The following is a 72089-nucleotide window of genomic DNA, read 5'->3' as shown; positions in this document are numbered from 1 at the left end:
AATCTTGAAGAGTTGACCAGTTGTCATCTGACATTTGAAATGGTGTTTTGGATGTCAGCTCATACAGGGGACCAAGTTTGCCCGAGATATTGGGGACCCAATCTCTGCAGTAGTTGATAAGGCCGAGGACGGCTCTCAGCTGACGGTGGTTTTTGGGTCTCTTTAGGTCTTGCAATGTCTGCACTCTTTGGGTTGTTAGGTGCCTGGTACCCTGAGAAATACAATGCCCCAAGAAGATGACTTTTTCCTGGCAGAGTTGTAATTTCTCCTTGCTGGCCTTGTTGCCCGTTGACGCCAGATGGTTGAGTAATGAAACAGTATGTTGATAACAATCCTTTTTAGTGGGACAGCAGAGGAGCAAGTCATCAACATACTGTAACAACACCACCTCTGGATTCATTGGGGTCCACTGATCTAGCACGATTTTCAGCTTGCAGCTGTATTCCGAGGGACTGGTTACCGCCCCCTGGGGGAGACGGGTCCAGGTAAGTTGTCGGCCCTGGAAGGAGAAGGCAAAAAGGTACTGACACTGGGGATCCAGGGGTACCGAGAAAAACGCGTTTGACAGATCAATGACGGTAAAAAATTTTGCATTGGGTGGTACGGTTGCCAGCAGGGTGTGTGGATTGGGCACCAAAGGGGCATCACTGATGATGATTTTGTTTACCGCTCTCAGGTCATGTACCAGCCGGTAGGTGGTCGGTTGACCCGGTGCTGTCTTTTTGGCTACTGGGAATAATGGTGTGTTACATGGCGACTGGGTTGGGGTGAGGACCTTTATCTGTAGATAATGGTCGATCTGGGTTTTTAGGCTGTCCATTTGAGCTACACTTAAAGGATATTGTGGTAGTTGTGGTAATACGCTTCCTGGTCTGATGTTGACTGTAGTTGGAGGTACCGGCAAGAGACCCACATCATATTTATCTGCTGCCCAAACTTTGGGGTCAACTTCAGCCAATACGTCCAACTCCAGACAATATGTAGCCTCGGTGAGATAAGGTAGGGCCAACAATGTGCACAGTCTTTCTTCCGACAGGGCACTACTCACCACAACACCCGATGGGGTGAACTCAATGACAGCTTGAATGTCTGACAAGATGTCCGCTCCCAAAAGATTGATGGGGACGTCATCTGAGACCAGCACTGACCTGACAGCCTCAGTGTGCAGACCTAACCTGCAATGGAGTGGTTTGGTGGACTGTAGAGACACCGTTTGACCTGTGAGACCTACCGTCGGTGTGCTTGCCCCTGAGAGGGGTACCTTGCCTTGGATGTCCTGTTTTCGCAAGACTGTTCTGGCTGCACCGGTGTCGATGAGGCAAGGGAGGGGATATTTTAATTCCTCGAGAAAAAGATGGATCTGGGCCGACACCGATTTGCCAACTTCCTATGAAGATTCATAGGAGTTACTTACCATGGTGGTCATAGGGGCGGAGGACTCATCAGGAATGAACTGCCACCGACCTTTAGGTAATTGGGGACAGCTCCTCCTCATGTGCCCCGTTTGGTGGCACTGGAAGCACCTGGGTGGGGGCCTATCCTTCCTGTGACCCAGATCCCTTGGTTTTTCGTGTGGGGTCTGGGACATAAGAACTTTGGCCTTGTCTTGTTTTCTTCTATCCATTTCCCTCTCTATTGCCGCAAGAGTGGAAAGGATAGCAGGGATAGACATCTCATTATATTCGGGTCGGGCCAGAACCAGCCTTTCCCGAATTTTAATATTGATGCCTTCCAAAAATTTGGCCCGCAACAGAATGTGCGTCGCGGTCACCTTTACCCCTTCAGTTGGAGCATCAGGTCCAACTTCCAGATCCGCATCCAGTGCCGTCTGCTTGAGACGGCGCCAGAAGCAGGCGCTTTCCTCATTAGGACCCTGGGTGAGCTTCATCATGTCCGTAGTAGAGGTAGCACTATACATTTCTGGAAGCTTTGCCTTTAGCTGGGTACACAACTCTTTGCCCCCTGAAGTCATCTCCTCATGCGTGGTTATAGAGCACCCTGCAATCACTGTACTGGCCACTTCCATGCCCACCTTAGCCCGCAGGATCTGCGCACAATCTGACCCGCTCATACCATAGCTGAACTGGTTTTGTCCAAACATTCGAGCAAATCCTCTCGGATTGACTCGATAGTCCGGGAGCTCAGCCAGAATAGTGCGGATCTCTGCCGGGGTGAAGGGGACATGCCAAACTACCCGTTCCCCTAAAGTCCGTTCCCCCCGTGCATTGGGAGGACCTTCAAATTGCTGCACTCTGACTGGATAGGCCTCGGTCCGGGAAGAGTGCAAGGGCTGGCCCAGCTTCATCGGTGGGCTTAGATTAACCACCTCGCTTACTGCACCTTCAGGTTTGAGGTCCCTCAGATCAGGGTATAGCTGGGGGGCAGGGGTCTGTTCAGTGGTTCGTAGCGCTTTGATGCAATCCGCCCTGTTTCTTAACCGGGTGTCTATTCCCCTTGATTCACAGATAGTCTGCAAATCGGTTGTTGAGTAGGCTTCATAGTTGGAAACAGAAGGAGCTGGGGTGAAGCAGGAAGAAGGGAGAGGTAGAGGTAGAGGTAGAGGCATAGATACAGAAGACCCGGAAGGTACATCAAGAGTGACGTCACTAACAGAAGAGACAGGTGCAGTTATACTTATCTCAGCCACTGTTGGTTGTTGGGGGACCCCAGCAGACCCTGATCCTGCCTGCCTTAGTAGAGTCAGCCCTGAAAGAGCTTCCTCCACCTCTGACACTGGATCCTCCTGTTTTATTCCCTCTGGAGGCCAGGTATACATCACCTGGTTCTTCCGGACAGACACCAGTTTATGTATGCCCTGCTTCCCTTATTGGATTGACCTGTGAAGCCATAGCTGTGCGATCTCTAGTTCTGACGCCTGCATCCGTGGTTCAAATTCAGAGATGAATTTTTCCCACCTCCATGCGTCAAATGTACCTTCCCGGGGAATTTCCCATCTGGTACCCTTCGACCATTTATTCCACCTTTTGAGGGGTTCTGTAGACTTCCCCCCCAAACTCACCTTCATCAGTTGTGCAGCTGTCCTTACCCTGAAGAGGGCTGGTTCCCCCTCTCTCTTCATGGACTGACTACTGCCCATCGTGACTAGTCACTGGTATATATCCCGCGTCCGGGTACCTGTTTACCCCCTGGAGCACTAGGTGGGATCCTACCGAGAGGCCTGATTCCACCACTTTCCCAGCACAGCGTAATTTATGTGATACTTATCGATCACCCGAAGCGCATCAAGTGGCGGTCAGACTGAGAGCACACCTCCCACTCCCACAGCGCAATTTATGTGATCCTGACCACCCGAAGTGTTTGTGGTAACCAGGCTAAGCGTTATACTTCCCTGGACCGCCCACTCCCACAGCGTAATTTATGTGGTTCTCATCACCCACTGTGTTTGGCAGGCCACACCACACAATGATGAAAGTGGCTTTTCTCTCCCTGCACACAGTAGCTAACACAAGTCAAAACAAAAAGAGGGGTTCTTGGATGTTACTTCGGGGTCACTGGTTGGCCGGAAACCTACTAACTGACCTTTAGGAAATTTGTGTAAAGAAAAAAACTTTCCTAATACACACAGAAAAACCCTTTTTCAACCTGAAAAACTGTTAAAAAGGACAAAGTGGATCCTTATGAAAAACACGGGACGTTTCACAGTAAAACAATTACACAGAGGTAAACCGAAAAACTGCGCCAAAAGTAACCTTGTTGATGACGCAAAAATCACTCATACCAGCACCGCTAAACGATCCACGTTATACACGCAATCTTCGCTGCAACCACCTAAAACCGTTTACACAAAAAGTCTGCTGGACGCGAAACACGTGACGCAGCAGCTTAAAACAAACCCGCTTTACAATAAGGAACTACTTTTAACAGGAAAAACACAAGAAAAACATAATCACTATACAAGAAATCTATGTGCAAAAACCCAGACTTCACCGCGCTCACTAAATGTGGAACACGTGAGGGAAAAACTCGCTTAACACACTTTAAATTGGCTGGCAATACGCAAATTTTAAGCTAAAAGCAAACAAATGAAACTGTAAAAAAATTTGGATTAAAAACACAATATGGGTCAAATGCATATAGGAAACTTCATGCACATTGCATAGAGCAGGGGTGTCCAAACTTTTTTGGAAGAGTGCCAGATTTGATGAAGTGAACATGTGCGAGGGCCGACCATTTTGCCCGACATTCTGATGAACCATTAAAATTAAATGCAAATGAACTATTTTATGCAAAAGTTTATTGAAAACGGCATACTTTTCATTTTGTGACTTGGATGACAAATCTAAACAGGTGTTAAATCACTCTGCCTTTAATCTAAAAAAAACAGGAAGCTGAAATATGTCAGGAACATTAGAAAGTACATTACACAAAGTATGAAGGTTGTCTGTCAACTTTTAAGTTCAAAAAATGTGAACAGGAACATAACACCAAGTATACATGTGTTCAAATATATTTAGAACTGATTTAGACCAACTGACATTAACTGAGATTTTACAATGTATTCCTCTCAATTGAAAAAAAAAAAACTTGACTGCACTAATGTGAAGGGTGAAACTGAGATCTGGACTGCAGTACATAGACTAGGTCTGGTTCAAAGGCCGTGGTTTTGATGCGCAAAATGTCACGCAGGTGAGAGTCACTTAGTCTTGTCCTCACACGGTTCTTGTTAAAGTTCATAACAGAGAATGTCTTCTCACACAAATATGTTGAGCCAAACAAGCTCAACATTTTCTTAGCCAATGTTCGAATCTCTTGAAACCGGCTCTTATCCAGTTGGCGGTAAAAGTTCACAAGAGAGAGCTGTTGGTGACGACTGCGTAACTCGCTGTCACAATGCAGCTCAATGAGCTCAAGCTGCAGCTGATCTGGAGCATCATCGGGGTCAACAGAGAATGGAGAGGAGAAAATGCTGATCTCCTTTTCAATAGCTGCAAAATCTTGAAAGCGCCGTTTAAACTCCCCAGCCAGAGATGCGATGTCCGCTGCATACCTACTCGTTTGTGCACTGATATCATCCTGTGGAAAACTGTTCATTATTTCCTGCAACGCTGAAAAGTGAACAGTATTGGGCTGCGTTTGTGACAAATGCCTTAGGAAAAGTTGCAGCTTTGTTCCAAAGGCTTTGAGGTGTGAATAAAGCTGGTTCACCGCTGCATCTTTGCCCTGAAGACTCGTGTTCAGTACATTCAGATGCTTTGTTATGTCGACTAGAAACCCCAAATCAGCCAGCCAAATAGGATCAGATAGTTCTCGCATCGGTTGTCCCTTTGTTTCCAAGAATTCTCCAATTTCCTTTCTGAGAGAGTAGAAACGCTGCAGTGCAGACCCCCGACTGAGCCATCTTACATCATTATGATATAAAACATCTTCGTATTCAGCCTGGATATCCAGTAAAAACTGTTTAAACTGGCAGTGGCACAGGGCTTTAGAGCGGATGCAATTAATGGTCTTTAGCACCGGTTTCATAACATGATCATATTTGAGATGTTTAGCACAGAGAACTTGTTGATGAATGATACAATGAAGTTTGATAGCATTGCCTCCTTCTTCAATCACCTTGTTACAGATTAGGGTTGATAATCCACTTCGTTCACCAGTCATGGCAGGTGCCCCATCAGTAATAATCCCAGTAACCTTGTTCCAAGGCAGTTTCATGTCATCTATGGCAGAACTAACAGAGACAAATAAATCTTTTCCTCTTGTTTGGTCCTTAAGGCTCTGGAGGTCAAGCAGCTCCTCAGTCACATTCATTTCATCATCCACCCCTCTCAGAAAAATCAGCAACTGAGCTGTGTCAGAGAGGTCCGTGCTTTCATCACAGGCTATTGAAAAGAAGTTAAAATCAACTCCTTTTGACGTTAACTGTCTCTTAATATCTGATGAAATTTCTTCAATTCTCCTTGCTACAGTGTTACGAGCCAGGCAAATGTTGGCAAACTCTTGCTTCTTCTCGGGACAGATATTCTGCACCATTTTCATGACACATTCTTTGATAAACTCACCCTCAGCAAAAGATTTGCAATTTTTAGCAATTAACGCTGCCACCTCATAGCTAGCCTTTGTGGCATTTTCATTTGATTCATGGGCTCTTGTAAAAAATCGCTGTTGTGACATTAAAACCGCTTCAAGTTGCTTCAACTTTTCACTGCGGTCGCGCCCTGTTAGCTTGTCGTATGTGCTATGTCTCGTCTGGTAGTGTCTCTTGATATTAAATTCCTTATAAACAGCCACAGTCTCTTGGCATATCAGACAAACACAGTGATTCCGTATTTCAGTGAAAAAATATTCCACTTTCCACCTGTCCTGGAAGCGGCGGCCCTCACTGTCAACTTTTCGTTTCTTATTTGTAGTTGCCATTATAAAAATTGGCCAGAAGGGGAGAAGTTATGTAGAGACTACGAGGAGCAGAGGGTGGAACAGCAAAGATAGGATACTGTAACACAGGCAGACAATAGCAGGCAGTGCAATAGTAACAAATCAGATCATCATGGCATTATAGCACAGTGATGGACAGTCAGGGGTTAATGAAGGGTATTACCAGATTCCTATATGCTCCCTTGTCTGCTTTAATGTATCCTGAGCACAGCCCTGCCTGCCTGTCAGTGTCTTGTCTGTTTTTTTTTACTTTTATTATTTTGCCTTTGCCTTAATGGTGGCCCTTGTGGCTTTGTGTGGAGGCTCAGCACTCTCTGGACTTGACGTCATCAGCCACCAAAGGGAGAAGGAAAGCCCAAATCTCGCGAGATCTCGGAGGTCGCGAGATTTGGGCTTTGTTTCTCCTTGCACTGTCCCTCGGCACCCGTTCCGGACCCCACAGATGAGCTGCCCAATATATATTTCCCAATATGTAAGTTATATAACTTACGGTCCTTCTCTGGTGATTCTGCGAACGCCACAGAGGACTCCAGGGATCTCTCGAGCGGGAATGACGTCATCAGCCGGCACACAGAGAAGGAAAGCCCAAATCTCACGAGATCTCGGACGTCGCGAGATTTGGGCTCTCCTTCCTGCGCCAGCTGATGCTGTCAAGTGCCGCAGCTAGAGATCGCTGGAGTCCTCTGTAGCTTTCAGGGAATCACTACCGGGGGCCGTAAGTTATATATTTGGGTAGCTCACCTGTGGGGCCGTTTCAGTCCGGAACGCGGGCCGCAATTGGCCCGCGGGCCGGACTTTGGACATGCCTGGCATAGAGATTACTGCACATGTGGTAGTCAACAAAATGGCCACCAACAGGGAACACATGTGGTAGTCAACAAAATGGCCACCAAGCAAAAGGAGTACATGTGGTTAGTCAAGAAAATGACCCCCCACAGGGAAGCACATGGTAACACTAGAATGGCCCCCCACAGAGGAGCACACGGCAGACTCTAGCCTCAAAATTGCCTCTAACCTCTTACATAAAACAGACTTTTGGACAGAACATACACTGGACAATTACACAACAATATACAGCACACATACAACACAATTTGGCACGATCACAGAACGGACATAAAACACCAACATATCACAATAACATGCACATGTAACAGAAAGGACCCCCTGCTGCATGCTTGCTGGGAGCAGTAGTACCACAAAACATTGCACAGACTACATACACACAAAGATCTTACAACAGTTAACAATTAACCTAAACCTTTCAGCACTGTAATAATTACCTCACGTGGAGGGGGGTAGAGCAATTACCACAGTACCTACAGCCCTCAAATACTTACCTAAACATGCAACAACTTTTACCCGCTAAAACATATACCCGTTTAATTTTTGGTTGGAAGATTTTTAAACTTGACCAAATCCAGCCAACCAAACCCACCCCTCTGCTGCTCTCAGCAGAGACAAACCCTTGTCTTTCACCCACAAATCAAGATTTTAGGACAAAATAGGTCCTTGTTAAGCGGAATTCACGTTAGCTAACAGAGAGCGAAATCCGCCACACGAACGCGCAAAAAGCGATCCTCTTAATGGCAGAGAGACCTGAAATGTGCCGGCATACTTTTTGCTAGTTCATGATGGCTCATTCCCCCCTCTAACTTGGTTAGCTATCCCAGAATTCGCGTTAGTATCCACTGGCTCGCCAAACTGTCTTGGAAATTCGCTTTTAACGAATTTCTCCTTACCGTGAGTACTCGCAGTTGGATGCGCAGAAATCCCCCATAAAGCTGTGCGAATCTCGCTTACCACGACTGCAGCTAAACTACACGATTACTGCGTCTCCAACTGGGTTAGCTCTGTTGAAATGTGGGGGATGGAGCTCCGTTACCCTAGAATGATCAGGCGACACTCTCAGGATGATGTTTGAATTCACATAAGCCCCGATCTGACTCCAGCATTGGATTTTTATTTACAAGCAGACACACGCCCCCCCCACATGAATAAGGTCAATCCCCTCCCACCGAACAATGCAATGGGGAGTGCCTATACACAGGATATACATTCCGATTGGAGCATAGCCTTTCCTATTATCTATCACTGGTCCTCCCCCATGAGCCCTCTGAGGTCAGCAGACTTCCTCCCCTTCCCCCCATGAGCCCTCTGTGGAGGGCATATTTCCTTTCCTACTAGCTCCTATTGGTATGTAAATTCCTTGTACAAGCATTCCCTAGAAACATCAGTCTGTACCTGGATGGGCCCGATACGATCTTTATTAAAACACATCCATCCAAGATACAGTTCAGGTCGGTAATGGGTTGTAAGATATGCATAAGCCTACACACGGAGTTCACACCGCTTGGCGCCTTGCGTTATGAAGTCCATGTGGTACTATGCTGCTGATATGTGGATACAGGCCCGCGGCTTACCGCCGGCGGCATTCGCATCGATAGGTGGTATACATGCCGGTCTATAAGCGCAGATCTGCCGTCTCATCCATTACCGAGCCGAGTACTGTAATACATACATTGTACATGCGCATGGCCCAATTGCAGCCTTCAGAGCTTTAATTAAGCCACACGAGAGACATATGAATAACACTCATATATGACACATTTAAAGTTCAACCAACAATACAAAATTTCCATGACAATATTCTGTCTCTCAGTGTTACACTGAACATTCCATTGTTAGACCGATCATTTCTGTGTGAGGGGCAAACGTTCAACATCAGCCGGGGAACAAAAACGCATTTCCTTCATTGCACATTGTAATACCCCTCCCCTATATTGTATTACCCCTCCACCAACCTTGTATTACCCCTCCAGCCTACATTGTATTACCCCATCCACCTATACTGCATTACCCAGGAGGAGGGAGGGCTGCTGGAGACCCCCCCACCAAGCCAATACACATAAACACATACATCCCATAATAGTTTGCTCCCAAGCCAGACAAACAATAGGATGCAGCCACACAACACCAAACAATCCACATCCCCCCACCCCACCTATCTCCTATACATGTCTACACAATATTAGGACAGATCCCCCTATACTCCTAACAGGCACAGGGTGACTTACACATAAGAGGGATATGGGGAGCTGAGACAGGGGTCTCCTCACCTCTCCAAAGTGAGCTGTATTCCATGGGCCCCCCACCCCATCAGAATTTTTTTTTTTTTTCTCAAAACTTTTTTTGTTTATAGAGCCAAAAATAAGAAGCACACAGGTGATCAAATACCAAAAAAATAAAGCTCTATTTGTGTGAAAAAAGGACATACATTTTATTTATGTATCGTATTGCACGACCGCGCAATTGTCAGTTAAACTAGCTCAGTGCTGTATAGCAAAAAAAATGTCATAAATTCCATGATCTCCCCATAGTCTGCAGACGATATAACGGTCACACACAGCAATCAATATCCACTTATTGGGGTCCTTTTCCCATAAACATGGAGCGGGAGACATTTTGGTGAAATTTATAACTAACTTTGAGGTTACTTTATATATTTTATAGCTGAAAGTACAAAATATTGTTTTTCTTCAAAATTTTCTGTTTTTTTTGTTTATAGCGTGAAAAATAAAAAGCGCGCAGGTGATGACATCCCACCGACAGAAAGCTCTATTTGTGTGAAGAAAGGACGGATATTTAGTTTGGGTGCAGCGTTGCACGACCGCGCAATTGTCAGTTACATAAAGAGGCGTGGCCATGAAGGGGTGTACATCCTGCGTAGGGGGAGGGGATAAGGACACAAATTGGCACTTTATTCTCATGGAGATCACATGGTTATTACTAGGAGGAGACGGAAACATTTGCTGGGTATTGGAGCTTTTGTGAGATGGATGGATTGGATGGCGACTGATTTGTATGGAGACATAATATAGAGCGGGAGGAATCCATGGTGTATTGTCACATGTATGAATGCAGGATTGGGGTACTATCCGTGTATTAGGGGGACCAATGACACCTTGGCTAGTATTGTAGATGAATCTGGGGGCGTCGGGGGCAATCTTCTTATGTTTATGGCCCTTTAGGGCAGATGTGATTTCTATGTATTTTATGTGAGATTTTCTCTGTATATTGGGAGTTTCCATCTTGTTGTATCATGAATGTAGTATGGAAGATGAGTCCTATGTACTAGGAATGGTCATTGGAAGGACAGAATAGGAGCCACATGATTGGCTGGCCAACCCCGTGACAGTATAGACTAGTGGGTGACATTGATTGAGATCTGCCCGCTGTGTGTATACAATCACCCGGCTAATGTCTAATATCAGGGGACAAAATGTGCCAGCATACATATCAGACTAAGGGAAAATGGCCGCCGGAGGAGGGACAGGCGGGCTACAACAAAATGGAGGAGGGAGATCTAATCCACTGCACTGTAATGTGTATAACTGCACAAACATTGATATCAGACTAAGGGAAAATGGCTGCCAGAGGAGGGACAGGCGGGCTACAACAAAATGGAGGAGGGAGATCTAATCCACTGCTATGTGATGTGTATAACTGCGAGAACCTAGATATCAGACTAAGGGAGAATGGCCGCCGGAGGAGGGACAGGAGGGCTACAATAAAATGGAGGACAAAGCTCTAATACACTGCAATGTAATGTGATAACTGTACAAACATTGATATTAGACTAAGGGAAAATGGCCGCCGGAGGAGGGACAGGCTGGCTACAACAAAATGGAGGATGATCTAATCCATTCACAATAGAAGTTTACGAGCCGCCATCATCTTTTGTTTTTCAGTTTTTTTATGCTATTCAGCTTTTTTTGGACCAGCACCATCTAGTGTCTGCTCTCCATACTGCACCCTCTGTATAAATCTGTCTGGAGTCACTTCCTGTCTGGAGTCACTTCTTGGCAGTGTCACTTTCTGTCTGTCGCTTCTCTCTGTCACTTCCTGTCTGTGTCACTTCCTGTCCCGGGAACACTTTCCTCCTCTCAGCCATTTTAGTTCGGCTTCCAGAAGGTCCTGTGATTGTCGGTCTCCATCCTGAACACACGGCCACCATAGGGCCAGCATGGGATCTTCTCCATGTCAGAGCACACGGGTAAGTCAGGTGGATCTCCTATTCCTGGTCCCGGCTCCTGTCCCTGCTATAGACAGATCAATATGCTGGTGTCTCTTGTTACTAAATGTAGATTGCCCCGCCCTGTGTCATTATACAAGGAGGGGGGGGAGGGGCGGTGAGGAGGGATGAGTATGGGGGAGGGGCGAGAAGCTGAGGAGGGATGTGTGTGGGGGAGGGGTGAGAAGCTGAGGAGGGATGTGTGTGGGGGAGGGGCGAGAAGCTGAGGAGGGATGTGTGTGGGGGAGGGGTGAGAAGCTGAGGAGGGATGTGTGTGGGGGAGGGGTGAGAAGCTGAGGAGGGATGCGTGTGGGGGAGGGGTGAGAAGCTGAGGAGGGATGTGTATGGGGGAGGGGTGAGAAGCTGAGGAGGGATGCGTATGGGGGAGGGGTGAGAAGCTGGGGAGGGATGTGTATGGGGGAGGGGTGAGAAGCTGGGGAGGGATGCGTATGGGGGAGGGGTGAGAAGCTGAGGAGGGATGTGTATGGGGGAGGGGTGAGAAGCTGAGGAGGGATGCGTATGGGGGAGGGGTGAGAAGCTGGGGAGGGATGTGTATGGGGGAGGGGTGAGAAGCTGAGGAGGGATGCGTATGGGGGAGGGGTGAGAAGCTGGGGAGGGATGTGTATGGGGGAGGGGTGAGAAGCTGAGGAGGGATGTGTATATGGGAGGGGTGAGAAGCTGGGGAGGGATGTGTATGGGGGAGGGGTGAGAAGCTGAGGAGGGATGTGTATGAGGGAGGGGTGAGAAGCTGAGGAGGGATGTGTATGGGGGAGGGATGAGAAGCTGGGGAGGGATGTGTATGGGGGAGGGGTGAGAAGCTGGGGAGGGATGTGTATGGGGGAGGGGTGAGAAGCTGAGGAGGGATGTGTATGGGGGAGGGGTGAGAAGCTGGGGAGGGATGTGTATGGGGGAGGGGTGAGAAGCTGAGGAGGGATGTGTATGAGGGAGGGGCGAGAAGCTGAGGAGGGATGTGTATGGGGGAGGGGCGAGAAGCTGAGGAGGGATGTGTATGGGGGAGGGGTGAGAAGCTGAGGAGGGATGTGTATAGGGGAGGGGTGAGAAGCTGGGGAGGGATGTGTATGGGGGAGGGGTGAGAAGCTGAGGAGGGATGTGTATGGGGGAGGGGTGAGAAGCTGAGGAGGGATGTGTATGGGGGAGGGATGAGAAGCTGGGGAGGGATGTGTATGGGGGAGGGGTGAGAAGCTGGGGAGGGATGTGTATGGGGGAGGGGTGAGAAGCTGAGGAGGGATGTGTATGGGGGAGGGATGTGTATGGGGGAGGGGTGAGAAGCTGAGGAGGGATGTGTATGGGGGAGGGGTGAGAAGCTGGGGAGGGATGTGTATGGGGGAGGGGTGAGAAGCTGAGGAGGGATGTGTATGGTATCTATACTCCCACTGTGAGAGTACCAGAAATGATACTATAGAGTATATAACATGTTTCACTCCCTACATTCACTCCCCCTTGATACTATAGCACTGTTATCTCTTGCTGAAGTTAAAGTAGAGCTCCACCCAAAAGGGGAAGTGCTGCTTTAACTAGTTGATGACCGCAGGTAGCCAAATGACGTCTGCACTGTGGCTGGCCAGTCCTGGGAGGCCGTCCTATGATGTCCTCCCAGAACGCGCTCTCCTGCGTGCCCCCCGTGATCTCCGTGATTGCCGTGTCCTATGACACGCTGGTCATCAGGAAATGCAATTGCCGGGTCTTGACTGCACTTTCCTCACCCTGTCAGAGCATGAGGAAAGTACTGCTGGCAGTTGTCAGAGGAGGGATCGGCATCGATCATTGATGATCAGTGCCTTGAGGATCGGTGCCCAGCAGAGCCACCTACCAGTGCCGCCCACAAGTGCCCAGCAGTGTCACCCACCTTTGCCCAGCAGTGCCGCCAGTCAGTGCCCAGCAGTGCTGCCTATGAGTGCCGACTATCAGTACCCATCATCAGTGCCGCCTATCAGTGCCAGCTCATCAGTGTCACCTATCAGTGCCGCCTATCAGTGCCGCCTCATCAACGCACATCAGTGAAGTAGAACAATTACCTGTTTGCTAAATTTTATAATAGAAACAAACTTTTTTTTTTCAAATTTTTTGAAAAATGTATTAATGAATCTTAATGTATGAAGATATTATTTGTAGTGTACAAATTACAACCTGTATGTTACCTCTGAGGGTTGTACCCCTTCTGACTTACTGTTTGTCAAGACTCTAGAAGTAGCTCTATAGGTCCACAGTTTGGGGTTCCCTAGGGCGCGGGATCTAAGCTCCAGTCTGCTTGTTCACCAGAGCCCCTGATGGTGGGGATGGACTTGAAGCAGGCTGAGACCAGGTCGCGGCCCCCAGGTATGTCCAGGAGACCGCTAGTGTCACATACTTTAGTAGTGAGCCTGACGTGAAGAGGCAGAGCAGACCAGAGCAGGATGCGGATGGATCCGTGCGGCAGGTAGCAGAGTCAGGCAGGCCGGGTTTTGTATCCAAGAAGGCAGAGAAGACCAGAGAAGTAGGCAGAAGGATAGTCAGGTCACAGGCCAGGTTCAGCAACAGGAGGTCAGAATGATCAGGAGCAGCCAGAAGAATATCCAGAGACAAGCCAGGGGTCAGGGCAGGAGAAGGTCAATGGTAGTCAGGAGCAGGCTAGGTTCGGCAACAGGAAACAACTCCGAGTCAGGAATCACAGGCAAAGGAATAAGACCATACGGCAATTTGGATCCTGCAGTGGCCAGTTTAAATAGCCCGCCCAGCGCCGAAAGGCATGCCTGGGTCCTAGTGCCTGCCCGGTGCTGTCATTGGTGACAGGTGCGCCTGGGTCTTAGTGCCCATCTGCCTGTATGTCTTATCGGGATGCTGCGCATGAGCAGATTCGTGCGATCTTCCCTGACATTGCCCCCCCCTTATGGGCAGCCTCTGGATGCCCAATTGGCTCCTCTTTTGCGGGTGACTGCGAAAAAATTCCTGAACTAGGTCTGTGGCATGAACATTCTGAGCTGGTTCCCATGAGTTTTCCTCCGGACCATACCCCTTCCACTTAATAAGGTACTGTGTCTGACCCCTCCTTTTCCTACAGTCCACAACAGCCTTGACCTCAAATTCCTCTTCCCTGTCCACGTCTATGGACTCGGCGCGCCTTGACCTATGACTAGGAAATGGATCGGGTACGGCAGGTTTCAACAGTGACACGTGGAAAACTGGGTGTACTCTAATGGACTCCGGAAGTGCCAATTCATATGTGACTTTAATTCTGTGTCTTATCAAGAATGGGCCCACAAACCTTGGTGCCAACTTCCTCGAAGGGCACGCCATCTTCAGATTAGTTGTAGCCAGCCAGACCTGGTCTCCCAGATGCAGAATCAGTTCTTCCCTTCTCTTTCTGTCGAAGACCCTCTTGTTGTCTTCCTGGGCTTTTGCGACCGCCTCTTGTAACAATTTATTGTTAGAGACAAAGAAATTTAGTATATTCTGAGCAGCAGGAACGGAAGTTTCTGGGACCAGGTCAGGTAAAAAGGTAGGGTGGAACCCATAGTTAGCAAAAAATGGTGATTGTTTAGTGGCAGAATGGCTAACATTGTTATATGCGAACTCTGCCAGAGGTAAGATTGCCACCCAGTAGTCTTGGAGGAAGGATGTGTAACATCTGATGTATTGTTCCAGGGTCTGATTGGTTCGTTCGGTTTGCCCGTTTGTTTGTGGGTGGTAGGCAGAGGAAAAGGATAACTTGATTTCCAGGGTTTCGCATAGCGCTTTCCAAAATCTCGAAGTAAATTGTACCCTTCGGTCCGAGACAATGTTCACAGGAACTCCATGGAGTCTTACGATTTCTTTAATGAAAATCCGAGCAGTCTCAGAAGCAGAGGGTGTATTCCTTAGTGGCAAAAATTGGGCCATTTTTGATAACCGGTCCACAACCACAAAAATAGCAGTATGTCCTTGGGAAGGCGGAAGTTCCACTATGAAGTCCATGGATATCATTTTCCAAGGCCTATCAGGCACTGGTAGAGGTTTAAGTAAACCCCAGGCCTTGTTTCGAGTGGTCTTGTTCCGATTGCAGATGGCACAAGTCCTTACATATGTTTTGCAATCCTTAGCCATATTCGGCCACCAGAACAAGCGTTGGGCCAATTCCAATGTCTTGGAAACCCTGAAGTGACCTGCTTAATGGGTGATCATGGCAGTAACCCAGAACAAGAATTCGTGCCTCTTCGGGTACCAAAATTTGCTCCCCTTTCCATAAAAGCCCTTCCCTGTTTTGTACAGTGATTCCAGGTGGACTAGAGGCTCCTACTGAGGCCTGCTGCAATTGAGACAGAAGTTCAGACTTTAATAGCAAGAAATTCCCTGCTGGTAGATTGGTGTCCAGTTTTGGAGATTCTTTTGGATCCTTAAACATACGTGAAAGCGCATCTGGTTTAGTGTTTTTGGATCCTGGCCTGTAGGTGATGTGAAAAATGAATCTGGAGAAAAACAGTTCTCATCTAGCCTGGCGTGGTTTGTGACGTTTAGCAGTCCTTAAATATTCTAAATTCTTGTGATCGCTATATATCAGAATTGGATGTATGGCCCCTTCCAGCAGGTATCTCCATTCCTCCAGTGCTGTCTTTATTGCCAAGAGTTCTCGGTCCCCAATGTCGTAGTTCCTTTCAGCTGAGGTTAGTTTCCTAGAGAAGAAGGCTACCGGATGAATTAGTTCCTTCAGGCCTTTCCTTCATGAAAGAACTGCCCCTACTGCGTTTTAGGACGCATCTACTTCCAAGGTGTAAGGAAGAGAGGAGTCTGCATGGCTTAAGATGGGGGCTGCTGTGGAGCCTGAGCATGGCGGCAAGAGAGAGACTGATGTAGGATCTCCCTCTGTAAGGCAGTCACCTTCCCCTCAATACGCCCCGTGAATGCTGCTGGAGATGCCTAGGATGCCCTACCTGTAAGTGGGATCCCACCGGTGAAGTGGGGAGGACGGAGTGTCGTGGGTCATTTGAGGTGGGATGGCTGGAGACTCCTGTCTGAGATAGAGAGCAGCTGGGAGCCCGGAGGATGCAGGGCGGCCACGTGACCCCCGCAAGGGATCTCTGGGAGGAAGAGAAGCCGGCCGGCATTCCCAAGCAGAAGGGAGGCATCGGCTTCTCACTGACAGCTGTGAGTGGAGACAGATACAAGCAGGACCCTGACACCTACTTAACAGAGAAGCACTCTGCCTGCTATCTGTCAAAGAGATCAGGTGAAGGAAGAGGAATGTGACCTGGAGGAATCCCCCTAGAAGGGAAATAAAGACAGACAACAGAGAAGGAACCTGGAGAATCGCCTCACTGAAAAAGCAGCTGGAAGGAGGGTGAGTGATAATGTCTGGACTGTATACTGATCCTGTATGTGGAATATAGAGGTTGAAGCAAAGAAGGAACACACGGAGGTATAGGGGGATTCCCAAGGGGACAGAAGAAAATTTTAATTCTCCCAAGGATAATTTTTAGCACAGGTCCTAGAGCTTAGAGAAAAGGGACTGAATTTATAATAAATATGAAGAGCAAACATAGTAAAGGGAGTGGTCCCAAGCACCCCCAATCTGGAACGATTAGGAAATATACGTCCCAGGGAAATGTGACCCCAGAAAGATCTCAGGAGGCTTCTGAAAGGAGTATAATGGAAAACAGCCTAGATAATAGCACCAGGTCTTCTGAGGAAATGAACAATAATAATCAACAAACATCAGAGGGAATAAAGTCCAGAGAAAATGAAGGAGAATTACAAATCCCAAATAAAAAGGAGATGGCCGAAATGTTTAAAAATCTGGAAAAATCTATTAAACAAGAGATGGGGATTATCCGGAACGATTTGGGACATTTATTATCCAGAGTAGAAGAAATGGAGGAAAAAATTAAAAAACATGCTCAAGCTATTCCAGAGTTAAAAAATCAGATAATGGAGATGAGGAAAGAACAATAAAAGCCGCAATATAACTTGGAGATACAAGGTAACAAGCATAGGAAACATAATCTTAGGATAAAAGGAGTCCCGGAGCTCACACAAGGAGAAGATTTAAAAGGGACAATATGTAAAATCTTAAACTCCATTACGGATAAACCCAGTACCGAGAAATATGAATTGGACAATGTATATAGGATAGGAAGGTTCCAACGGGATCGGGTGGAAGAGAAACCGAGAGATGTAGTTGTACAATTCTATAAATATGGAGATAGAGAAGAGGTATGGAAGAAGACAAAAGGAAGAGCCAGTATTATATATGGAGGAAAAAATATACAAGTTTTTGCAGACCTGACAGCTGAAACATTGTGGAGAAAGAGATCACTGAAACCACTTCTAGAACAGATGAAAAAACAGAATATACAATATAGACGGAGTAGCCCGACGTGTTTAATGGGATGGAAGAATGGAGTCACTGCATACCTGAGATTTCCTGAAGAACTAAGAGACTTTTTTGATAAACTTAATATTCAGAAAATAGAGATCCCAGGTTGGGAGGAGGAAGAAGGGAGAAGTGCTATGAGAAAAGAGGAATGGCAGCTAGTTAGAAGGAGAAATAGAGAAATGACAGATAGGGGGGCATTGGGGGAATGGAGGGAAGGTGAGCCGCACATGGTCAGAGACCAGGGTTAAAAATCAAACGTGGCATTAGGTCCACAAATGATTAGAAGGCAAATAGTAGGCCTAATGGGGGGGGAGAAGGAGGGGGGAGATGGGGGGCATGGGAGGGGGGGAATAGGGGGGTGGATACTCTGCGAGATAAGAGAAATAGGAAAGAGGAAGGGCAGGAGGATGAAGGAATTAAAAGGAGTAGGGTAAGATGGAAGAAATCCAATTTATAACTTATAATGTAAAGGGGTTGTGTTGTCCCGGGAAGAGATTTAGGTTATTTAAAGAACTACAACATAGAACATCTTCGGTGGTATTTCTACAGGAAACACACTTAGAGGTGGAGTCAAAGGTTAGGCTGAAGACTAGATATTTCCCGACATGGTATTATGCGGACTCACCAATTAAAAGAGCAAAAGGGGTTGCTATAGGTTTCGCAAAGAATATAAGGTTTGAGGTGGAGAAGAGAATTGCGGATCCGGAGGGAAGGTTTTTGAGGGGTAAATTACAGAGAATTGAGTGTACAATAGCTAGTATATACTGTCCAAATAAGAAACCGGAGATATTCTTGAGAGGTGTATTGAAAAAATTGATGGATTTTAAAAGGGGGTTGTATGATAATAGCTGGAGACTTTAATATCTGTATGGACCTGCGGATGGATACTACCTCCCATGTGAGAAGGGAAGAGAGCAGGTCCTTGAGATTATTAAAGAAACTGATGCATGAGTGTCAATTAGTCGATATATGGAGAATCAGGAATATGAAAGATAGAGACTATACCTTTTTTTCACATGTACATGAGATCTATTCTAGACTGGATTATATATTGGTAGAACATCGATTTATAGAGTCTGTAGTAGAAGTAAAAATCGAAGGAAGTACTCTGTCAGATCATGCCCCTGTTGCAATGAAGTCAAGATGGGGTAGAGAAGAGAGAGGAGGTTATGACTGGCGGATGAATGAGGCACTCCTTATGGATGAAGAGACCGATCGAAAGATCGAGAGGGAAATTAAATGTTTTTTTGAGGAAAATGAAACAGAGGATGTGTTGATTGCAACAGTGTGGGAGGCCCACAAAGCCTACATTAGAGGACTACTCATTGCAATGGGGCAAAAAAGAAAAAAGAAAGGAGATTAATAGACTACTAAATGAAATATATGATCTCGAAAAGGCTCATAAAAGGGAAATGTTTAAAGAGATAATGCAGAAAATAATAAAGAAGAAAGAAGAACTAGAGAATGTAATGGAGGAGGAAAAGAAAAGAGTCTTTAACAAAGTAACAAGTGAAAGGTATAGATGGGGAGATAAGCCGGGAAAATATTTAATGAGAACTCTAAGGAAAAAGAAAAATAGGAATTATATAGAGAAAATAAGAAACCCTAAGGGTGAATTAGTGCACTCAACTAAAGACATCGCTAGAGCATTTAAGGATTACTATAATGAGTTATATAATATCATACCGCAGGATATAATAAATAAAACTGAAACAGTAAATAGAGAAAAAAGAAGAACATACTTAAAAGAGGCAGGTCTACCAAAACTCAGCGAAATACAATTGAATTCCCTAGAAGCAGAAATCACATTAGAGGAAATAAAAACAGCGTTAAAAGGTACTGCGGTGGGGAAAAGCCCGGGCCCAGATGGATATACGGTAAAATATTACAAAAAATATGGTGAGTTATTAATACCCAAGTTGAAGATATACAGTGGGGATCGAAAGTTTGGGCACCCCAGCTAAAAATTTGTATTAATGTGCACAAAGAAGCCAAGGAAAGATGGAAAAATCTCCAAAAGGCATCAAATTACAGATTAGACATTCTTATAATATGTCAACAAAAGTTACATTTTATTTCCATCATTTACACTTTCAAAATAACAGAAAACAAAAAAATGGCGTCTGCAAAAGTTTGGGCACCCTGCAGAATTTATAGCATGCACTGCCCCCTTTGCCAAGCTGAGACCTGCCAGTGTCATGGATTGTTCTCAATCATCGTCTGGGAAGACCAGGTGATGTCAATCTTAAAGGTTTTAAATGCCCAGACTCATCTGACCTTGCCCCAACAATCAGCACCATGGCTTCTTCTAAGCAGTTGTCTAGAAAACTAAAACTGAAAATAGTTGACGCTCACAAAGCTGGAGAAGGCTATAAGAAGATAGCAAAGCGTTTTCAGATGTTAATATCCTCTGTTCGGAATGTAATTAAGAAATGGCAGTCATCAGGAACAGTGGAAGTTAAAGCAAGATCTGGAAGACCAAGAAAAATATCAGACAGAACAGCTCGCAGGATTGTGAGAAAAACAATTAAAAACCCATGTTTGACTGCACAATCCCTCCAGAAAGATCTGGCAGACACTGGAGTTGTGGTACACTATTCCACTATAAAGAGATACTTGTACAAATATGGTCTTCATGAAAGAGTCATCAGAAGAAAACCTCTTCTACGTCCTCACCACAAAAATCATTGTTTGAACTTTGCAAATGAACATATAGACAAGCCTGATGTATTTTGGAAACAAGTTCTGTGGACCAATGAGGTTAAAATTGAACTTTTTGGCCAGAATGAGCAAAGGTACGTTTGGAGAAGAAGGGGCACAGAATTTAATGAAAAGAACCTCTGTCCAACTGTTAAGCATGGGGTTGAATCAATCATGCTTTGGGGTTGTGTTGCAGCCAGTGGCACAGGGAACATCTCACGAGTAGAAGGAAAAATGGATTCAATAAAATTTCAGCAAATTTTGGATGGTAACTTGATGCCATCTGTGAAAAAGCTGAAGTTAAAGAGAGGATGACTTCTACAAATGGATAATGATCCTAAACACACCTCGGGATTACATCAAGAGGCGTAAACTGAAGGTTTTACCATGGCCTTCACAATCTCCTGACCTCAACATAATTGAAAATCTATGGATAGATCTTAAAAGAGCAGTGCGTGACAGACAGACCAGAAATCTCAAAGAACTGGAAGACTTTTGTAAGGAAGAATGGGCAAAGATACCTCAAACAAGAATTGAAAGACTCTTGGCTGGCTACAAAAAGCGTTTACAAGCTGTGATACTTGCCAAAGGGGGCAGTACAAGATATTAACTCTGCAGGGTGCCCAAACTTTTGCAGATGCCATTTTTTTGTTTTCTGTTATTTTGAAAGTGTAAATGATGGAAATAAAATCTAACTTTTGTTGACATATTATAAGAACGTCTAATCTGTAATTTGATGCCTTTTGGAGATTTTTCCATCTTTCCTTGGCTTCTTTGTGCACATTAATACAAATTTTTAGCTGGGGTGCCCAAACTTTCGATCCCCACTGTATATGAATGCTCTGGGAAATGAGATGGAAATGAGGGGAGAATCCTTACAGGCTAATATAGTCTTAATCCATAAAGAGGATAAAGACCCCTCGCAGTGTGCGAGTTATAGACCAATAGCGCTGCTGAATGTAGATACTAAATTGTATGCAAAGGTTTTGGCAAATAGACTGAAGGAACTGATGCCGGAATGGATACACGAAGATCAGGTGGGGTTTGTCCCAGGGAGAGAGGGCAGAGACAACGGTTTGAGATCACTGCTGCTCATACAGGAAGGTAAAAAAGGGAAAACCCCAATGATACTGATGTCAATTGATGCCGAGAAAGCATTTGATAGAGTGAGTTGGGGATTTATGATGGACACCTTGGAGGTGATAGGGATAGGAGATAGAATGAGGAAGTGGATCGGAAGGTTATATAGAGGGCCTACTGCCGCTATCATGGTTAATGGAGGAAGATCGGAGCTTTTCGAGATGTCAAATGGTACAAGACAGGGATGCCCATTATCCCCACTGTTATATGTTCTATCATTGGAGCCACTGCTGTCTACGATAAGGAAGAACATAGATATAAAGGGAATATGGATAGGAGATAGAGAACATAAGGTGGCGGCTTATGCGGATGATTTGATGTTCTATGTTGGAAATCCCAGAATGTCACTTCCAAATTTGATGAAGATACTGAAGGAATACGGGGAATTATCAAATTTAAAAATTAACCCGACAAAAGCCGAAATCTTAAATATAAACCTTAAAAATAGTGAAAAAGAAAAAATACAAGGAGAATTCCCATTTGTTTGGAGAGATAAAGAACTAAAGTATCTAGGGATAAAACTATCAGCCTTAACCAAGAATCTATATAAATCTAATTATATTTCACTATTAAACGAACTTAAGGAGGAGCTGAAGAGAGTGGGAGGTAAAAACCCGTCCTGGATAGGTCGCATAAATTTGATAAAAATGGTAATTGTGCCCAAAGTATTGTATACATTTCAAATGATTCCAATTAAACTCCCAGAGACATATTTTAAAGAACTTAAAAAAATGATAATAAGATTTATATGGAGGAATAAAAAGCCTAGAATACGCTATGAAGTCTTGACTAGAAATAAAGAAAGAGGCGGACTGGGTGTACCAGACTTTAAGAGATATTATAAAGCAGTGATAATGGCGAGAATTTTTGACTGGACTCATAATCCAGAGAAAAGCTGGGTCACAATTGAAAATACACTGAGTGGATCAAATTTAAGCAAGATTATATGGGTGCCAGCACAATATAGGGGATTAGAGGAAAGCACAAGCACGTATACTTTTAATGTTTTGAGAGTGTGGGAAATGTTACACAGACAGAGGGGATGGGCTTTTAATTCACAGTTAATGCCACTAAGGAACACAAAATATTTTACCCCTGGGCAGGAAAACATTGCAGGAAAATGGATTATAAAACAAGAGGCACAACTGAGAGATATAATGGTTGGGGAGGAATTGGGATCATATGGAGAGCTGGAGAAAAAAAAGGGAAAAGTTTTCAATAAGATGGATAGATTCCGATATTACCAACTGAAACATTTCTTTGAAAATCTCCCAAAGCCTATGAGAACTAGAAAAGAGTGGAATCCATTGGAGAGATTGTTGGACGCACGGGGAGATGGGAGACACGGAATTGCAAAAATATATAAAATATTAACCGAATTAGACACTGATATAAAATTAATATATATAGAGAAATGGGAAAGAGATATGGGAAGGGAAATAGATGAGGAGGAGCAAAGGAAAATGTTCAGATTAATTCACGAAAATATTAGTATGCGAGAGGTGGAAAAAAATTAGAAGTGTTTGGTGAGATGGCACATTACACCTAATGTAGAGCATGAATTGAATGGGGAGATTTCACGGATGTGTTGGAGAGGTTGTGGAGAGATAGGTACGTGGTATCATACGTGGTGGGAGTGTTCAAGAATACAGGTGTTTTGGTGGAAAATAGTTTATTTAGTAAGGAAAATCACTAAAATTAATATTGGATTAGACCCAGAGTTATGTCTCCTCCATATCACAGAGCTTCCAGTGAAATTATATAAGGCCTTGGGGATATGGCATTACTTGAGTGCAGCGAAGAGTCTGATACGCAGGTTCTGGAAAAAAAGAGAGGTGCCAACAGAGGAGGATTGGATGGGCAGAGTGAACCAGATATGCGGGTTAGAAAGATTGTATTACATGCATATAGATAAGATGGAGATGTACAATACAAAGTGGAAAAAATGGGAAGAGTATAGAGAAAAAGTGAAATATATGAGGATATAACTAGAGATGAGCGAATCGAAGTATCCGAAGTGGAATTCGAGTCGAATATCGGAAAAATTTCGATTCGTGCCGAATCCGAAAAACAGCCTAATTCGGACGCGCGAATCGAAATTTTTCCGAAAATGGCGGCTGACATGTGCGGCGACGGAGCGGGGATGTCGGGGAAGGCGCGCAGACAAGGCGCGCTGCCCCATAATGCATTCCTCAACGACATGTGATCGCATCAGCCAATCAGCAGCCAGCCAGCCAGCACTGTGTAATGGTCGAGGTATATATAGCGGCCATTTTGGAAATCTTCATTTGCCTGCAGTCATTGAACAGAGGCAGACCGCTCTGTACTAGGGACAGGGACAGAGTTAGGGCCACAGAAACGAGAATTGGGGACAGAGAGAAGTTACTTAGGGACAGAGAACCATTACTCAGGGACACAGACTTGTTAATGAGGGCCACAGAATCGTTATTTAGGGACAAAGAAACGCTAGTTAGGGCCACAGAATTCATACTCAGGGACAGACAGAATTGTTACTCAGTGCCAGAGAATTGTTACTTAGGGCCACAGAAACGTTATTAGGGCCACAGAATTTTTACTCAGGGACAGACAGAATTGTTACTGAGTGCCAGAGAATTGTTACTCAGGGACAGACAGAATTGTTACTGAGTGCCAGAGAATTCTTACTCAGGGCCACAGAATTCATTCTCAGGGACAGACAGAATTGTTACTCAGGGACAGACAGAATTGTTACTGAGTGCCAGAGAATTGTTACTCAGGGACAGACAGAATTGTTACTGAGTGCCAGAGAATTGTTACTCAGGGACAGACAGAATTGTTACTGAGTGCCAGAGAATTGTTACTCAGGGACAGACAGAATTGTTACTGAGTGCCAGAGAATTGTTACTCAGGGACAGACAGAATTGTTACTGAGTGCCAGAGAATTGTTACTCGCACAGACACAAAATTGTTACTTGCACAGACACAGAATTGTTACTCGCACAGACACAGAATTGTTACTCAGGGCCACAGAATTCATACTCAGGGACAGACAGAATTGTTACTGAGTGCCAGAGAATTGTTACTCAGGGACAGACAGAATTGTTACTGAGTGCCAGAGAATTGTTACTCAGGGACAGACAGAATTGTTACTGAGTGCCAGAGAATTGTTACTCAGGGACAGACAGAATTGTTACTGAGTGCCAGAGAATTGTTACTCAGGGACAGACAGAATTGTTACTGAGTGCCAGAGAATTGTTACTCGCACAGACACAAAATTGTTACTTGCACAGACACAGAATTGTTACTCGCACAGACACAGAATTGTTACTCAGGGCCACAGAATTCATACTCAGGGATAGACAGAATTGTTACTGAGTGCCAGAGAATTGTTACTCAGGGACAGACAGAATTGTTACTGAGTGCCAGAGAATTGTTACTCAGGGACAGACAGAATTGTTACTGAGTGCCAGAGAATTGTTACTCGCACAGACACAAAATTGTTACTTGCACAGACACAGAATTGTTACTCGCACAGACACAGAATTGTTACTCAGGGCCACAGAATTCATACTCAGGGACAGACAGAATTGTTACTGAGTGCCAGAGAATTGTTACTCAGGGACAGACAGAATTGTTACTGAGTGCCAGAGAATTGTTACTCAGGGACAGACAGAATTGTTACTGAGTGCCAGAGATTTGTTACTCGCACAGACACAAAATTGTTACTTGCACAGACACAGAATTGTTACTCGCACAGACACAGAATTGTTACTCAGGGCCACAGAATTCATACTCAGGGACAGACAGAATTGTTACTGAGTGCCAGAGAATTGTTACTCAGGGACAGACAGAATTGTTACTGAGTGCCAGAGAATTGTTACTCAGGGACAGACAGAATTGTTACTGAGTGCCAGAGAATTGTTACTCGCACAGACACAAAATTGTTACTTGCACAGACACAGAATTGTTACTCGCACAGACACAGAATTGTTACTCAGGGCCACAGAATTCATACTCAGGGATAGACAGAATTGTTACTGAGTGCCAGAGAATTGTTACTCAGGGACAGACAGAATTGTTACTGAGTGCCAGAGAATTGTTACTCAGGGACAGACAGAATTGTTACTGAGTGCCAGAGAATTGTTACTCGCACAGACACAAAATTGTTACTTGCACAGACACAGAATTGTTACTCGCACAGACACAGAATTGTTACTCAGGGCCACAGAATTCATACTCAGGGATAGACAGAATTGTTACTGAGTGCCAGAGAATTGTTACTCAGGGACAGACAGAATTGTTACTGAGTGCCAGAGAATTGTTACTCAGGGACAGACAGAATTGTTACTGAGTGCCAGAGAATTGTTACTCGCACAGACACAAAATTGTTACTTGCACAGACACAGAATTGTTACTCGCACAGACACAGAATTGTTACTCAGGGCCACAGAATTCATACTCAGGGACAGACAGAATTGTTACTGAGTGCCAGAGAATTGTTACTCAGGGACAGACAGAATTGTTACTGAGTGCCAGAGAATTGTTACTCAGGGACAGACAGAATTGTTACTGAGTGCCAGAGAATTGTTACTCGCACAGACACAAAATTGTTACTTGCACAGACACAGAATTGTTACTCGCACAGACACAGAATTGTTACTCAGGGCCACAGAATTCATACTCAGGGATAGACAGAATTGTTACTGAGTGCCAGAGAATTGTTACTCAGGGACAGACAGAATTGTTACTGAGTGCCAGAGAATTGTTACTCAGGGACAGACAGAATTGTTACTGAGTGCCAGAGAATTGTTACTCGCACAGACACAAAATTGTTACTTGCACAGACACAGAATTGTTACTCGCACAGACACAGAATTGTTACTCAGGGCCACAGAATTCATACTCAGGGACAGACAGAATTGTTACTGAGTGCCAGAGAATTGTTACTCAGGGACAGACAGAATTGTTACTGAGTGCCAGAGAATTGTTACTCGCACAGACACAAAATTGTTACTTGCACAGACACAGAATTGTTACTCGCACAGACACAGAATTGTTACTCGCACAGACACATAATTGTTACTCAGGGCCACAGAATTCATACTCAGGGACAGACAGAATTGTTACTGAGTGCCAGAGAATTGTTACTCAGGGACACCTAATCGTTGAATTAAATAGTATGTCAGACAACATGCAGAGGAGTGGCAGAGGAGGCAATGTTTTAGGAGCGAGCAGACGTGGCAGCAGAGGAAGGGGTCGAGGCAGCAGTATTCGCAGCCAGAGGCCAGTGCTCCCGGTGTCATCCAGCGGTCGTGTCTCCACCGACAACCCTGCCGTCATTGATTGGTTGGCTCGGTCGTCTTCCTCTTCCCAGGTCACCTCTGACACCTACAGCCAACGGTCGGTGGGTACGTCAGACACAACCGTTAGTTGGCATGGCCCGGGACCAAGCCCACTGAAATCACGTGTCCTCTACCTGCCCCTGTCCTTTGCTGTTCCCTCACCAAGCGAAGTATCGCATGCTGTGGGCTCAGCCCCACTGTACAGTGAGGAAGAGCTAACAGAGGGCGGTCAGGAACGGGGGGAGACATCGGCCTTTTCAGCAGCCAAGCGAACAAGTACTGGCGAGGAGAGTGGCTCGGTAGCCGGTCTAGAGACAGGTCTGTCTCCTGACCCAGACGCAGCCGAGGGGGCTAGTAGTGAGGCGGAGACCCTACTTGATGATGAGGAGGTTGATCGCACTTGGCAGCCTCGTCGTCATCAGGCAATTTCTTCCGCATCATCAGGAGAAGAGGGTGGCAGCTTGGCAGCGAGCAAAACAGTCGGTGGGTTGCCCAGGAGACAGCAGCAGGGTCGCATCAGTGTCAGTGGAGCCAAACGTCCACGGAGTAGAGCACCAGCTCCACTGCAGCCTACCACCACGGCCAGTAGTGGTGCCGGTGCGCACGGAGGAAGTAGCAGTCAGCCAGTGAAGAGTAGCGGGGGCAAAGTTTCCTACTCGGTGGTGTGGCAATTTTTCCTCAAGCCGCCCGAGGAAGTAAACGTAGCCGTATGTCGACTATGTGGCCAGAAATGCAAGCGTGGCCAGGGGGCCCATGTTGGGACTACAGCGTTGCGTCAGCATATGCAGCGTCACCATTCGGTGGCCTGGGAAAACCGTGATAAACATACGGCGGTTCTGCCTGCCCCAGCCCCCGCTCCATCACCCGCTCCGTTACTTGCTCCGTCACCCGACGTCGTCAATCGCCCTCTATCAGCCAGTCAAGGCTCCAACACCTCTGCTGAGGGGAGTTGTCGCTCATTGGCATCTTCCGCTCGTTCAGATGCTCCTTCTCCTGCTACTCCTCTTCTCGGATTCCGTCAACAGTCTTTCTTGGAATCCGTATCCAAGAGACAACAGTTTGCGAGCACGCACCCGACGGTGCAAAAGCTGAACGTCCTCCTGTCCAAGTTGCTGGTGCTGCAGTCCCTCCCTTTCCAACTGGTGGACTCAGCACCTTTCCGAGAAATGATGGCTTGTGCCGCGCCGCGGTGGAGAGTGCCAAGCCGTCATTTCTTTGCCCAAAAGGCAGTGCCAGCCCTGCATTCACATGTAGAAGAGATGGTGGGCCAGTCTTTGAGCATGTCGGTCTCTGCCAAAGTGCACGGCAGCGCCGACGTGTGGAGCTGTAACTACGGTCAGGGACAGTACATGTCATTTACGGCCCACTGGGTGAACGTGGTGCCGGCACAGCCGCACCAGCAACTTGGACAGGTCACGACGCTTTTGCCTCCACGTTTGCACGTCCTTGGTCCAGCAAGCATGTCCGCCTCTACCACCTCTTTTTCCGCCGTGTCCTCAGCCGCCACCCCCGTGCCAAGTCCCATTACCCGACCGGCATATCACATGTGCAGGGCGCAACGGTGTCACGCTGTGCTGCACCTGGTATGCCTTGGCGAACGTAGTCACACAGGGGAGGAACTGCTGAGTGTAATGAACAGAGAAATCGACAGATGGCTGTCTCCGCGCAAACTAAAAATCGGAACCATGTTGACTGACAACGGAAAGAACATGGTGTCTGCTCTGCGTCAAGGAAGGTTGTGCCATGCGCCATGCATGGCTCACGTGTTCAATCTGGTTGTCAAGCGGTTCCTAAAATCCACCATCCCACTGCAAGACATCCTTAAAATGTCACGTAAACTGTGCATGCATTTCAGCCATTCCTATACCGCAAAGAACACCCTCATTGAGCTGCAGCGGCAGAACGGAATTCCACAGCATCGCCTGATCTGCGACGTTGCAACAAGGTGGAATTCAACCCTACACATGTTAGACCGCCTTTACGAGCAGCGAAAGGCCATCACCGATTTCCTGATGTTACAAGCGGATAAAGGTACTCCCCTGTGTAACTTAGATGTCAGCCATTGGCAGCTCATGCGTGACACCTGCCGCTTGCTCAGGCCCTTTGAGGAGGCCACGCTATTCGTGAGTCGGCAGGACTATGGGATGAACGACGTCATTCCTCTGTTGCACGTCCTGGAACAAATGCTGTTAACAATGGCTGGTCAGGGTGCGGTAGACGTGGCGCACAGATCTCAACGCCACATGACCCCTGTGGGGCCAGGACAGGAAGAAGAGGAGGAGGTAGAGGAGGACATTTGTGCTCAGGAATTATTGAGTGAAATGGGTGGTTTTTCCACTCAGCGGACAGGAGTGGAGGAGCAGGAGCATCTGGCAGAGGAGGAGGAGGAGGAGACAGAGGACCCAGACGCACCGTGGTAGTATGCTGTGGAGATGGAGGCAGGGAGTCCCTCGCATTCCTTGGCGCAAATGGCCCATAGCATGCTCGGTTGCTTGCGTAGCGACAGCCGAATAATAACCATCAGACAGAGGGATGACTTTTGGCTGTCCACCTTGTTGGACCCTCGCTATCGTTCCAAAATGGTGGCCTTTTTCACACCTGCTGAGAGGGAGGCCAAAATTACGTACTATAAAAACCACCTATGTAGTCAGTTGGTCTCTGCCTTTGTGCGCCAACGTCCATCCTCAGACACTGTGGGCCCTGTGCGCTCGCGTTCCGCTGCCATGGCAGCAGGGGAGGGGTGGGGTGGTAGGAGCAGTGGCAGCTCCACCAGCAGCGGCTGCCTCAGTCTGCAGTCGATGATGAGTAGCTTTCTTCACCAGCGCAGTGAGGAAACTACTAACCAGCCGCAGCAGCAGCATCAGGTGGACCTGGAGCAGGAGCTCAAACAACAGGCTTGGGCCTACTTGGACAGCACCCTGCCAACCGAGGTAGACAATCCCCTTGACTACTGGGCAACGAAACTTGACCTTTGGCCCCAACTAGCTGAATTTGCCCTTGAAAGGCTGTCATGCCCGGCTAGTAACGTGGCATCGGAGCGCGTGTTTAGTGTGGCAGGAGGTATTGTAACTCCGCGGAGGACACGACTGTCCACCCAAATTGTGGAGAGACTCACGTTTGTGAAAATGAATCAGGCGTGGATTAGTCTGGATTTCAAACCACCAGTTCCTGACACAACTGACTAAATCCGCCATGAATCATGCCACAAACATGTGCCACTTTCAGGTCTCCTCACACACTGCTGGTGTGTTCCATTTTTTGTCATAGGGTGCTGGCAGATTACGGGCCTCCCATTGCTGCTGTCTCCATCGCCACACTCTGCCATGTGCCACTTTCAGGTCTCTTCACACTGCTGGTGTGTTGAATTTTTTGACATAGGGTGCTGGCAGATTACGGGCCCCCCATAGCTGCTGCCAGGCCCCTAATCTGCCATGGGCCCCTATATACCGCCTCCTCATGCTGCTGCAAAGTCCAGAGTCTCTCATGGGTCCCTGTACGGCCTCCCATTGCTGCTGTCTCCATCGCCACACTCTGCCATGTGCCAATTTCAGGTCTCTTCACACTGCTGGTGTGTTGAATTTTTTGACATAGGGTGCTGGCAGATTACGGGCCTCCCATTGCTGCTGCCAGGCCCGTAATCTGCCATGGGCCCCTGTACCGCCTCTTCATGCTGCTGCCAGGTCCAGAGTGTCTCATGGGTCCCTGTACGGCCTCCCATTGCTGCTGCCAGGAGGCAGCAGGGTCGCAGCAGTGTCAGTGGAGGCAAACGGCCACGGAGTAGAGCACCAGCTCCACTGCAGCCTACCACCACGGCCAGTAGTGGTGCCGGTGTGCACGGAGGAAGTAGCAGTCAGCCAGTGAGGAGTAGCGGAGGCAAAGTTTCCTACTCTGCGGTGTGGCAATTTTTCGTCAAGCCGCCCGAGGAAGTAAACGTAGCCTAATGTCGACTATGTGGCCAGAAAGTCAAGCGTGGCCAGGGGGCCCATGTTGGGACTACAGCATTGCGTCAGCATATGCAGCGTCGCCATTCGGTGGCCTGGGAAAAACGTGATAAAGATACGGCGGTTCTGCCTGCCCCAGCCCAGGGTTCCATTTTGTCATAGGTTGCTGGCAGATTACAGGCCTTCCACAGGTGCCGCCAGGCCCCAAATCGGCCATGGGACCCGTACCGCCTGGTCACGCTGCTGCTGGGCCCACAGTGTGACCTGGGTCCCTGTACGGCCTCCCATTGCTTCCACTCTGCCATGTGCCACTTTGAGGTCTCCTCACACTCCTGCGGTTTTCCATTTTGTCATAGGTTGCTGGCAGATTACAGGCCTTCCATAGGTGCCGCCAGGCCCCATATCGGCCATGGGCCCCCGTACCTCCTGGTCACGCTGCTGCTGGTCCCACAGTGTGACCTGGGTCCCTGTACGGCCTCCCATTGCTTCCACTCTGCCATGTGCCACTTTGAAATCTCCTCACACTCCTGCGGTTGTCCATTTTGTCATAGGTTGCTGGCAGATTACAGGCCTTCCATAGGTGCTGCCAGGCCCCAAATCGGCCATGGGCCCCCGTACCGCCTGGTCACGCTGCTGCTGGTCCCACAGTGTGACCTGGGTCCCTGTACGGCCTCCCATTGCTTCCACTCTGCCATGTGCCACTTTGAGGTCTCCTCACACTCCTGTGCTTTTCCATTTTGACATAGGTTGCTGGCAGATTACAGGCCTTCCATAGGTTCCGCCAGGCCCCATATCGGCCATGGGCCCCCGTACCGCCTGGTCACGCTGCTGCTGGGCCCACAGTGTGACCTGGGTCCCTGTACGGCCTCCCATTGCTTCCACTCTGCCATGTGCCACTTTGAGGTCTCCTCACACTCCTGTGCTTTTCCATTTTGTCATAGGTTGCTGGCAGATTAGCGGCCTTCCATAGGTGCCGCCAGGCCCCATATCGGCCATGGGCCCCTGTACCTCCTGGTCACGCTGCTGCTGGTCCCACAGTGTGACCTGGGTCCCTGTACGGCCTCCCATTGCTTCCACTCTGCCATGTGCCACTTTGAGGTCTCCTTACACTCCTGCGGTTTTCCATTTTGTCATAGGTTGCTGGCAGATTACAGGCCTTCCATTGGTGCCGCCAGGCCCCATATCGGCCATGGGCCCCCGTACCTCCTGGTCATGCTGCTGCTGGTCCCACAGTGTGACCTGGGTCCCTGTACGGCCTCCCATTGCTGCTGTCTCCATCGCCACACTCTGCCATGTGCCACTTTGAGGTCTCCTCACACTGCTGGTGTGTTCAATTTTTTGACATAGGGTGCTGGCAGATTACGGGCCTCCCATTGCTGCTGCCAGGCACGTAATCTGCCATGGGCCCCCGTACCGACTCCTCATGCTGTGACGTTGCAACAAGGTGTAATTCAACCCTACATATGTTAGACGCCTTTACGAGCAGCGAAAGGCCATCACAGATTTCCTGATGTTAAAAGCGGATAAAGGTACTCCCTGTGTAACTTAGATGTCAGCCATTGTCAGCTCATGCGTGACACCTGCGCTTGCTCAGGCCCTTTGAGGAGGCCACGCTATTCGTGAGTCGGCAGGACTATGGGATGAACGAGGTCAAATCGGCCATGGGCCCCCGTACCGCCTGGTCACGCTGATGCTGGTCCCACAGTGTGACCTGGGTCCCTGTACCGCCTCCCATTGCTCCCACTCTGCCACGTGCCACTTTCAGGTCTCCTCACACTCCTGCTGGTTTCCATTTTGTCATAGGGTGCTGTATGGCCTCCCATTGCTGCTGGCTCCACCGCCACACTGTGGCTCCACACTCTGGTTTTGGCCCCGTGACTGGCCAAATGAGTGAAGTGTGCAGTGATTCTAAGATCGACGGCACTCATCTGCATGTCATACTGACTGACAGTATTATTTCTCTTCTCCAGCAGACTCCAAGGGCATTTAAATTAAAGGTACAGTGTTCTGCACTAATATTAAGTCTCTCTGAAGCCTAGAAACACCCTTTTTTAAGTTAAATTCACAGCGAATTTATTCGACTCGAATCGAATATTGTCCACGAATTCGCCGAATCAGTCGAATCGAATTTTTCATTTCTTCGCTCATCTCTAGTCATGAATTGCATTTATGTGCTCAGAAATAAACGTTACTATATTGTTCCTGAAATGTTGCCTTTCATAAACTGTTGTGCTAATATCATGTAACATAGAAAATGACAACTCCCAACATTGTATTATATAGGGTGTCTGCTATCAAAGAATACATCAGATTTGGGGTTTAGTGATCTTCAGGAATAAAATGATTTTTAAAAGGTGTAAATAAAGAACAAAAAATGTCCCCAGGACTCCATGGACCCCTTCATTCCACGCTGTCTCCAGGAACCGGGAAACCCCAGAGAAGCCAAGTGTCCCCCGACTTCCTCTCCAGGCTGGGATGTCACTCTGGTTGGGCACAGGGGAAGAAGCAAACTGCACCGGCCTACATCTGCTCTATGCTTTGTCTGATCAGGATGGCGGCCATTTCTCCCTGAACACCGAGCGCCCTAAACACGAGGTAAACGTGGTGCAGCATTGAGCCCCGTCCAGCTGTAGTGTAGACTTTGTGTTAAGGACCGACTGGCAGTAGCCTCTAGCGACCAACAGGCCGGAATCCCTCAGGGCGCGGAATCTAAGCCTCAGTCTGCTGTTTTACCAGAGCCCCTGATGGTGGGGATGGACTTGAAGCAGCCTGAGACCAGGTCGCGACTCCCGAGTTCAACCAGCTGTGGTAGAGGTGGATTTGCCAGTGGTAGGTAATAAGTGAGAACCAGATGTGAAGAGGTAGTGTGTAACGTAGTCAGACAGGCCAGGTCGGTAACAGCAGAGGCAGACGGTACAGATCAGCAAGCAAAAGGATAAACGGTTCACAAGCCGGGTTCAGCAACAGGAGGTCAGGTAAACAGGAGAAAGCAGAAGAATGGTCAGACAAGCCAGGGATCAGGGCAGGAGAGAGTCACGATAATCCGGGTCAGGCAGGTTCGGCAACAAAGGCAATCTCAGGCACTAGGAACAGGAACACAGGAATAAGACCGGCAATGTGAGCATTGCAAGAGCTGGTTTAAATAGCCTGCCCGGTACTGACAGGTGCGCCTGGGTCCTAGTGCCTGCCAGCACTGTCATTGGTGACAGGCGCACCTGGGTCCTAGTGCCCGCCTGCCTCTATGTCTTGTTGGAATCCTACGCATGTGCAGATTCAGGCGTTGTGGCGATCTTCTCGTTCCCTGACACTTTGACAGGCTGCAGGCAGCGGAGCGGAATACCAGGTGTATTATAATGCCAGCATTGCACCCACAGGGACCGGACCCCCCATGTACAATGGGCCTAAGAGATACCATGAGCTTGTGTTCCATTCCACCAGACTCCTAGAACTGGAAGAGGACATTTTTGGGGGGATGTGTTGTAGAAGAACCCAGACCACGGTATTGTGCGGTGAAAATATCACCCACCTTTATTCATCAAATACATGTGACACTTTAACAACAGAAGAAAAGAGATAGATTGTTTACATTTCAAGGATCTATTTATACCATTTATATAATCGATGCTAAGAAACTGATTAACATGTGACACACCCCTCATTAATACCAGCCCCGCCCACCTATGTAACCCTCTAAACATCCAAATCCCTGTAACTTCCCAGAAGACACTTTCATCTTTTATCCATAACAAGCTGATTGGGTACAAGAGAACCCCCGAGCCCCTCCTGCTCATTCCCACACAAGTCTATGTCACCATCTACAAGGTGAGAGGACCTGAAGGAGAACAAGACCATGACCACCAGGACCATCGCCTGACTGAAGCCGTGCTCACATTTCTTTCTAATGCTGCTTCTATGGTCTACTCAGATACAGATTTGGCAGATGTACATTCGTGTCTTCAAGGAGCTGATCAAACATGATCTGTGCTTGACCATCTTTTTTGGGGTCCAGAGGTGACATTAGGGGTCTGATAGACCTCTTGTGTTTCTTTACAGAGGATCTGTGACCAGCAATATGTTATCACATGCGAGGCTATTAACCCCCTATATGGCAATAATAAAGTTCAGAGAAAGAAAAGTGTAAAGTAACACACTGTAAATGAAAAAACACACAAAAACACATTTTAAAGCCCCCAGTTCCCGTATACATGAGCAATTGCAAGGGTTGGGTGCGGTTATGTAGGAAAACATCAATCACACTACACATTGTACATATCTCTGCACACACCAGAGGGAGAGGAATAACTCTAGGGCCATCATTCATGGTTCACTATATAAACTGATGACCTGTAAAGGCTTTTAAAGCGTCACCTATGGACAAATTCTGGTACTGAAGTTTGTCACCATTTCACAAATACGCACAATTTTGGCACGTTTGATATGTTTGGTATTTATATACTTGATGTAAACAATATTTTACATTTCACCAAACAAATTGTGTCATATATTGTTTTTTTTGTGTATTAAAATGATCTTTAGTGGGTTTTTTTACAGAAAATATGCATTTGATAAACAGATGTGCTAATATCCTGTGAAATAGAAAATGGAAACTACCACCATTATAGTCTTTAGAAAATAAAGCATGTTTGTGGGTTTAAAGTAATCTTCTGTTCTAAAATGTGCATTTAATCATGTGCATAAAAAATCAAAGCCACCATATTACTCAACCAAGTTCCAACTAACCCCATCCAAGAAAATGGATCCCACTTCCCCCACCCAGGTGACTGTTGGAACTCCTTTACCTTGTGTAGATATCTCCTTCTGAGATCCTCATGATCTAATATAAATGTACAACACTCTCTGACACCAGTTTGTAGATTCCACCTTGATCTTCCGAGAGATAGTCAGCCACCATGCAGTTCTGTGACACCACCTTAGGTGATGGAGCCACTTCTGCTGTCAGCTCGGCTATACCATCAATGGTGTCATTGGTTATCTGATCCATGACTCCAGTACACCGGTTCATCTTACTTATCTTAGATTACTTAGATTCCCCATCCCGTCTATGAAGGGCTCACTGCATAAAACATCTCCACTCCAGAGAAAATGTTTCCTCTCACTGGAAGGTCAGGGGAGTATTGGGAGAAATTGAGGCTTTCCCTTACAGATATGGGGGAGGGGCAACATAACCTAAAGTACAACTAGGTGGAATTGAAGGGAAGACATTTTAGGGTGCTCCTTCTACACATGAAGCAATATCATCTGGAAGGACTAGGCAATTGGACCAATGGGGATTAAACATTCTGCAATACATTGAGACACCATGAAATGTTACTGGCCTGTGATTGGCTCTCCTATTGTTAGTGAAGTGAGACTCCCCTTGTCGGTGTCATTAATGGAAGTTAAGAAACCATGTGAAATCTTTCTTCCAAATTCAAAAAGGTGACCCCCTTGGGTAGGTAGCCATCCTACTATTCCTGATATGAGTTTGTAGTCCCTGCTACTACAGGAAACATGCGGGCGATCATTTACACCTTTTACAGCAGGACAGTAAATATCAGAACACAATTCAAACATCAGACCAACAGCAGGAAGTCTGCTAACTGAATGTGTAATGCAATCTGTCATTAGCATTCCCAGAGTTCCCTCTGCAACATAGTTGTATCAGCTGTTGGTCCTGTCTGTAGATCTGTTATTTTCCCGCCTTCTGTAACAGGGTGACAACCCTGATCATTCTGCAGGAACATTACACAGCAGCGTTGTCACCCTGTACAGGGAAGTCTTAGATAGATTATAAGTAAGACACAGAACAAGTAAAGCCCAACTTCAGCTAACACTTCTACAGCAGTTACAGCAACAGGTTCTCTATAAGGTCCAACCCCCATATGAATGACAACTGACAGTTGTGAGCACCCCCAGCAGTGTTATAGGATTTGCCCCAATCCCTCCAACTGCCATTTTTGCCAAAATGCTTGGCCTTCTACAGGAAGTAGAAAAAAAATGATCTACTGGGAAAGTCAACTAAAAATGTTACAAGGGGAGACTCGGAAAAACAAAAACTGCTGTGCTAATGACAGATTGCACCATTTATGTAATTATTATTATTATACAGTATTTATAAAGCGCCAATAGTTCGCTCAGCGCTGTACATTACAAAGGGGGACAGAACATGTGACAGAACAATAACAATACAATGCAAAACATGAGGGGATCGAGGGCCCTGCTCTTTCGAGCTTACAATCTAGGAGGGAGGGGATAGTGGTACAGGAGGAAATAGCTGTGGGGGATGGAGTGGTAGGAAGAGTGGAGGAGGTTAGCGGGGTGTGTGGTAGGCTTCCCTGAAGAGATGGGTTTTCAGGGTGCGCCTAAAGGAGAGGAGAGTAGGTGATAATCTGATGGGTTGGGGCAGGGAGTTCCAGAGGATGGGTGACACCTTGGAGAAGTCCTGGAGGCGGGCATGGGAGGAGGAGACCAGGGAACTAGAGATAAGGAGGTCTTGTGAGGAGCGGAGTGTGCGTGCTGGGCGGTACTTTGATATTAGGTCAGTGATGAAGTACGGGGCAGTATGGTGGACAGCTTTGTACATCAGTGTTAGGATTTTGAATTTGATCCGTTGCGTAATCGGAAGCCAGTGGAGGGATTGGCAGAGGGGGGTGGCAGAGAGGGAGCGGTTGGAAAGGTGAATGAGTCTGGCAGCCGTATTCAGGATGGACTGAAGCGGGGATAGCCAGCGGCGAGGCAGGCCAGTGAGGAGGGAGTTGCAGTAGTCGAGTCGTGATATGATGAGGGAGTGGATGAGCTGTTTAGTGGTTTCTGGGGTTAGGAACGTGCGTATTTTGGAGATGTTGGGAGGTGGAGTCTGCATGAGTTTGTTAGTGATTGGACTTGGGGCTGGAAAGATAGGTTGGAGTCCAGAATGACACCAAGTACTCTGGCCTGCGGGGCGGGTTTGATGGTGGCGTTGTTGGATGTGACGGAGAAGTCAATGGGGGGTGGTGTCCGGGCTTGGGGGGAAGACAAGAAACTCGGTTTTGGAGAGGTTCAGTTTAAGGAAGTGGAGTGACATCCAGTCTGATATGTCGCTCAGTAGCCTAGTGATTCGGACGGAGACCGAGGGGGTGAGGTGGGGGGTTGAGAGATAGATTTGTGTGTCGTCGGCATAGAGGTGGTAGTTGAAGCCATGAGAGTGTATGAGTTGGCCAAGGGAGGAGGTGTAGATGGAGAAGAGCTGGGGCCGAGGACAGAGCCTTGAGGGACCCCAACAGAGAGGGGGAGTGAGGGGGAGGTGGTAGCATTATAGGTAATGCTGAAAGAGCGTTGTGACAGGTAGGATGAGAGCCAGGAGAGAGCAGAATCTCTGAGGAGTGTAGTTTTTTGAGGAGGATGGGGTGGTCGACTGTGTTGAAGGCGGCAGAGAGGTCAAGGAGTAGGAGCACTGAATAATGGCCATTAGCTTTGGCGGTTAGCAGGTCGTTGGATAGTTTGAGTAAGGCAGTTTCGGTGGAGTGTAGGGGATGGAAGCTGGACTGTAGGGGATCGCGGAGGTTGTTGTCATTGAGGTGAGAGCTTAGGCGGGTGTAGATGAGGCGCTCGAGGAGTTTAGATGTAAATGGGAGCACGGAGATGGGTTTGAGGTTGTTCGGGTCATTGGGGTCCAGGGAGGGCTTTTTAAGTATGGGGGTGATGTGTGCATGTTTCAGAGTGGATGGGAAAGTGCTGGAGGAGAGGAAGAGATTAAAAATGTGGGTGAGGGAGCGTAGGATGGAGGGGGAGGGAGGTCGTAGGAGTTGTGAGGGGATAGGGTCGAGGGGGCAGGTGGTGAGGCGGGCATCAGAGAGGATCTTGGAGACTTCCTCGATGGTAGTAAGGTCAAAGGTGCAGAGTGTTGGGGGAGCTTCAGTATGAGGAATGTAGGGTGGGGTGGAAGTGGAGGTCAGAGCAGTGGTGGGGCCGTGGGAGAGGGGTTATGAGGGGGTAGTTGAGTGAGAAGGAACGGGGTTGGAGGGAGTTTGAGCAGCGACAAAGTCCCTGCTGGTTATGTCGAGGGGGAGGGGGGATGAGGGGGTAGCTGTGTGAGAGGGGACAGATTGAGAGGGCGTGTGAGTTGCGGCGATGTCCTTGCGAATTGTGTCAATCTTGTTTTTGAAGTGATTGGCAATCTCAAGGGCAGTGAGTGAGGTGTTGGGTGGAGGTGGCGAGAGTAGAGAGTTAAAGGTGGAGAAGAGTCGGCAAGGATTGGAGGAGAGGGCCTTGATGAGGGTCAGGAAGTAGGCTTGTTTGGCTGCGTGGAGGGAGGAGGTGTAGGTGTGGAAGGCAGATTTGTAGCGGGTGAAGGCTTGTTGGGATTTGGTTTTGCGCCATAGTTGCTCCAGGGCACGACTGTGTCGTTTGAGGGTTTTGGTGTGATCAGTCTGCCAGGGCTGGAGCGGTCGGGGTCTGATGTTGCATGTGGTTAAAGGCGCTAGTGAGTCAAGGGCTGTTGCCAGCGCGTTGTTGTAGGCAGTCATAGCCAAGTCGGGGCAAGACAGGGGGAGGATGCTGTCATGGAGTTGATCAGCTGCAGAGTGGAGGGGGACAGGGTTAAGGTTGCGGAGGTTACGGCTGGTAGTAGTGTGACATTTGGAGGTGTAGGCATTGGAGGATGAGGAGATAGAGAAGGTAATCAGGTTGTGGTCAGAGAGAGGGAAGGGGGTGTTAGTGAGGTTGTGGGGAGCGCAGCAGTTGGAGAAGACAAGGTCCAGGATGTTCCCGTTGGAGTGGGTGGTGGATTGTATGCACTGCGCAAGTGCAAAGGAGGAGGTTAAGTGGAAGAGATGGGATGTGTCCAGGTTGTCGAGGTAGACAGGGATGTTAAAATCCCCAAGGATGATGGTGGGTAGCTCACAGGAGAGGAAGAAGGGTAGCCAGGAGGAAAAGTCTACCAGGAAGCGGGATATGGATCCAGGAGGCCGGTATATCACAGCAATCTTCAGGGGGGTTGGGGAGAATAGTCAGACGTAGTGGGCCTCGAAGGAGGGGAAGGATTGGGAGGGGGTTTGGGAGGACTCGGAAGGTGCTCTGCGGTGACAGGAGCAGACCAACCCCACCACCTTTACGACCGTTAGGTCTGGGTGAGTGGGTCCAGGTGAGACCTCCGTAGGAGAGTGCAGCAGGGGAGGTAGAGTCAGTGGGCTGGATCCAGGTTTCTGTGATCGCTAGGAGGTTGAGGGAGCGGTAAATGTAATGATTGATTTTGTCCATGGTAGTGCCAATGTCCTAACGTTTCCAGAGACAAGAAGTGCTCTTTGAAAACTTTACCTTAAAGAGAGACCTGTCCTGTCATAGACATGAAATTGAACCGCAACTGGAGGAGTTTCAGTCCCCAGAAGTGGCAGGAATATGACCGCACAGGTAGAACTTTGTAAGTTCAGATCTCTTGCAGTTGTGCTGTGTGAATATTCTAAGGAGATGAGTAATATCTGGACAGAGGAAGAAGACAACAAGAAAATCCATTCTTCACCTGATGGTATCCCTGAGACTTTCAGAAAAACCAGATGGAACACAAGTGGGCAGCTGAACTTAAATGGTACTGTTGAATGCATCCCATAAACAGCAGAAAATCAGTGTTGGAAGCCTTCTGGCTGCTTAGGGAGTTTCTTTTTCACTGACCAGAGACTTCATCTTGGGTGTTCAAGCTACAGACCTACCTGCAAAACTGTCATCTATGAGAGGAGATGAAACATGGAAAGGAAGCATTGATCATGGGAGAGGAGGTGGAATATGTAATGAGAGGTGTGGAGAAGGTGGACTTAGCTGGAGCCCTTAACCCTGGCTGATGATATATCAATAGTCAGAAGAGCCTGGAATGGACTCTCCCACTGAGGCTTCAGAGGCTTGGTAAGATACAATTGGACCCCATCCTAGTCTCAGGTACTGAGGCAGTGTTGGTCATGTAGTAGCTCAGGATCTGGCAATAAAGAAAACACTTGGGAACACATCTCAGTTGGTGAATGATGAAAATGCAGTACATGTTTAGTCAAAGCTCCTTATAAAATAAAGATGAGAACCAAGAGGGAAACAGTTCAGTCATTGGTGCTTATCTAAAACAATGTCAAAAGGTAAAATATTCACAGACCTTCTAGTTGTGTTTCTGATGGACATAATCACTAAACACAATGCACTCAGTCATTACATTCCAGTTTGTTTTTTAGAGTAACATTTTAACTTTTCACTGCTTCTCTAGCTTGTGGGATGAAATTGGGGCTGTGAAACTAATGGGACACTGGACACTACTTTAATATCCCTTTTCTTCTTCTGTGCAGCTGAAATTTGTGAATCCTCTGATGATATATTAGCCCAGCATTAACTGTAAAAGCTTTGTCCCATTCAGCATGTCAGCATTAAAATGGCTTCTTTCTAGTGTGAATCCTCTGGTGTGTGACAAGGTTTGACTTCACTGTAAAAGCTTTGCTACATTCTGAACACTGATATGGCTTCTCTCCAGTGTGAATCCTCTGGTGTCTGATAAGATGTGACTTCTCTGTAAAAGCTTTGCCACATACAAGACACTGATGTGGCTTCTCTCCAATGTGAATCCTCTGGTGTGTGATAAGATTTGACTTCTGTGTAAAAGCTTTGTCACATTCAGAACACTGATATGGTTTCCCTCCAAAGTGAACCCTCTGGTGTTTGATAATATCTGACTTCTGTGTAAATGCTTTGTCACATTCTGAACACTGATATGGCTTCTCTCCAGTGTGAATCCTCTGGTGTGCGATAAGATGTGACTTCTTTGTAAAAGCTTTGTGACATTCAAAACATTGATATGGCTTCCCTCCAGTGTGAACCCTCTGGTGTGTGATAAGATGTGACTTCTTTGTAAAAGCTTTGTCACATTCAGAACACGGATATGGTATCTCTCCAGTGAGAATCCTCTGGTGTATGAGAAGATGTGATTTCTGTGTAAAAGCTGTATTATATTCAGAACACTGATATGGCTTCTCTCTAACGTGAATCATCTGGTGTTTAATAAGACTTGAATTCTGTGTAAAAGCTTTATCACATTCAGAACACAGATATGGCTTCTCTCCAGTGTGACTCCTCTGGTGTCTGATAAGTTGTGACTTCCTTGTAAAAGCTTTGTCACATTCAGAACACTGATGTGGCTTCCCTCCAGTGTGAATCCTCTGGTGTGTGATAAGATATGACTTCTGTGTAAACTCTTTGCCACATTCAGAACATTGATATGGCTTCTCTCCAGTGATATGTTTTGCCTCCATTGTGAAACGTTCAAGCAAGAAATTGTTTGAAATGATTTCTCTTATGTATACTTGGGTTGGACTTTATTGTAAAGCCATTGTCACTTCCAGAACACTGAAATTACTTCTCTCTTGTCCTCTGAGGCTGGATCAATGTTGAAGAGGATCCAAAACCTTTATGACTTTTAGAACGTGGATATGACTTGTATCCCGTGTGAATCCTCCAGTGAACTGCAATAAAGACTTTCAGTCAATTAGGACAACCATATGTCTTGTTTCCATGTGACTTTGTTGTATTTAGGAAGACCAACAAGACCGAAAACTTGGTTCATCCATCCACCTGCATAAAATATAAATAAATATCAGAATTCTATATAAAGGACTAAATAAAGGTTCTGTTAATTATTAAAAATGTATCTTATGCATAGAAAGAATATGTACAGCAAGATATCATTTTTTAATCAAATATATTTTATCAAGAAAGTTTATAAGTGCGCACAGTATTCCCAACATTCAGCCCAGACAATGGAGTCATACATTCTCACGTATAGGCGGTTGTGGCACTGTTACAGATCATACAGAACAATAACTTGCTTTGTCTATGGTGTCACTTTTACCTTTTATAAACAAATGAACAGAGAAAAGAAGAAACAACCTAGAACAATTCAGCTGTACACGGCAAGTAACCCCCCCCCCAGTACATACATAGATAGCAGACACCAATCAATGGGGCCCGTGTCTACCCCAAGTATTGGTCTGTAAAGTAGTTACCATTTAGTAGGATGGAACTGGCTCGGTCTTTTTTTTTTGCGGCTAAAAAAGTTAAACCTGTAAAGGTCTCTGAAGATTTACCTGGGGGAGAGCAAGACCCAAAATATCCAGCCAGATCTGCCAGAGAGACATACAGTATCTCACAGAAGTGAATCCACCCCTCACATTTTTGTAAATATTTGATTCTCTCTTTTCATGTGACAACACTGAAGAAATGACACTTTGTTACAATGTGACGTAGTCAGTGTACAGCTTGTATAACATGGAAATTTTCTGTCTCCTCAAAATAACTCAACACACCGCCATTAAAGTCTAAGCCGAAGGCAACAAAAGTGAATCCACCCCTAAGTGAAAATGTCCAAATTTGGGCCCAAAGTACCAATATTTTGTGTGGCCGCCTTTGTTTTCCAGCACTGCCTTAACCCTCTTGGGCATGGAGTTCACTAGAGCTTCACAGGTTGTACTGGAGTCCTCTTCCACTCCTCCATGATATCACGGAGCTGGTGGATGTTAGAGACCTTGCGGTCCTCCACCTTCCATTTGAGGATGCCCCACAGATGCTCAATAGGGTTTAGGTCTGGAGACATGCTTGGCCAGTCCATCACCTTTCCCCTCAGCTTCTTCAGCAAGGCAGTGGTGGTCTTGGAGGTGTGTTTGGGGTCGTTATCATTAGAGATGAGCGAATCGAACATGACGAAGTGGAATTCATTCCGAAGATTTGGAAAAATTTGATTCGCGACGAATCCGAAGATTAGCAAACTTCGGATGCACGAATCGAATTTTCCCAAAAATGGCGGCGACATGTGTGGCGACGGAGAAAATGGACAGAGAAGATGGGGCGGGGATCTCTGGGAAGGCGCGCAGACAAGGCGCGCTGACCCATAATGCATTCATGACATGTGATCGCATTAGCCAATCAGCAGCCAGCCAGCACTGTGTAATGGTGGAGCTATAAATCGCGGCCATCTTAGAATTCTCCATTAGCCTCCGGTCATTCAAGAGAGACAGACCTGTGTGTATTAAGGGACAGAGTTAGGGCCACAGAGACTTTAGGGCCACAGAATCGTTACTCAGGAACACAGAATCGTTACTCAGGGACACACAATCGTTACTCAGGGACACACAATCGTTACTCAGGGACACACAATCGTTACTTAGGGCCACAGCTATCAAAGAATCGAAAATTTAAAGTGACATACACCCTTTTTTTTTTGGTGGCTGTCATGCACAGTTGGTGCTGCAGTTTGCCGATTGTGCAAAATAAACTGACTTTCTGCTTCACAACCACTATTGTACGTTCAAAGAGTTAAATCCATTTACACGCCGGCTGGCGGTAATATTTTTTGGGTGATTAGTGCATTCCAGTGACAGAAACGTACAGTTTCCAGCCAACGGCAAGCTGCAATTGACCGATTGTGCAAAATAAACTGACTTTCTGCTTCACAACCACTATTGTACGTTCAAAGAGTTAAATCCGGTTTTATTATTGGGGTGCTTATTGAATTAAAGAGTATGTCAGACAACACGCAGAGGAGTGGCAGAGGAGGCAATGTTTCAGGAGCGAGCAGACATGGCAGCAGAGGAAGGGGTCGAGGCAGCACTAGTCGCAGCCAGAGGCCAGTGCTCCCGGTGTCATCCAGCGGTCGTGTCTCCACCGACAACCCTGCCGTCATCGATTGGTTGACTCGGTCGTCTTCCTCTTCCCAGGTCACCTCTGACACCTACAGCCAACGGTCGGTGGGTACGTCAGACACAACCGTTAGTTGGCATGGCCCGGGAGCAAGCCCACTGAAATCACGTGTCCTCTACCTGCCCCTGTCCTTTGGTGTTCCCTCACCAAGCGAAGTATCGCATGCTGTGGGCTCAGCCCCACTGTACAGTGAGGAAGAGCTAACAGAGGGCGGTCAGGAACGGGGGGAGACATCCGCCTCTTCAGCAGCCAGGCGAAGAAGTACTGGCGAGGAGAGTGGCTCGGTAGCCGGTCTAGAGACAGGTCTGTCTCCTGACCCACACGCAGCCGAGGGGGCTAGTAGTGAGGCGGAGACCCTAATTGATGATGAGGAGGTTGATCGCACTTGGCAGCCTCGTCGTCATCAGGCTATTGCTTCCGCATCATCAGGAGAAGAGGGTGCCAGCTTGGCAGCGAGCAAAACAGTCGGTGGGTTGCCCAGGAGGCAGCAGGGTCGCAGCAGTGTCAGTGGAGGCAAACGGCCACGGAGTAGAGCACCAGCTCCACTGCAGCCTACCACCACGGCCAGTAGTGGTGCCGGTGTGCACGGAGGAAGTAGCAGTCAGCCAGTGAGGAGTAGCGGGGGCAAAGTTTCCTACTCGGCGGTGTGGCAATTTTTCGTCAATCCGCCCGAGGAAGTAAACGTAGCCGTATGTCGACTATGTGGCCAGAAAATCAAGCGTGGCCAGGGGGCCAATGTTGGGACTACAGCGTTGCGTCAGCATATGCAGCATCGCCATTCAGTGGCCTGGGAAAACCGTGATAAAGATACGGCGGTTCTGCCTGCCCCAGCCCCCGCTCCATCACCCGCTCTGTTACTTGCTCCGTCACCCGACTTCAATCGCCCTCTATCAGCCAGTCAAGGCTCCAACACCTCTGCTGAGGGGAGTTGTCGCTCGTTGGCATCTTCCGCTCGTTCAGATGCTCCTTCTCCTGCTACTCCTCTTCACGGATTCCGTCAGCAGTCTTTCTTGGAATCCGTTTCCAAGAGACAACAGTTTGCGAGCACGCACCCGACGGTGCAGAAGCTGAACGTCCTCCTGTCCAAGTTGCTGGTGCTGCAGTCCCTCCCTTTCCAAGTGGTGGACTCAGCACCTTTCCGAGAAATGATGGCTTGTGCCGAGCCGCGGTGGAGAGTGCCAAGCCGGCATTTCTTCGCCAAAAAGGCAGTGCCAGCCCTGCATTCACATGTAGAAGAGATGGTGGGCCAGTCTTTGAGCATGTCGGTCTCTGCCAAAGTGCACGGCAGCGCTGACGTGTGGAGCTGTAACTACGGTCAGGGACAGTACATGTCATTTACGGCCCACTGGGTGAACGTGGTGCCGGCACAGCCGCACCAGCAACTTGGACAGGTCACGCCGCTTTTGCCTCCACGTTTGCACGTCCTTGGTCCAGCAAAGATGTCCGCCTCTACCACCTCTTCTTCCGCCGTGTCCTCAGCCGCCACCCCCGTGCCAAGTCCCATTACCCGACCGGCATATCACATGTGCAGGGCGCAATGGTGTCACGCTGTGCTGCACCTGGTATGCCTTGGCAAACGTAGTCACACAGGGGAGGAACTTCTGAGTGTAATGAACAGAGAAATCGACAGATGGCTGTCTCCGCGCAAACTGAAAATCGGAACCATGTTGACCGACAACGGAAAGAACATGGTGTCTGCTCTGCGTCAAGGAAGGTTGTGCCATGCGCCATGCATGGCTCACGTGTTCAATCTGGTTGTCAAGCGGTTCCTAAAATCCACCATCCCACTGCAAGACATCCTTAAAATGTCACGTAAACTTTGCATGCATTTCAGCCATTCCTACACCGCAAAGCACACCCTCCTTGAGCTGCAGCGGCAGAACGGAATTCCACAGCATCGCCTGATCTGCGACGTTGCAACAAGGTGGAATTCAACCCTACATATGTTAGACCGTCTTTACGAACAGCGAAAGGCCATCACCGATTTCCTGATGTTACAAGCGGATAAAGGTACTCCCCTGTGTAACTTAGATGTCAGCCATTGGCAGCTCATGCGTGACACCTGCCGCTTGCTCAGGCCCTTTGAGGAGGCCACGCTATTCGTGAGTCGGCAGGACTATGGGATGAACGACATCATTCCTCTGTTGCACGTCCTGGAACAAATGCTGTTAACAATGGCTGGTCAGGGTGCGGTAGACGTGGCGCACAGATCTCAACGCCACATGACCCCTGTGGGGGCAGGACAGGAAGAAGAGGAGGAGGTAGAGGAGGACATTGGTGCTCAGGAATTATTGAGTGAAATGGGTGGTTTTTCCACTCAGCGGACAGGAGTGGAGGAGCAGGAGCATCTGGTAGAGGAGGAGGAGGAGACAGAGGACCCAGACGCACCGTGGCAGTATGCTGTGGAGATGGAGGCAGGGAGTCCCTCACATTCCTTGGCACAAATGGCCCATAGCATGCTCGGTTGCTTGCGTAGCGACAGCCGAATAATAACCATCAGACAGAGGGATGACTTTTGGCTGTCCACCTTGTTGGACCCTCGCTACCGTTCAAAAATGGTGGCCTTTTTCACACCTGCTGAGAGGGAGGCCAAAATAAAGTACTATAAAAACCACCTATGTAGTCAGTTGGTCTCTGCCTTTCTGCGCCAACGTCCATCCTCAGACACTGTGGGCCCTGTGCGCTCACGTTCCGCTGCCATGGCAGCAGGGGAGGGGTGGGGTGGTAGGAGCAGTGGCAGCTCCACCAGCAGCGGCTGCCTCAGTCTGCAGTCGATGATGAGTAGCTTTCTTCACCAGCGCAGTGAGGAAACTACTAACCAGCCGCAGCAGCAGCAGCATCAGGTGGACCTGGAGCAGGACCTCAAACAACAGGCTTGGGCCTACTTGGACAGCACCCTGCCAACCGAGGTAGACAATCCCCTTGACTACTGGGCAACGAAACTTGACCTTTGGCCCCAACTAGCTGAATTTGCCCTTGAAAGGCTGTCATGCCCGGCTAGTAGCGTGGCATCAGAGCGCATGTTTAGTGCGGCAGGAGGTATTGTAACTCCGCGGAGGACACGACTGTCCACCCAAAGTGTGGAGAGCTGCTTACGCTTCGCCACTCTGCCATGGGCCCCTGTACCGCCTCCTCTTGCTGCTGCCAGGTCCAGAGTGTGTCATGGGTCCCTGTACGGCCTCCCATTGCTGCTGACTTCATCGCCAGACTCTGCCATGTGCCACTTTCAGGTCTCCTTACACTGTTGGTGGGTTCCATTTTGTGATAGGGTGCTGTATGGCCTTCCATTGCTGCTGCCTCCACCGCCACCCTGCGCCATGTGCCTCTGTCATCTGCTCACGCTGCTGACGGCTTCCGCTTTTTAACCGAGGCCTGTGTTTGGCTTCCGAATACTGCTGCCTCCACCGCCACCCTGCGCCATGTGTCTCTGTCGTCTGCTCACGCTGCTGACGGCTTCCGCTTTTTAACCTAGGCCTGTGTATGGCTTCAGAATAATGCTGCCTACACCGCCACCCTGCGCCATGTGCCTCTGTCGTCTGCTCACGCTGCTGACGGCTTCCGCTTTTTAACCTAGGCCTGTGTTTGGCTTCCGAATACTGCTGCATCCACCGCCACCCTGCGCCATGTGTCTCTGTCGTCTGCTCACGCTGCTGCCAGGTCCATACTGATTCATGGCCCCCTGTACCGGCTCCTCATGAACGTGGTTCAGCGGGTTTGCATCACTTAACGGCAAATCGTTGACAAACGCTGGGACGTTCAGTGTTGTGCGCATTAAGCCAGACACCAAAGGGCAGCACAGACCTGTTATTACTCGCTCAAGCATGGCTGAACAAAACCAGTCTCTACCACAAATTGGACCCAGACCTGCCCAGGGTCTCGTAAGTAGATTGCACGGAGGAGTAGAGTTCGTTATTGGAATTAACTGTGAGGGACTTTTAAACCTAGGCCTGTGTATGGCCTTCAATTGAAGCTGCTTCTGCTCCGCCACTCTGCCATTGGACTCTTGATAGTCGTCTCCCCACGCTGCTGCTGGGGGGACTTTTTAACATAGGCCTCTGTATGGCCTTCAATTTTAGCTGCTTACGCTCCGCCACTCTGCCATGGGCCCCTGTACCGCCTCCTCATGCTGCTGCCAGGCCCGTAATCTGCCACGGGCCCCCGTACCGACTCCTCATGCTGCTGCCAGGCCCGTAATCTTTTATGGGCCCCTGTACCGTCTCCTCATGCTGCTGCCAGGTCCAGAGTGTGTCATGGGTCCCTGTACGGCCTCCCATTGCTGCTGTCTCCATCGCCACACTCTGCCATGTGCCACTTTCAGGTCTCCTCACACTGCTGGTGGGTTCCATTTTGTCATAGGGTGTTGTATGGCCTCCCATTGCTGCTGCCTCCACCGCCACACTGTGGCTCCACACTCTGGTTTTGGCCCCGTGACTGCCCAAATGAGTGAAGTGTGCGGTGATTCTAAGATCAACGGCACTCATCTGCATGTCATACTGACTGACAGTATTATTTCTCTTCCCCAGCAGACTCCAAGGGCATTTAAATTAAAGGTACAGTGTTCTGCACTAATATAAAGGCTCTCTGAAGCCTAGAAACACCCTTTTTATAAGTTAAATTCGCAGCGAATATATTCGGCTCGAAGCAAATTTTTTCGGCGAATTTGGCGAATCAGCCGAACCAAATTTTTGAATAATTCGCTCATCTCTAGTTATCATGTTGGAATACTGCCCTGTGGCCCAGTCTCCAAAGGGAGGGGATCATACTCTGCTTCAGTATGTCACAGTACATGTTGGCATTCATGGTTCTCTCAATGAACTGTAGCCCCCCAGTGCCGGCAGCATTCATGCAGCCTCAGACCATGACACTCTCACCACCGTGCTTGACTGTAGGCAAGACACACTCGTCTTTGTACTCCTCACTTGGTTGCCGCCACACACGTTTGACACCATCTGAACCAAATCAGTTTACATTGGTGTCATCAGACCACAGGACATGGTTCCAGTAATCCATGTCCTTAGTCTGCTTCTCTCCAGCAAACTGCAGGCTTTCTTGTGCATTATCTTTAGAAGAGGCTTTCTTCTGGGATGACAGCCATGCAGATCAATTTGATGCAGTGTGAGGCAGTTGGTCTGAGCAGTGACAGGCTGACCCCCCCACCCCGTCAACCTCTGCAGCAATGCTGGCAGCACTCATACATCTATTTCCCAAAGACAACCCCTGGATATGACGCTGAGCACGTGCACTTAACTTCTGTGGTCAACCATGGCGTGGCCTGTTCTGAGTGGAACCTGTCCTGTTAAACTGCTGTATGGTCTTGGCCTCTGTAATGCAGCTCAGTTTCAGGGTCTCGGCAATCTTCTTATAGCCTAGGCCATCTTTATGTGGAGCAGCAATTCTTTTTTTTTTCAGATCCTCAAAGAGTTCTTTGCCATGAGGTGCCATGTTGAACTTCCAGTGACCAGTATGAGAGAGAGAGAGCGATAACACCAAATGTAACTCACCTGCTCCCCATTCACACCTGTAGACCTTGTAACACTAACAAGTCACATGACACCGGGGAGGGAAAATGGCTAATTGGGCCCAATTTGGACCAAGTCACTTAGGGGTGGACTCACTTTTGTTGCCAACGGTTTAGACATTAATGGCGGTGTGTTGAGTTATTTTGAGGGGACAGCAAATTTACATTTTATACAAGCTGTAAACTCACTACGTCACATTATAGCAAAGTGTCATTTCTTCAGTGTTGTCACATGAAAAGTGAGAATCAAATATTTACAAAAATGTCAGGGGGACTCACTTCTGTGAGATACTGTACATCCCCTGGGGGAATTACGATGTCGGTAAGTTAGTTTTAGTCCACTGTGGTCTGGTGGGAGTATGAGGTGATACCCAGAATTGTGCTATTAGTTTATGGGCAGTCAGGGGCGGACTGACAACTCATGGGGCCCCCGGGCAATAGGGGATCATGGGGCCCGTGTCCTTGCCCAAACTCAAAAAAGTCTATGAAAAAGGTACCAAGGGCATCTCATGGGGCCTCTACTGACCCTGGGCCCACGGGCAGTGCCCAAGTTTCCAAATGGTCAGTCCACCCTTGTGGGCAATATACAGCAGCCTCACTATTGCTATATGACTTGGATGTGTAAATAATTATTGTCAATTTATATTAGAATAGGTAGGCGCTACATACAACCTTTACATGATATAATTGTACAATTGGTAGGGACTATTAATTCTTAAAGTCCCTGTGTGCAACCCTCCAATTGTGCATAAATAACCAAATATGCAAAAATGATGTTCTCATAACAAATTTCAGGACAGTGGTGTATAAATGACATAAAAATTAAAATATAAAAAAATATAAGTCCATAAATTAAGTTCAAAGTGACACTCCTTGTGGCTTCTTTAGCCTGTGGCCCAAACCGGACAGGAAACAAGATTGTGACTGTAATCTTCACCGTGTGCCAACAGGAGTAATGAATACAGATTGCTCACTCACCAGATCCTTTGACCCCAATCAAGGTGGTCAGATGTGCTTTTGGTCATATAGGAGACCATCCTAATTAGGGACAGCTTCACAGTATTTAACCAGTTCCCAATGCCACTATAGCCGAAGGAATGGCTACAGCACGGTTGTGTAAACCTGGGACGATGTCCATGGACATCATTCCAGGACACGCCCCGTGCACGCCCCCAGTAGCGTGGATCCGGCCCCTCTGGTGATTGCGGTGTCCTACAGACACAGATGATCACGGGGTATGGTAAACGGCCAATCACAGTGGCCTTTTACCACATTATCAGCTGTGTCCAATGACACAGTTATCACCGTGTGGAAAGTACTGCCGAGAACCGGCAATTATCAGATGATGATCAGTGCCGCCTGTAGCAATCGTGCACACCGAGATGGACGCGGTCTTCCATCTTGTTAAGAATCTTCCATGCTGTATCATCTCTCACTCCCCAAATCAGCTTCCCCCCTCTGATTTCCCCCCTCCCTAAGGAATGTGGTCGGTGTGTGTTTGCAGAGATCACAGGCAACAGACTCATTGGGAGGGTGTCATGGCTATAAACCTCACTAGCTAGGTGCCCCTCTGTCTACAAAACTCTTGCTAGAGGAGGGCTTGTAGAGTCATAAACCAAGTCCTTCACTGAGTTCAAAGACATTCCAGATAAGTCATAAACTAGACACCACATTCAACATCCATTTTCCCCTATGATTACATATCTTGGATTATGAAAGACTTACACAAACATGAAGCACATATTCGGATGGCTCACGTCAAGACAAATCACCTGTTATTTTACACCCCCTAGCTGGCATACACAGGAGAGCAGAAAATTATATCTCCTCAACCATTCAAGCGGTTATCTCATATTTCATATGTAGACGTTCAGCCGGTGATTCTGAGTATTAATCTACTAGTAGCAAGGCTGCTAAATGCACCGAGAATAAGTTATGAACCATGACATCAAATGTGAGGATTTTTGGTCATAGCTTGGGTCTCCACCTACAACTCCCTCCCCAAATGAGGCGATTGGTTTACTGCTCCAGGGAGACACCCTGTGGAGTTGCTAGAAAAAGCTAAGCAGAGTTGAAAGAAGTTGAAGAATCTCCCTGTTTTAACATCGGAACTGACAGTGGGAGATAAGAAATCCTTTTGCTCTGAAACCTGATCTGCTTAAACCCAGGACGTGTGGCAAGTACTTTACCCCTCTAAACTTCTCTCTGTTATCTCTTTGCTGTGCTGTTGTTCTCTGTGTATATATATATATATATATATATGTTACATCTTTTTCTGTAAATATTTTTATTGCACCCTTTTGACGTTTTAGTAATAAATCTTACTTTCTGAAAGTGTTGAACTGTTTCTAAAGTCCTTTAATGCAAACTATGAATTCCTGCCTCTGAAGAACGCTACTGTGTGGGTGTTTTAAACTTCAGTATACCTCTGCCTGCAGTGACAGTGGTATACCGACGATTATTCAAACATCATAGTGTTATTGCTGATATTGCTGAGTTTACTCTTTCTCTGTACAAAAAGGAGGTGGTGGGGTGTGAAGGGTTAATTGCGTAACTAACCTGACCCAGTAACAATTGCTCCCAGGCTGCAGATACAGATTGTGGTCCATTAGCTGGAAAATCTTTGTGCAGAGTGCAGCTGGGTGTGTGTGATGGGAGTGACTTTTGGGGATGGGGGGACCCCTGTGTCAGCTCATGTTCCCTTCATTATGTTTACCCACCCTGTGCCTGTTAAGGGGTACAGGGTGTGAATGTGAATGTCATAGTATTGTGTATTGGTGTGGACATTGTTCCTTGTTCTCTGCCATGTGGTTGTCCATTGTTTTCTGCCACGTGCTGCATCCCATTGTTCTGTGTCTTGGTTGGGTGGGGGGGTGTTTCATGTAGCCCTTCCCACTGATGGGGCAGGCTGATGATGTGTTTCCTGTTCCTGGTTGTGTTTCCCCTCCCTGTGTATATATCTTGTGTTTGTGTAAAAATAAAGGAGTTGACTTCCTGTCTTAAGAAGAGTTTGGTGCTGTCTATTTCCTGCATGATCAGCGGGTGGTGTCCGGGGATTTGTGTTCGGACAGGGAAGCTGCAGTATAACGGAAGTACCCAAGTGCAGTCTGGGTCCGGTTCCGTTACATTGGTGGCAAGCGGTGGGATTGTACTTCCAAGCTGTGAACACATCCAAACCACCACCGGGATCCAAGATCAGGAAAGTAGATGTCGGTCACCCCAGTGGAGATATGGACCTGGCATCAGAGTTCCCGGGGCTGCTGCAGACTGTTCTTGCAACATACCCCAGGACTGTGTCTACGGATCAGTACCTGGAGCTCAGGCAGCGGATTTGGGAGGTGCTTTGGAGAGGAGCCCTCCAGGCTGCTGGTATGGAGAAAGGCAAGTGCTGTCAAACCCCAGGGGAACGGGCCAGGGACCGTTGGAAATTACAGATGCCATTCCTGGGAGAGTGACCCCAGGAGCAATGGGTGACTGAATTGGACAGGCTGGTCAGGCAGGAGATACAACTGGATAACAGATATTGGGCTCTGCAATGGTACGCAGAGCAGGAATATTTAGGGGTCTTGACAGTGCTCTACTGAGGGACATGAGTTTGGTGGCCCTGGATTGCTATGGGAGAGCCTTACAGATCATTTTGTGTTTGGTGATGAAGGAGAACCTACCCTGGAGGAGTTGCGAGAAGGAAGAGAAGCTATGTTTGGTCTCACAGGGGTCTCAGAGCTTGAACCAGATCTGGAATACCTGCTGAAGAAAGAACTGCATCTGGAAAGGGCATACAGGCCACTGCTAAAACATGTTCGGCAGCATGCCCAAGAATCGGCAGTGGAAAATCAAGAGACTGGGGATTTGATAGACTTTTCTGCTGAAGAGGAACCAGCAGAAAAGCTGGCAACAGAGCCAAACATTTCTGACCTCTGCCCACAAAAATCAGCACCGCAGGAGCTACAGGAAGAGGATGCAATCAGTGCCTTACTACAATAGCTTGAGCTGATGTCCGTGGATGGGACTTCGGTCTCCACTGACACAACCCCAGAAAAGGGTCTGGCATTAGGACAAGAGGATGTCAGCCTTCCTTTGTGAACACAGAAGATGTCCATCAAGTCAAAGTGGATGAGACTACAGTCACCACCTAGATACCCCAGGGATGCTGGGCAGTCGGCCCAGATCCCCCACAGCATGATGGAGTCGGCCCAGCCACCCTGTCTTCTCCCCAGTGTCTAAGAGGACTTCAGGGAGAAGGACCAGTCCGTGCTTCTCCCCAGCGGTGGGTATATTCTACGGGAGAGGCAGAGGTTGGCTGGGTGAGTAATGCTTGGTGTGTGACAATTTGTTTGGGGTACTGTGTGGGTGCTGGCATTGTGGGACTGGAAGTACAGACTAACTTCGGAGTCCACCCAAGGGGAGATATTTGACGGGAGTGACTTTTGGGGGTGGGGGGACCCCGGTCAGCTCATGTTCCCTTAATTATGTTTAACCCACCCTGTGCCTGTTAAGGGGTACAGGGTGTGAATGTGAATGTCATGGTATTGTGTATTGGTGTGGGGATTGTTCACTGCCACGTGGTTGTCCATTGTTCACTGCCATGTGCTACATCCCATTGTTTTGTGTCTTGGTTGGGTGGGGGGGCGATTCCTGTAGCCCTTCCCACTGATGGGGCGGGCTGATGATGTGTTTCCTGTTCCTGGTTGTGTTTCCCCGCCCTGTGTATATATCTTATGTTTGTGTAAAAATAAAGGAGTTGACTTCCTGTCTTAAGAAGAGTCGGGTGCTGTCTATTTCCTGCAGGATCAGCAGGTGGTGTCCGGGGATTTGTGTTCGGACAGGGAAGCTGCAGTACAACGGAAATACCCAAGTGCGGTCTGGGTCCGGTTCCGTTACAGTGTGACATTGTTACGCACGTGACAACGCGGTTTTAGATTGGCTAGTCCTTTGGTCACGAGTTTGGTGAGAAGGGCTGGGGTCCGACGCCACGATCGTCACACCGCCCACCTGTGCCTCCCACCTGTGCCCATCATTGCCACCCACCTGTGCCCATCAGTTCCACTCTGCAGTGCCACCCACCTGTACCCTGCAGTGCCACCCACCTGTGCTGCCTATCAGTGCCTCCTATCAGTGCTCTTCAGTCCTGCCTATCCGTGCCACCTCATCAGTGCTGCCTATCAGTGCAGCATCATCAACGCACATCAGTGAAGGAGAAAAATTACCTGTTTGTAAAATGTTATTATAGATATAAAGAAAAACTTTTATTTTTCAAATATTTTGCTCTTTTTTTATTTATAGCTCAAAAAATAAAAACACCCAGCGGCAAAGAAATATTTTTATAATTCATAAATAATTATTGTGCTACAAATCCCAAGATGCACTCCTCCAGATCCTGAGGAAGAGAAATCATGAATAGCGATGATATAATATTGGTAATATCTTTCCAGTATCAGAATAATTCTGGAAATCTCCAAAATGTGTATCAAATCCCCTACATCACCGCTACATTTGGGGCATAAGGGGGAATCCCTCCGGTCCCAACTGAACAACTGAGCTGGGGTCCTGTAAGTTCTATGTAAAAGAAATAACTGAGATAGTTTCTGTGAAGAGGACAGGGAGATGAGAGGTACGGAGATCCAAATCTCCTCCCACTTCCTCTATGTCTATTTCCCATTTCCTTCTACATGGTAATTGGGCAGAGTCTTGGGTAAGAATGAAAAGACTGGAGTATATACCAGAGATCATGCCTTTCCTACTCGTACCATCCATCAATCCCTGGATCAGTCATGGCTCCTCAAGAACTAAAGTGGAGAGAGAAGCTTGAGCTTGAAGCACATGGTGCAGTTGTAGATATGTAAAAAATGGACCCCTTGGTATGTTAACCACTTCAAGTCCGGACACTTTCACCCCCCTCCTGCCCTGGCCAATTCTCAGCTTTCAGCGCTGTCACACTTTGAATGACAATTATTCAGTCTTTGAACATTGAACCCAAATGAACCCAAAACAGGATCTGCTATATCTCCTGAGTATGGGGATATCACCTGTGTGAGACTTTTCACAGCCTAGATGCATAGAGGGGTCCAAAATTTAAGGAACACATTTGGGTTTTCAAGGAGCATAAATTACACATCTACACTAATTTCATGACTACCAATCACATATTTGGCTGCCCAGAGCACCAGGACAGTGGAAACTCTCACAAAATGTCACAATTTTGGAAAGCAAAAACCCCAATGTATTTTCTGAAGTGAATAGTAAGTTTATTTGGTCATTTTTCAACAAAAGTTTTTTTGAAAATGCAGGAAAGAAAAGGAGAATATTTATTTTTACACAAAGTTCTCAATTAATATGATATTTCTAACAAACCTTCTAGGCGTACTTGGAAATATACTCCACAACAAATTCTGCTACTCCTTTAGAGTATGGGGACACCACATGTGAGACTTTTTCACAGCCTAGCCACATAGGGGGACCAAAATCAAAAGAGCACAGTCAGGCTTTCTGAGGGCATAAATTACACACCAAATTTTTAGATGACCTATCACATTTTTGAAGGCCCTGGGAAACCACGACAATGGAAACACCCACAAAATTATCCCATTTTGGCATGGTGAGTCTTTTGAAGACTTATGTTGGCCTCCATGAGTGCTCAGAGAATATAGCTTAGTGCATCATTACCTATAGTAGTCCCCAAATGTCAGGACGGTACAAATCCCTCCCACACTAACTAGTGTGGGGGTGATCGGGGACACTGTAACCGGTGTGGGGGTGATCGGGGACACTGTAACTTGTGTGGCGGTGATCGGGGACACCGTAAACGATGTGGAGGTGATTGGGGACGCCGTAACCGGTGTGGAGGTAATCGGGGACGCCGTAACCGGTGTGGAGGTGATCGGGGATGCCGTAACCGGTGTGGAGGTGATCGGGGATGCCGTAACCGGTGTGGAGGTGATCGGGGACGCCGTAACCGGTGTGGAGGTGATCGGGGACGCCGTAACCGGTGTGGGGGTGATCGGGGACGCCGTAACCGGTGTGGAGGTGATCGGGGACGCCGTAACCGGTGTGGGGGTGATCGGGGACGCCGTAACCGGTGTGGAGGTGATCGAGGACGCCGTAACCGGTGTGGGGGTGATCGGGGACGCCGTAACCGGTGTGGAGGTGATCGGGGATGCTGTAACCGGTGAGTGGGTGATCGGGGATGCTGTAACCGGTGTGTGGGTGATCGGGGACGCTGTAACCGGTGTGGAGGTGATCGGGGACGCTGTAACCGGTGTGGGGGTGATCGGGGACACTGTAACTGGTGTGGGGGTGATCGGAAACGCTGTAACCGGTGTGGGGGTGATCGGGGACACTGTAACCGGTGTGGAGGTGATCGGGGACGCTGTAACCGGTGTGGGGGTGATCGGGGACACTGTAACCGGTGTGGGGGTGATCGGGGACACTGTAACCGGTGTGGGGGTGATAGGGGACGCTGTAACCGGTGTGGAGGTGATCGGGGACGCTGTAACCGGTGTGGAGGTGATCGGGGACGCTGTAACCGGTGTGGAGGTGATCGGGGACGCTGTAACCGGTGTGGGGGTGATCGGGGACGCTGTAACCGGTGTGGAGGTGATCAAGGACGCTGTAACCGGTGTGGAGGTGATCGGGGACACTGTAACCGGTGTGGGGGTGATCGGGGACACTGTAACCAGTGTGGGGGTGATCGGGGACACTGTAACCGGTGTGGGGGTGATCGGAGACACTGTAACCGGTGTGGGGGTGATCGGGGACACTGTAACAGGTGTGAAGGTGATCGGGGACACTGTAAAAGGTGTGGAGGTGATCGGGGACACTGTAACCCGTGTGGGGGTGATAGGGGACACTGTAACCCGTGTGGGGGTGATCGGGGACACTGTAACCCATGTGGGGGTGATCGGGGACGCTGTAACCGGGGTGGAGGTGATCGGGGACGCTGTAACCGGTGTGGAGGTGATCGGGGACGCTGTAACCGGTGTGGAGGTGATCGGGACACTGTAACCGGTGTGGGGGTGATCGGGGACACTGTAACCGGTGTGGGGGTGATCGGGGACACTGTAACCGGTGTAGGGGTGATCGGGGACACTGTAACAGGTGTGAAGGTGATCGGGGACACTGTAACAGGTGTGGAGGTGATCGGGGACACTGTAACCAGTGTGGAGGTGATTGGGGACACTAGATTTGCTTTCCAGCTGCAACATCATAGGAATCACAGAGCTAGACAACTCTCTGTCCTTCAGAACTTGGCTCTCAATAGCCATACTGTCACAGGCAGAGGTGATAAACAGGGAATGACAGTGATCGGTATGTAGAGGAGAGGAGTACGGATGTATGACAGTGATGGGAACGTACAGTGATGGGAACGTACAGGAGAGGAGTGTGGGGGGTATGACAGTGATTGGTATGGGCAGTCACGGGGCCAAAACCAGAGTGTGGAGCCACAGTGTGGCGGTGGAGGCAGCAGCAATGGGAGGCCATACAGCACCCTATGACAAAATGGAACCCAGCAGCAGTGTGAGGAGACCTGAAAGTGGCACATGGCAGAGTGTGGCGATGGAGACAGCAGCAATGGGAGGCCGTACAGGGACCCATGACACACTGTGGACCTGGCAGCAGCATGAGGAGGCGGTACAGGGTCCCATGGCAGATTAGGGGCCTGGCAGCAGCAATGGGAGGCCCGTAATCTGCCAGCACCCTATGACAAAATGGAACCCAGCAGCAGTGTGAGGAGACCTGAAAGTGGCACATGGCAGAGTGTGGCGATGGAGACAGCAGCAATGGGAGGCCGTACAGGGACCCATGACACACTGTGGACCTGGCAGCAGCATGAGGAGGCGGTACAGGGGCCCATGGCAGATTAGGGGCCTGGCAGCAGCAATGGGAGGCCCGTAATCTGCCAGCACCCTATGACAAAATGGAACCCAGCAGCAGTGTGAGGAGACCTGAAAGTGGCACATGGCAGAGTGTGGCGATGGAGACAGCAGCAATGGGAGGCCGTACAGGGACCCATGACACACTGTGGACCTGGCAGCAGCATGAGGAGGCGGTACAGGGGCCCATGGCAGATTAGGGGCCTGGCAGCAGCAATGGGAGGCCCGTAATCTGCCAGCACCCTATGACAAAATGGAACCCAGCAGCAGTGTGAGGAGACCTGAAAGTGGCACATGGCAGAGTGTGGTGATGGAGACAGCAGCAATGGGAGGCCGTACAGGGACCCATGACACACTGTGGACCTGGCAGCAGCATGAGGAGGCGGTACAGGGGCCCATGGCAGATTAGGGACCTGGCAGCAGCAATGGGAGGCCCGTAATCTGCAAGCACCCTATGACAAAATGGAACCCAGCAGCAGTGTGAGGAGACCTGAAAGTGGCACATGGCAGAGTGTGGCGATGGAGACAGCAGCAATGGGAGGCCGTACAGGGACCCATGACACACTGTGGACCTGGCAGCAGCATGAGGAGGCGGTACAGGGGCCCATGGCAGATTAGGGGCCTGGCAGCAGCAATGGGAGGCCCGTAATCTGCCAGCACCCTATGACAAAATGGAACCCAGCAGCAGTGTGAGGAGACCTGAAAGTGGCACATGGCAGAGTGTGGCGATGGAGACAGCAGCAATGGGAGACCGTACAGGGACCCATGACACACTGTGGACCTGGCAGCAGCATGAGGAGGCGGTACAGGGGCCCATGGCAGATTAGGGGCCTGGCAGCAGCAATGGGAGGCCCGTAATCTGCCAGCACCCTATGACAAAATGGAACCCACCAGCAGTGTGAGGAGACCTGAAAGTGGCACATGGCAGAGTGTGGCGATGGAGACAGCAGCAATGGGAGGCCGTACAGGGACCCATGACACACTGTGGACCTGGCAGCAGCATGAGGAGGCGGTACAGGGGCCCATGGCAGATTAGGGGCCTGGCAGCAGCAATGGGAGGCCCGTAATCTGCCAGCACCCTATGACAAAATGGAACCCAGCAGCAGTGTGAGGAGACCTGAAAGTGGCACATGGCAGAGTGTGGCGATGGAGACAGCAGCAATGGGAGGCCGTACAGGGACCCATGACACACTGTGGACCTGGCAGCAGCATGAGGAGGCGGTACAGGAGCCCATGGCAGATTAGGGGCCTGGCAGCAGCAATGGGAGGCCCGTAATCTGCCAGCACCCTATGACAAAATGGAACCCACCAGCAGTGTGAGGAGACCTGAAAGTGGCACATGGCAGAGTGTGGCGATGGAGACAGCAGCAATGGGAGGCCGTACAGGGACCCTTGACACACTGTGGACCTGGCAGCAGCATGAGGAGGCGGAACATGGGCCCATGGCAGATTAGGGGCCTGGCAGCAGCAATGGGAGGCCCGTAATCTGCCAGCACCCTATGACAAAATGGAACCCAGCAGCAGTGTGAGGAGACCTGAAAGTGGCACATGGCAGAGTCTGGCGGTGGAGACAGCAGCAATGGGAGGCCGTACAGGGACCCATGACACACTGTGGACCTGGCAGCAGCATGAGGAGGCGGTACAGGGGCCCATGGCAGATTAGGGGCCTGGCAGCAGCAATGGGAGGCCCGTAATCTGCCAGCACCCTATGACAAAATGGAACCCACCAGCAGTGTGAGGAGACCTGAAAGTGGCACATGGCAGAGTGTGGCGATGGAGACAGCAGCAATGGGAGGCCGTACAGGGACCCATGACACACTGTGGACCTGGCAGCAGCATGAGGAGGCGGTACAAGGGGCCCATGGCAGATTAGGGGCATGGCAGCAGCAATGGGAGGCCCGTAATCTGCCAGCACCCTATGACAAAATGGAACCCAGCAGCAGTGTGAGGAGACCTGAAAGTGGCACATGGCAGAGTGTGGCGATGGAGACAGCAGCAATGGGAGGCCGTACAGGGACCCTTGACACACTGTGGACCTGGCAGCAGCATGAGGAGGCGGTACAGGGGCCCATGGCAGATTAGGGGCCTGGCAGCAGCAATGGGAGGCCCGTAATCTGCCAGCACCCTATGACAAAATGGAACCCACCAGCAGTGTGAGGAGACCTGAAAGTGGCACATGGCAGAGTGTGGCGATGGAGACAGCAGCAATGGGAGGCCGTACAGGGACCCATGACACACTCTGGACCTGGCAGCAGCATGAGGAGGCGGTACAGGGGACCATGACAGATTACGGGCCTGGCAGCAGCATGAGGAGGCGGTACGGGGGCCCATGGCAGATTAGGGGCCTGGCAGCAGCAATGGGAGGCCCGTAATCTGCCAGCACCCTTTGACAAAATGGAACCCACCAGCAGTGTGAGGAGACCTGAAAGTGGCACATGTTTGGGGCATGATTCATGGCGGATTTAGTCAGTTGTGTCAGGAACTGGTGGTTTGAAATCCAGACTAATCCACGCCTGATTCATTTTCACAAACGTGAGTCTCTCCACACTTTGGGTGGACAGTCGTGTCCTCCGCGGAGTTACAATACCTCCTGCCGCACTAAACACGCGCTCCGATGCCACGCTACTGGCCGGGCATGACAGCCTTTCAAGGGCAAATTCAGCTAGTTGGGGCCAAAGGTCAAGTTTCGTTGCCCAGTAGTCAAGGGGATTGTCTACCTCGGTTGGCAGGGTGCTGTCCAAGTAGGCCCAAGCCTGTTGTTTGAGGTCCTGCTCCAGGTACACCTAATGCTGCTGCTGCTGCGGCTGATTAGTAGTTTCCTCACTGCGCTGGTGAAGAAAGCTACTCATCATCGACTGCAGACTGAGGCAGCCGCTGCTGGTGGAGCTGCCACTGCTCCTACCACCCCACCCCTCCCCTGCTGCCATGGCAGCGGAACGCGAGTGCACAGGGCCCACAGTGTCTGAGGATGGACGTTGGCGCAGAAAGGCAGAGACCAACTGACTACATAGGTGGTTTTTATAGTACGTTATTTTGGCCTCCCTCTCAGCAGGTGTGAAAAAGGCCACCATTTTTGAACGGTAGCGAGGGTCCAACAAGGTGGACAGCCAAAAGTCATCCCTCTGTCTGATGGTTATTATTCGACTGTCGCTACGCAAGCAACCGAGCATGCTATGGGCCATTTGTGCCAAGGAATGCGAGGGACTCCCTGCCTCCATCTCCACAGCATACTGCCACGGTGCGTCTGGGTCCTCTGTCTCCTCCTCTACCAGATGCTCCTGCTCCTCCACTCCTGTCCGCTGAGTGGAAAAACCACCCATTTCACTCAATAATTCCTGAGCACCAATGTCCTCCTCTACCTCCTCCTCTTCTTCCTGTCCTGCCCCCACAGGGGTCATGTGGCGTTGAGATCTGTGCGCCACGTCTACCGCACCCTGACCAGCCATTGTTAACAGCATTTGTTCCAGGACGTGCAACAGAGGAATGACCTCGTTCATCCCATAGTCCTGCCGACTCACGAATAGCGTGGCCTCCTCAAAGGGCCTGAGCAAGCGGCAGGTGTCACGCATGAGCTGCCAATGGCTGACATCTAAGTTACACAGGGGAGTACCTTTATCCGCTTGTAACATCAGGAAATCGGTGATGGCCTTTCGCTGTTCGTAAAGGCGGTCTAACATATGTAGGGTTCAATTCCACCTTGTTGCAACGTCACAGCATGAGGAGTCGGTACGGGGGCCCATGGCAGATTACGGGCCTGGCAGCAGCAATGGGAGGCCCGTAATCTGCCAGCACCCTATGACAAAATGGAACCCACCAGCAGTGTGAGGAGACCTGAAAGTGGCACATGGCAGAGTGTGGCGATGGAGACAGCAGCAATGGGAGGCCGTACAGGGACCCATGACACACTGTGGACATGGCAGCAGCATGAGGAGGCGGTACAGGGGCCCATGGCAGATTAGGGGTCTGGCAGCAGCAATGGGAGGCCCGTAATCTGCCAGCACCCTATGACAAAATGGAACCCAGCAGCAGTGTGAGGAGACCTGAAAGTGGCACATGGCAGAGTGTGGCGATGGAGACAGCAGCAATGGGAGGCGGTACAGGGACCCATGACACACTGTGGACCTGGCAGCAGCATGAGGAGGCGGTACAGGGGCAAATGGCAGATTAGGGGCCTGGCAGCAGCAATGGGAGGCCCGTAATCTGCCAGCACCCTATGACAAAATGGAACCCAGCAGCAGTGTGAGGAGACCTGAAAGTGGCACATGGCAGAGTGTGGCGATGGAGACAGCAGCAATGGGAGGCCGTACAGGGACCCATGACACACTGTGGACCTGGCAGCAGCATGAGGAGGCGGTACAAGGGGCCCATGGCAGATTAGGGGCATGGCAGCAGCAATGGGAGGCCCGTAATCTGCCAGCACCCTATGACAAAATTGAACCCACCAGCAGTGTGAGGAGACCTAAAAGTGGCACATGGCAGAGTCTGGCGATGGAGACAGCAGCAATGGGAGGCCGTACAGGGACCCATGACACACTGTGGACCTGGCAGCAGCATGAGGAGGCAGTACAGGGTCCCATGGCAGATTAGGAGCCTGGCAGCAGCAATGGGAGGCCCGTAATCTGCCAGCACCCTATGACAAAATGGAACCCACCAGCAGTGTGAGGAGACCTGAAAGTGGCACATGGCAGAGTGTGGCGATGGAGACAGCAGCAATGGGAGGCGGTACAGGGACCTATGACACACTGTGGACCTGGCAGCAGCATAAGGAGGCGGTACAGGGGCCCATGGCAGATTAGGGGCCTGGCAGCAGCAATGGGAGGCCTGTAATCTGCCAGCACCCTATGACAAAATGGAACCCAGCAGCAGTGTGAGGAGACCTGAAAGTGGCACATGGCAGAGTGTAGCGATGGAGACAGCAGCAATGGGAGGCCGTACAGGGACCCATGACACACTGTGGACCTGGCAGCAGCATGAGGAGGCGGTACAGGGGCCCATGGCAGATTAGGGGCCTGGCAGCAGCAATGGGAGGCCCGTAATCTGCCAGCACCCTATGACAAAATGGAACCCAGCAGCAGTGTGAGGAGACCTGAAAGTGGCACATGGCAGAGTGTGGCGATGGAGACAGCAGCAATGGGAGGCCGTACAGGGACCCATGACACACTGTGGACCTGGCAGCAGCATGAGGAGGCGGTACAGGGGCCCATGGCAGATTAGGGGCCTGGCAGCAGCAATGGGAGGCCCGTAATCTGCCAGCACCCTATGACAAAATGGAACCCACCAGCAGTGTGAGGAGACCTGAAAGTGGCACATGGCAGAGTCTGGCGATGGAGACAGCAGCAATGGGAGGCCGTACAGGGACCCATGACACACTGTGGACCTGGCAGCAGCATGAGGAGGCGGTACAGGGGCCCATGGCAGATTAGGGGCCTGGCAGCAGCAATGGGAGGCCCGTAATCTGCCAGCACCCTATGACAAAATGGAACCCACCAGCAGTGTGAGGAGACCTGAAAGTGGAACATGGCAGAGTGTGGCGATGGAGACAGCAGCAATGGGAGGCCGTACAGGGACCCATGACACACTGTGGACCTGGCAGCAGCATGAGGAGGCGGTAGAGGGGCCCATGGCAGATTAGGGGCCTGGCAGCAGCAATGGGAGGCCCGTAATCTGCCAGCACCCTATGACAAAATGGAACCCAGCAGCAGTGTGAGGAGACCTGAAAGTGGCACATGGCAGAGTGTGGCGATGGAGACAGCAGCAATGGGAGGCCGTACAGGGACCCATGACACACTGTGGACCTGGCAGCAGCATGAGGAGGCGGTACAGGGGCCCATGGCAGATTAGGGGCCTGGCAGCAGCAATGGGAGGCCCGTAATCTGCCAGCACCCTATGACAAAATGGAACCCACCAGCAGTGGAGCTGGTGCTCTACTCCGTGGCCGTTTGCCTCCACTGACACTGCTGCGACCCTGCTGCCTCCTGGGCAACCCACCGACTGTTTTGCTCGCTGCCAAGCTGGCACCCTCTTCTCCTGATGATGCGGAAGCAATAGCCTGATGACGACGAGGCTGCCAAGTGCGATCAGCCTCCTCATCATCAATTAGGGTCTCCGCCTCACTACTAGCCCCCTCGGCTGCGTGTGGGTCAGGAGACAGACCTGTCTCTAGACCGGCTACCGAGCCACTCTCCTCGCCAGTACTTCTTCGCCTGGCTGCTGAAGAGGCGGATGTCTCCCCCCGTTCCTGACCGCCCTCTGTTAGCTCTTCCTCACTGTACAGTGGGCTGAGCCCACAGCATGCGATACTTCGCTTGGTGAGGGAACACCAAAGGACAGGGGCAGGTAGAGGACACGTGATTTCAGTGGGCTTGCTCCCGGGCCATGCCAACTAACGGTTGTGTCTGACGTACCCACCGACCGTTGGCTGTAGGTGTCAGAGGTGACCTGGGAAGAGGAAGACGACCGAGCCAACCAATCGATGACGGCAGGGTTGTTGGTGGAGACACGACCGCTGGATGACACCGGGAGCACTGGCCTCTGGCTGCGACTAGTGCTGCCTCGACCCCTTCCTCTGCTGCCACGTCTGCTCGCTCCTGAAACATTGCCTCCTCTGCCACTCCTCTGCGTGTTGTCTGACATACTCTTTAATTCAACGATTCTGTGTCCCTGAGTAACAGTTCTGTGTCCCTGAGTAACAATTCTGTGTCCCTGAGTAACAATTATGTGTCCCTCAGTAACAATTCTGTGTCCCTCAGTAACAATTCTGTGTCCCTCAGTAACAATTCTGTGTCTGTCCCTGAGTAACAGTTCTGTGTCCCTGAGTAACAATTCTGTGTCCCTGAGTAACAGTTCTGTGTCCCTGAGTAACAATTCTGTGTCCCTCAGTAACAATTCTGTGTCCCTCAGTAACAATTCTGTGTCTGTCCCTGAGTAACAGTTCTGTGTCCCTGAGTAACAGTTCTGTGTCCCTCAGTAACAGTTCTGTGTCCCTCAGTAACAATTCTGTGTCTGTCCCTGAGTAACAATTCTGTGTCCCTCAGTAACAATTCTGTGTCCCTCAGTAACAATTCTGTGTCCCTCAGTAACTATTTTGTGTCTGTCCCTGAGTAACAATTCTGTGTCCCTTAGTAACAATTCTGTGTCCCTCAGTAACAATTCTGTGTCTGTCCCTGAGTAACAATTCTGTGTCCCTGAGTAACAGTTCTGTGTCCCTGAGTAACAATTATGTGTCCCTGAGTAACAATTATGTGTCCCTGAGTAACAATTATGTGTCCCTGAGTAACAATTCTGTGTCTGTCCCTGAGTAACAGTTCTGTGTCCCTGAGTAACAATTCTGTGTCCCTCAGTAACAATTCTGTGTCCCTCAGTAACAATTCTGTGTCTGTCCCTGAGTAACAGTTCTGTGTCCCTGAGTAACAGTTCTGTGTCCCTGAGTAACAGTTCTGTGTCCCTGAGTAACAATTCTGTGTCCCTCAGTAACAATTCTGTGTCTGTCCCTGAGTAACAATTCTGTGTCCCTCAGTAACAATTCTGTGTCCCTCAGTAACAATTTTGTGTCTGTCCCTGAGTAACAATTCTGTGTCCCTGAGTAACAGTTCTGTGTCCCTGAGTAACAGTTCTGTGTCCCTGAGTAACAGTTCTGTGTCCCTAAGTAACAATTCTGTGTCCCTCAGTAACAATTCTGTGTCCCTCAGTAACAATTCTGTGTCTGTCCCTGAGTAACAGTTCTGTGTCCCTGAGTAACAGTTCTGTGTCCCTGAGTAACAGTTCTGTGTCCCTGAGTAACAGTTCTGTGTCCCTGTGTATCAGTTCTGTGTCCTTGAGTAACAGTTCTGTGTCCCTCAGTAACAATTCTGTGTCCCTCAGTAACAATTCTGTGTCCCTCAGTAACAATTCTGTGTCTGTCCCTGAGTAACAGTTCTGTGTCCCTGAGTAACAGTTCTGTGTCCCTGAGTAACAGTTCTGTGTCCCTCAGTAACCATTCTGTGTCTGTCCCTGAGTAACAATTCTGTGTCCCTCAGTAACAATTCTGTGTCCCTCAGTAACGATTCTGTGTCCCTCAGTAACAATTCTGTGTCCCTGAGTAATGATTCTGTGTCCCTGAGTAACGATTCTGTGTCCCTGAGTAACAATTCTGTGTCCCTGAGTAACAATTCTGTGTCCCTGAGTAACGATTCTGTGTCCCTGAGTAACAGTTCTGTGTCCCTGAGTAACAGTTCTGTGTCCCTGAGTAACAGTTCTGTGTCCCTGAGTAACAGTTCTGTGTCCCTGAGTAACAGTTCTGTGTCCCTCAGTAACAATTCTGTGTCTGTCCCTGAGTAACAATTTTCTGTCCCTCAGTAACAATTCTGTGTCCCTCAGTAACAATTCTGTGTCTGTCCCTGAGTAACAGTTCTGTGTCCCTGAGTAACAGTTCTGTATCCCTGAGTAACAGTTCTGTGTCCCTGAGTAACAGTTCTGTGTCCCTGAGTAACAGTTCTGTGTCCCTCAGTAACAATTCTGTGTCCCTCAGTAACAATGCTGTGTCCCTCAGTAACAATTCTGTGTCTGTCCCTGAGTAACAGTTCTGTATCCCTGAGTAACAGTTCTGTGTCCCTGAGTAACAGTTCTGTGTCCCTAAGTAACGATTTTGTGTCCCTAAAGTATCTGTGGCCCTAACTCTGTCCCTAATACAGAGAGGTCTGTCTCTCTTGAATGACCGGAGGCAAATGGAGAATTGTAAGATGGCCGCAATTTATAGCTCCACCATTACACAGTGCTGGCTGGCTGCTGATTGGCTAATGCGATCACATGTCATGAATGAATGCATTATGGGTCAACGCGCCTTGTCTGCGCGCCTTCCCAGAGATCCCCGCTCCGTCGCCACACATGTCGCCGCCATTTTAGGAAAAATTTCGATTCGCGCATCCTTAGTCTGCTAATTTTAGGATTTGGCGCGAATCTAATTTTTCCTAATATTCAAAACGAATTCCACTTCGCCAAGTTCGATTCGCTCATCTCTAATGGGTATGTACAGGTGAGGAGTACGGAGGTATGACAGTGATGGGTATGTACAGGAGAGAAGTACGGAGGTATGACAGTGATGGGTATGTACAGGAGAGGAGTACGGAGGTATGACAGTGATCGGTATGTACAGGAGAGGAGTACGGAGGTATGACAGTGATGGGTATGTACAGGAGAGAAGTACGGAGGTATGACAGTGATCGGTATGTACAGGAGAGGAGTACGGAGGTATGACAGTGATGGGTATGTACAGGAGAGGAGTACGGAGGTATGACAGTGATCGGTATGTACAGGAGAGGAGTACGGAGGTATGACAGTGATGGGTATGTACAGGAGAGGAGTACGGAGGTATGACAGTGATGGGTATGTACAGGAGAGGAGTACGGAGGTATGACAGTGATGGGTATGTACAGGAGAGGAGTACGGAGGTATGACAGTGATGGGTATGTACAGGAGAGGAGTACGGAGGTATGACAGTGATGGGTATGTACAGGAGAGGAGTGTGGAGGTATGACAGTGATAGGTATGTACAGGAGAGGAGTACGGAGGTATGACAGTGATGGGTATGTACAGGTGAGGAGTATGGAGGTATGACAGTGATGGGTATGTACAGGAGAGGAGTACGGAGGTATGACAGTGATGGATATGTACAGGAGAGGAGTGTGGAGGTATGACAGTGATGGGTATGTACAGGAGAGGAGTACGGAGGTATGACAGTGATGGGTATGTACAGGAGAGGAGTGTGGAGGTATGACAGTGATGGGTATGTACAGGAGAGGAGTGTGGAGGTATGACAGTGATGGGTATGTACAGGAGAGAAGTACGGAGGTATGACAGTGATGGGTATGTACAGGAGAGAAGTACGGAGGTATGACAGTGATGGGTATGTACAGGAGAGGAGTACGGAGGTATGACAGTGATCGGTATGTACAGGAGAGGAGTACGGAGGTATGACAGTGATGGGTATGTACAGGAGAGAAGTACGGAGGTATGACAGTGATCGGTATGTACAGGAGAGGAGTACGGAGGTATGACAGTGATGGGTATGTACAGGAGAGGAGTACGGAGGTATGACAGTGATCGGTATGTACAGGAGAGGAGTACGGAGGTATGACAGTGATGGGTATGTACAGGAGAGGAGTACGGAGGTATGACAGTGATGGGTATGTACAGGAGAGGAGTACGGAGGTATGACAGTGATGGGTATGTACAGGTGAGGAGTATGGAGGTATGACAGTGATGGGTATGTACAGGAGAGGAGTACGGAGGTATGACAGTGATGGATATGTACAGGAGAGGAGTGTGGAGGTATGACAGTGATGGGTATGTACAGGAGAGGAGTACGGAGGTATGACAGTGATGGGTATGTACAGGAGAGGAGTGTGGAGGTATGACAGTGATGGGTATGTACAGGAGAGGAGTGTGGAGGTATGACAGTGATGGGTATGTACAGGAGAGAAGTACGGAGGTATGACAGTGATGGGTATGTACAGGTGAGGAGTACGGAGGTATGACAGTGATGGGTATGTACAGGTGAGGAGTACGGAGGTATGACAGTGATGGGTATGTACAGGAGAGGAGTACGGAGGTATGACAGTGATGGATATGTACAGGAGAGGAGTACGGATGTATGACAGTGATGGGTATGTACAGGAGAGGAGTACGGAGGTATGACAGTGATGGGTACGTACAGGAGAGGAGTACGGAGGTATGACAGTGATGGGTATGTACAGGAGAGGAGTGTGGAGGTATGACAGTGATGGGTATGTACAGGAGAGGAGTACGGAGGTATGACAGTGATCGGTATGTACACGAGAGGAGTAGGGAGGTATGACAGTGATGGGTATGTACAGGAGAGGAGTACGGAGGTATGACAGTGATGGGTATGTACAGGAGAGGAGTACGGAGGTATGACAGTGATGGGTATGTACAGGAGAGGAGTACGGAGGTATGACAGTGATGGGTATGTACAGGAGAGGAGTACGGAGGTATGACAGTGATCGGTGTGTACAGGAGAGGAGTGCGGAGGTATGACAGTGATGGGTATGTACAGGAGAGGAGTACGGAGGTATGACAGTGATGGGTATGTACAGGAGAGGAGTACGGAGGTATGACCGTTCCCAGGGAGGAGTATCTCAGGAAGGGTCTATACTCCACCATAACTCTGGTTCTCGGAGTGTCAGGTCCCAGCGGGTTCTCCTGGTGTCTCTCCTGTTATTCTGTCTCGGACACATCAGAGGAACATGGTGGGAGATCGGCCTGAATGTCCTTCCTAGGAGGGAATACCGGAGCCATTCTGAGGCCCATTTAATGGCCGGCAATGAGGAGGAAACCAACACTGAGAAGTAGATGCTGAGATATATACAGCACGGGGCAACACAGTGGCTGAGTGGTTAGCACTTCCACCTGGCAGTACTCGGGTTGTTGGTTCAAATCCCAACCATGGCACCACCTGCCTGGAGTTTGCATGTTCTCCCTGTGCCTGCGCGGATTTCCTCCGGGTACTCCTGTTTCCTCCTACACTACAAAGACATGCTGTAGTGTAGTTCACTCCTGTCTAAGTTGTCCGTAGTATGTGTATGTATGAATGTGAGTTGGGGCCCTTAGATTGTACGCTCCTCGGGGGCGGGGACTGATGGGAATGTACAATATAGATGTAAACTGACGGCGCTATATAAGTACCTGGAATAAATAATAATAATACACCCAGATCATCGATGACGAGGAGGAAGGTTAGGTCACAGATGATTGGTCCATCTATAGCAGGGACAGGAGCCGGGACCAGGAATAGGAGATCCACCTGACTTACCCGTGTGCTCTGACATGGAGAAGATCTCATGCTGGCCCTATGGTGGCCGTGTGTTCAGGATGGAGACCGACAATCACAGGACCTTCTAGAAGCCGATCTAAAATGGCTGACAGGAGGAAAGTGTTCCCGGGACAGAAAGTGAGACAGACAGGAAGTGACTCCAGATAGGAAGTGACTCCAGACAGATTTATACAGAGGCTGCAGTATGGAGAGCAGACACTAGATGGTGCTGGTCCAAAAAAAGCTGAATAGCATAAAACAGGGAAAAACCTGAAAAACAAAAGATGATGGCGGCTCGTAAACTTCTACGATGAATGAAACACAGTTATCACAATACAGTGCAGTGGAGTAGATATTCGTCCTCCATTTTATTGTAGCCCGCACTGTTCTCCTCTGGCGGCCATTTTCCTTTGGTCTTTTATCTATGTTTGTACATTTATCACATTACAGTGCAGTGGATTAGATCTCCCTCCTCCATTTTTTTGTAGCCCTCCTGTCCCTCCTCCGGCGGCCATTTTCCCTTAGTCTGATATGAATGCTGGCACATTTTGTCCCCTGATATTAGACATTAGCCGGGTGATTGTATACACACAGCGGGCAGATCTCAATCAATGTCACCAACTAGTCTATACTGTTACGGGGTTGGCAAGCCAATAGGCTTGTGTGGTGAATCGTTCTGGCCTTCGCAGGTCCACTCGATTGCGGCGGTAAAGACTGCCTTCTACATCCACAAGATATGATCGAGGAGCAACCCTCTGAACACAGGAACCCAGTCTCCAGCGAGCGGCCCTGTCACCTGGAAGCGGCTTCATACGGATTGGCTCTCCAATGCTTAGTTCAGGTAAGTCTTTAGCAGACACATCGTATGACAGTTTGGCAATCTGTTTCCTCTGCTGCAGTTTTGCCGAGACACCTGTAACCACAGAAGGATCAAGTAATTTGTTGGCCACAGGCAATGAAGTCTTCAGTCTCCTAGACATCAAGCGCTGTGCAGGACTACTGTCCATGCCTTCAGATGGGATGTTCCTCCAATGTAGAATGGCCTTCCATGGATCAGTACCATCAAACTTGGCCTTCTTACAAAGATTCTTCAATATCTTGACAGCCCATTCCGCTTTGCCATTGGCTTGCGGGTGCTTCGGGGATGAGGTAACATGCTCAAATCCCCAATCTGTGGAGAACTGTCTGAATTGCTCACATGCAAATTGAGGTCCATTATCCGAGATGACTCTATCCGGCTGGCCATAACATGCAAACTGCTTTCCAACGCTTGATGGTAGTATCA

General features: G+C 48.9%; 1 protein-coding gene and 1 pseudogene across 1 annotated transcript; both read right to left on the bottom strand.

Annotated features, from left to right (window-relative positions):
• Positions 1–4554: 4554 nt before the first annotated feature.
• LOC149470606 (general transcription factor II-I repeat domain-containing protein 2 pseudogene) lies at positions 4555–6375 on the bottom strand (annotated as a pseudogene).
• Positions 6376–36983: 30608 nt separating this feature from the next.
• On the bottom strand, positions 36984–70906 carry LOC149470605 (uncharacterized). Its single transcript, XM_089661960.1, has 2 exons — positions 70805–70906; positions 36984–42489 (listed from the first exon to the last, which is right to left on the bottom strand). Exon 2 carries the CDS (start codon positions 42168–42170, stop codon positions 41292–41294), a length of 879 nt encoding a protein of 292 aa, XP_089518086.1. The 5' UTR covers positions 42171–42489; positions 70805–70906; the 3' UTR covers positions 36984–41291.
• Between the last annotated feature and the right edge of the window lie 1183 nt (positions 70907–72089).

Source organism: Staurois parvus, unplaced genomic scaffold (genome assembly GCF_062004578.1).
Source record: "Staurois parvus isolate SC_StPar_1 unplaced genomic scaffold, SC_StPar_1.0 ptg000035l, whole genome shotgun sequence".
NCBI classification, from domain to species: domain Eukaryota; kingdom Metazoa; phylum Chordata; class Amphibia; order Anura; family Ranidae; genus Staurois; species Staurois parvus.
Note: the sequence above shows the minus strand (reverse complement) of the source record. Positions and strands in the feature narration are given on the sequence as shown.

What these genes read in the sequence shown, in the direction of transcription:
- LOC149470605 (XM_089661960.1), bottom strand. Translation starts at nt 42,170, where the DNA reads ATGGAGGCAAAACATATCACTGGAGAGAAGCCATATCAATGTTCTGAA.